Here is a 71,346-nt window from a genome sequence, read left to right as displayed (position 1 = left end):
TAATTTTAAGCATAAAGACCGTGCTTATGCTATTGTTATACGAAAAATTTTAATACTAAAAATTAAAATTAAATAATAATAAATTAAATTTATGATGTATACCTTTCGATGATACTAAAAAAGCCTTTATTTAATAAGATTGCTATAAGCAATATTGATTTGTAAGAAAATTTGAATTTGCCTTCTCCTCTTTTTCTATCATTCATAAGATTGCTATAAGCGATGGATTAGTGATAAATGAGAGATGAGAGAAGATATGTAATCTCTCAATAATATCATGTATATATACCGAGTCTCTATAAGATCTTGTTTATTTAAAGATGAGAACAGAGGAACTAAGATAAGTAATTAAGAGCGTCCTTCCCATTAAGATCATCTCTTTAGAAATCCTATTATAATTAGATCTCCTTTTTATTTTCATAATTAAAAAAAAAAATCAATAGTTCGAGAATCCATAGTTTCTAGATCAGAAGCAATGGCACAAGCAAGCAATAGATATTTGGTTTCAGATACTCTAAGTTAGGACATCGTGTTCGTGTGTCTTTATTGAGCTAACTTTCTTCTTTGAAATGATAGCCACTAGTGGATAGTCTTGATATAGATGGTCTTGCAAATGAATGCTTTGTGTTCATGTTCCTTAATCCATTATATTATAGAAGATGTGTGCACTACTCCTTATAAGCAAGAACCCATTCTGTTTCTGTGCGTATCAAGTGTCGTTTTTTCTGACTAATGATCATAATCAAAATGTAACCATATCTATAATATATCTTACCTAATTATATAGAACACATAATCTAACATATCATATAATTTTTAATTAAAAAAATTATGTATAATATTGTGGTTTATAGATAGGGAAAGAGAATTTAAAAATTTTATATCAATCGATTGTTATCACTGAAAATTAAATAGATTATTTGATGAATAACTCAACTAATGAATTAGAAAGACTAATTTCTTTAAATTATTAGTCTTTACGTGAAGTTGATCAGTTGATGAGGTTTTTTAATTTGGATGTGTCTAAAGCAAAGATTTTTAACCTAAAAAAAATTAATTCAAATGTAGGATACCTATTCAAATTCAAAAGTTATTTTAACTTGTGATGGAATTATCAAAGATTTAATCTTTTTTAACTCTATTTGTAATTCATTAGAGGCTCGAGAAAAAAAAGAAGATAAGTTATTTCTGAATGAGATACCTAACAATAAGAAGAAAAAAATATTTAAATAGAGAAACTAATATTATTAAGCAAAATAAATTATGATAAAATTATTACGATCATCTTAATATTTTAATATTATAGTATCATGATTCTAAATTATAGAATTTATGATAATATATTATCATGATTCTATCAATAAAAATCATGATCTAAAAATGATTTAACAAATATTTTATATTTATTATTGATTGAGAAAATCATATAATTACTATATTTTATAATCTCTCTTTATATATATAAATTCACATTCAGTATCAATAAAATTATGTAAGTCATTTCTTCTTATGGTAAGCCATTATTGCTCCAAGTAGTTTTTTTTTCCTTTGATCCTTTCATTGGTATTATTGCTTTATATCTCCTCCTTCGTGAAGATGAATGTAGCATTGCAACTCTTTACTACTATTGTTTTGTACCTCCTTATTCAACGTATTTGAAGGTGGCATTATAATTTTTATTTAGTTTTACCTCCTCCAAGGTAACATTACAATTTTTATTGAGTTTTAAGTTTTAGCAAGCCTCTTTTTCTTATAAATGATTTCGAGCCTTTTTGTTTCTTTATTTTTCGACATGACCGATAATGCTAGTCATATGTGCATTGCAAGCTAATCACGTGAGTGATGACACGTATAACTTAACACGCAGTCTTTTTGCTTATTATATTTTGGTATTTTATCACTTTATATTGCTTATTGCATATATGCATATATGCATATATATATTATGATGTCATAAAATCTGTGCAATGAGAATCGGATCATGATGAGATCACAATAATGAGACCGATTCACCTTTAAACATAGATCCTAAATAATTCCAGTCATAAGTTACTCGAGAGGGACATCAAGATAACCGGATATACTAGTGTACTGTATACCCATCCATATGATAGATGCAGCTGGTCTCATAGCTGCTCATGTGGGGACATTAAGGATACAGGTGCTCGTTGGAGGATGAGTTTAATAATTAATCTGCTTACGAAATGCTGGATGGTTGATGATGCCTTATTGTCAAATAGTGATTCTGTGGTCGTAGTGGTGTATTTGGTCCTTAGACTTGAGACACCAATGATGTCCTGTATGAGTGCTTCACTCTTTGATACTGGACTTATAGGTTTGGATGTCCCAGATCTAGAACAATCGATCTTCGGGAGTGGTAGTCAAACTTATGAGGGTTATTGAGTATCGATAGATGATCATCCACTCTCGGTGTCATGAGAGGAATGTCTCATATATTCTTGCTTAGACAAATCTCTAGGTAGGGTCATTCGGATTGAGAGAGAAAGAGTTCTTTGGGAGAATCTGATTAGAGTGAGACTCGAGTAGAGACCGTATGAGTTTGACAGCATCATGCCCAGTATATAATTTCTGAGATATTAGATGGATGAGAGACTATAGATACATAGTAACTGAGGACAAATATATCAAATGGATTGAATTCCCATGTATCGTTTGGGGACTGTGGCGTAGTGGCCTAGTACGTCCGCAATCGATAAGTCAAGTGAATTATTATGGAGATAATAATTCACTGAGCCAGAAGGAGTTCTGACAGATATGACTCACAGTCAGCTCGATATTGGGCCTAAAGGGTCACACACATATGGTAGGCATTGCGATGAGTAGAGGTTCGGATATGAGATCTCCGTCAGAGCCCCTATTTTATTGAATATTCAATAAGCCCTTGAATTATTGGATCTCATAGACGAGATCCAATAAGAGCTCATGAGAGATTATTGGATAGAGATCTACTAATCTAAGAGGCTTGGGTAGTTGGATGAAGATCCAATACCCAATAGGGGAGGATCCAATAGGGTTAAGTTAACAGGGGACCTCTATAAATAGGAGAGATTCAATGGTTCATAAGCTAGAGCTTTTGCTTGCCTTTCCTATTCTCCTCTGCCTCTCTACCTTAGAGCAGGCCTGAGTTTTGAGGAGCATTGTCGCAGCCCTGCTATGTGAACTACCACTAGAGAGGAGGGTGCTTGACCTCCTTCACCCTCTCCTAGAGGTCTATAGGGATTTAGGGATATACGATCTCCCTATGTAGCACAATTTATCTTATACGCAGTTTTAAGTTTCGTGGATTTTTGCGCACCAATCTTCACACGATAACGAACATCTTTTTAGGAAATTAAAGATTTTATTTTTCTGTTCTTCTACTGCGCATGTGATGTCACCCCTAAGATTTCCCAACAGATAATGCCTCTTTTGTTGGGAAATCATGGGGGGCGACATCATATACGCAGCGGAAGAACAAGAAAACAAAAATCCCCGATTCCCAAAAAGATGTTCGTCGTCGTGCGAAGATTGGTGCACAAAAAATCCGCAAAACACAAAACTGCGTATAGAGATTGTGTTACCTAGGGAGATCGTATATCCCTGTTTCCTTGCATATCCTTAGGAGAGGGTGAAGGAGGTCAAGCGTCCTCCTCTCTAGCGGTGATCCACACAGCAGGGTTACGACGACGCTCCTCAAAACTCCAGGCCTACTCTGAGGTGGAGAGGGAGAGGAGAATAGGAAAGGCAAGCAAAGACTCTAGCCTATGAGGCTGTGAATCCCTCATATTTATAGAGATCCCGTGTCAAACCCTAATGGGTCCTTCCCTAGTGGGTATTGGATCTGCATCCAATAAGACAAGGGCTCCGTCGGATATCTCATATCCGAACCTCTACTCATCGCAATGCCTACCATATGTGTGTGACCCTCTAGGCCCAATATCGAGTTGGCCGTGAGTCATACCTGTCAGAACTCCTTCTAACTCAGTGAATTATTATCTCTGTAATAATTCACTCGACTCATCGACTACGGACGTACTAGGCCACTACGCCGTAGTCCCCAGACGATACAGGAGAATCCAATCCATTGGACCTGTCTGTCCTCAGTTACCATGTACCTATAGTCCCTCATCCATCTAATATCCCAGAGACCGTATATCGAGCATGGTGCTGTCAGACCCATACGGTTTCTACTCAAGTCTCGCTCTAATCGGATTCTCCCGGAGAACTCTTTCTCTCTCAACCCGAATGACCCTGGCCAGGGATTTGTCTGAGCAAGAACACATGGGATATTCCTCTCATGACGCCGAGAGTGGATGATCCTCTGTCGACACTCAATAGCCCTCGTAAGGTCGACTACCACTCCCAATAACCAGCTGTACTAGATCTGGGACAGCCAAACCTATAAGTCTGGTATCAAAGAGTGGAGCACTCATACAGGACATCCTTGGTGTCTCAAGTCTAAGGACCAGATACACCACTAGGACTACGGAATCGCTGTCTGACAATAAGGCATCATTAACCATCCAGCATTCCGTAAGCGGATCAATCAGTGAACTCATTCTCCAATGAGCACCTGTACTGTATCCCTAGTGTCCCTACACGAGCAGCTATGAGACCAGCTGCATCCATCATATGGACGGGTATACAGCACACCAGTCTATCCGGTTATCACGATGTCCCTCTTGAGTAACCTATGACCGGGATTATTTAGGATATATGTTTAAAGGTGAATCGATCTCATTATCGTGATCTCATCACGATCCGATTCCCATTGCACAAATCCAAGGACATCACAATATATATATGCATTTATGCAATAGTTATAAAGTGATATACGCCAAAATATAATAAGCAAAAAGATTCTGTATCAAGTCACACGTGCCATCACTCACGTGATTGGCTTGCTGGGCACCTATGACTAGCAATCTCCCACTTGACCTAAAGCCAATCACCTATGTGTCTGATCCCCATCAGACTCCTGTGATGCTCAAAGACAATCTGAGACAACGGCTTTGTCAGTGGATCTGCAATGTTATCTTCGGATGGAACTCTTTCCACTGCTACATCTCCTCGGGTTACGATCTCTCTGATAAGCTGGAACCTCCTCAGAACACTTCTGATGAGACTCGGGTTCCCTTATTTGAGTAATCGACCCATAGTTGTCGCAATATAAGGAAGTCGACTTCTCGCTATTCGGAACGACTCCCAAATCTGTGATGAACATCTTCACTCAGACTCCCTCCTTTGCTGCATCTGATGTAGCAATGTACTCCGCCTCTATGGTCGAGTCAGCAGTGGTATCTTGCTTGGAACTCTTCCAGCACACTGCTCCTCCATTCAAGGTGTACACATACCCTGAATTCGACTTGCTATCATCGACATCAGACTGAAAACTTGAGTCAGTGTAGCCTTCAACCTTAAGGCTATTACCTCCATATACTAGTAAAGATCCTTAGTCCTTCTCAAGTACTTAAGGATACACTTTACTGCTTTCCAGTGCTCCAAGCCTGGATCCGCCTGATACCTGCTCGTGACACTCAGAGCATGCGCTATATCAGGCCTAGTACATAGCATGGCATACATGATAGACCCTATTGCTGAGGCATAAGGTATCATATCCATGTTCGCCCTTTCTTTTGGAGTCTTTGGGGACATACTCGTAGAAAGCGATATCCCATGTCTCATCGGTATGAGACCTCTCTTGGAATTTTCCATGCCAAACCTTTTGATAATGGTTTCTATGTACCTGGACTGGGACAAGCCAAGCATCCTCTTGGATCTATCTCTATAGATTCTAATCCCCAAAATATATGATGCTTCCCCTAAGTCCTTCATGGAGAAGTGTCTAGATAACCAAGTCTTTACTATGGATAGCATTCCTACATCATTCCCAATGATGAGGATGTCATCCACATATAACACCAAAAAGGTGATAGCGCTCCCACTTACCTTTCTGTATACACAAGGCTCATCTTCGTTCTTAACGAAGTCATAAGATCTGATTGCCTCATCAAATCTTATGTTCCAACTTCGGGAAGCTTGCTTTAGTCCATAAATGGATCTAAGCAACCTACACACCTTATCTGGGCAGTTCTTGGACACGAATCCCTCAGGTTGCATCATATGCACCTCCTCCTCGAGGTTCCCGTTGAGGAATGCGGTTTTCACATCCATCTGCCAGATCTCATAATCATAGTGTGCTGCAATAGTCAATAGAATTCTTATGGATTTTAGCATTGCTACGGGTGAGAAAGTTTCGTCGTAGTCAACACCTTGCCTTTGACGATACCCCTTAGCCACTAGCCTTGCTTTATAGGTCTCTACCTTTCCATCTACTCCGATCTTTTTCTTAAAGATCCACTTGCAACCGATGGGTACAATACCTTCGGACGCATCAACTAGGTTCCAAACCTTATTGGAGTACATAGAATCCATCTCAGAATTCATGGCTTCTTTCCACTTCCCGGAGTCTATACTCATAATAGCCTCCTCGTAGGTCTGAGGATCAATATCCTCTACATCCTCTACTTTAATATGTCCCACATATCTCTCAGGAGGATGGGATACTCCATCAGACCTGCGTAAAGTTGATACTTATGTATTAGGTACCTGAACAGACTCGGGCTATAGAGTGGTGCTTGAGCTTGGTTCTCCAACCTCGCTCAATTCTATCATTCTCCCACTATCTCCGTCAAGAATGTGTTCCTTCTCAAGGAACACTGCTCTCTTAGCTACAAAGACCTTTTGGTCCTCGAGATGATAGAAATAATACCCACAAGTTTCCTTGGGGTATCCCACAAATTTGCATCGCTCTGTCCTTGATTCTAACTTATCGGGGTTGTGTCTTCTAACATGGGCAGGGCAGCCCCAAATCTTAACAACCTTAAGATCAGGCTTCTTCCCTTTCCATATCTCTTATGGTGTAGACACTACCGACTTAGTTGGAACTCTGTTCAGAAGGTAAGCTGCGGTTTCTAGGGCATATCCCCAGAATGAGATGGGTAGGTCAGCGAAACTCATCATGGACCGTACCATATCTAATAATGTACGATTTCTCCTTTCAGAGACACCATTAAGCTGAGGTGTATAAGGAGGTGTCCATTGGGATAATATCCCATGGTCCTTGAGGAACTGAGTAAATTCTGTACTTAAGTATTCACCTCCTCGATCTGATCGAAGAGTTTTGATACTCTTTCCAGTCTGGTTCTCCACCTCATTCTTATACTCTCTGAATTTCTCAAAGGCCTCGGACTTGTACTTCATTAAGTACACATATCCATACCTTGAGAAATCATCAGTAAATGTAATGAAGTAGGAGTAACCTCCAATGGCATGAGTTGACATGGGTCCACATACATCACTATGTATGAGTTCCAACAACTCATTGGCTCTCTCTCCAATTCTACTAAATGGAGATTTGGTCAGTTTTCCACGAATGCAAGGCTCACAAGTTGCATATGACACATAGTCGAATGGATCTAGATATCCATCATTTAGCAACTTTTGAATCCTTCTTTCATGGATGTGACCTAGCCTACAATGCCACAGGTATGCACTGTTCAACTCATCTCGTTTCCTTTTGGACACATTTACATTCATGATATGTGGAGTGATGTCTAACATAAATAAACCATTATGCAATGTTCCTTTCGTGATGATCTTATCATCTAATAATATCGAACAACCATTGTTCTCAAAAACAAATTTATATCCACTAACTGTTAAACATAAAATAGAGATAATGTTTTTGATAATAGAAGGAACAAAATAACATGCATCTAATGCAATAAAAGCTCCACTAGGCAGATGTAGGGCGACCTCGCCAACAACTAATACAGCAACTTTTGCTCCATTACCCATCTTGAGGTCCATCTCGCCTCTCTCTAGTCTCCTAGGCCTTGCTAGAACCTGCAACGAATTGCATATATGATAAGCACTATCGGTATCCAATACCCATATGTTATCATAAGAGTCTGACAAATGAAGACTAATCATGAATGTACCTGAAGCTTCATCAAGCTTTTGTTTCGCCCTTTCTGCAAGGTACTCTTTGCAGTTTCTCTTCCAATGCCCATCTTTACCACAGTGGAAGCACTGGCCTTTGTCCTTTGCTGGGTCTTTCTTAGCAACCTTTGCTTTACCTTGTTTGCCCTTGCCCTTTCCCTTCTTAAGGGACCTTTCTGCTTTCCTTTTCTTTCTGGTCTCACCAGTGTAGAGAATTGGCTTCTCTTTCTTAATAGTACTCTCTGCCTCCCTCAATATATTGAGGAGCTCTAGGAGAGTCACCTCAAGCTTGTTCATATTAAAATTCATTATGAACTGTGAAAAGGAATCTGGTAGGGACTGAAGCACAATGTCCACACACAAGTTATCCTCTAGGACCATTCCTAGACATGTGAGTTTCTCTATCCACTCAATCATCTTTAGGACATGGTTCTGAACCGGTGTCCCCTTAGTCATCCTAGCGCGGAAAAGGCTTTTGGATATCTCATATCGTTGAGTCCTTCCCTGTTCCTCAAACAATTTGCGGACATGTAGGAGAATGGATCTGGCATCCATCTTTTCATGTTGTCTCTGTAACTCTGGAGTCATAGAGCCCAACATATAGCACTGAGCAAGAGTGGAGTCATCAATGTACTTCACGTAGCGAGCGATCTCATCCTCGCTTGCCCCTTCTTCGGGCGTAGGCATCACTGAATCAAGGATGTACACGATTTTCTCCGCTTTGAGAACAATTCTCAAGTTACGGAGCCAATCCGTATAATTTGGACCAGTGATGCGGTTGACATCAAGTATGCCACGTAAGGGATTTGAAAGCGACATTTTCTGAAAATAAAGATGTAGCAGAAATGAATAACATGCAGATTTTGCAAGAAATAAACTATCAAGATATGGACTTCTATCTTAATATGCTCCCACTATTTTACTAACGAGTCACGCGACACCCTCAGCACGTGAAACGGAAGTCTCCGGCAGACTTCTAGTGGGGATCAGGATCCAATCAGCGTCTTAGTGTAACCTCGAGGGACTCGACCAATCACACTAAGCCTAAAAGGTAGGCAACTCTTGCCGATCACAACTCCTTGTGATTCCCATCCTGTTCACCCTCCGAATCACCATGGCCTCGAGGGACTCGACTAACCATAATGCTCGGTTAAGTCAACACCTTCGTTACAAGATGAGTCTGATTTGATGATATACCCTCGAGGGACTCGACCAAGCATACCATGCCCTCAGGTCACCGGTGACATCTCTATGTCGTAAGCAAGATAGCGAATCGTGATATAGGTGAGTCTCGAGGGACTCGACCAACTCAACCTACATCGGGAATCGGTTCCTACTCATAACGATGGAAGGCCACGTGGGTCAATCTAATTGCCTCACGTTTACCGACTTAATATTATCGAGAGATGTTTCTATAATTTGGACTCCTAATATGACATGTCACATATATACATATTTAATATATATCTACATCGCATGCAAATATATATATATATATATATATATATATATATATATATATATATATATATATATATATATATATATATATATATATATATATATATATATATATATATATATATATATATATAGTATGTGTATAAGCAATCACATCAGATGATCATGGACCACAACCTAATATGATTAGGCCCGAGCCAGTAGGCCTAATCACTCACATCAAGATCTATGTGTGCAACGGTGCATCTCCATGCCCTGTGATCGTCCATCTCGTCCTCGTCGGTTCCGTCGACATCTTGATGCATCTCCATGCATCACGATCGTCCGTCTCGTGGGTCCCGCTATCGCATCCACGCTCCCGCTGCGCCTCCTCATGTGATTACAACTTAATCATAGGCACGCAGGCCCGACAATAAACGAGAAATATAATGGAGGTTCGCAGACCTCAATAATAATAATCACAAGTACACACATCACACGGTCCATGATCATCCGTCCACACATCATACATCACATGTATAAGTAATCATCAGCATGTAGGACTACTAGATAATAATAAAAATAATAATCAACTAAACCTTTTAATTAATTAATATTTTTCTGAAATCAGGGACATGTAGGAAAATTTTTAATTCCTAAGGGTATTTTCATAATTTAGACAAAAGACAGAAACTGGAATTTCTCAAATTTCGAGGGGCAAAACTATCTTTTGCCCAGAAAACCCTAATACCCTTTCCCCTTTTCGTTGTTGCCGCCGCCGCCACCTTGCCGGCAGCGGCCTGTGCGGTGGGGCGAGGGCACTGCCCTCGCCTGCAGGCGGCACGCTCGCTGGCGGCGATGCCGCTGCGGGTGGGTGCCCCCTTCGGGCGCCGCTACCTCCGCAGACGGTGCTGTACCGCCGGGCGGCAGCCCCTGTGGGGGGGGTTTCGCCCGCGGGAGCAGCGGCGGCAGGCGCCTCTGCCCGTGGGCTGCCAGCCCCGCCAGCAGCAAGCCTGTTGCAAGCAGACCGCCGGCCGGCTGCTGCAGGCACAGCGCTTGCGCATGCGCCGGCGCTGTGCTGCCTGGCTGCGACTGCCGCTACAGGTGGCTGCAGGCATGCAGATCGAGGGCAACAACTGTTGCTGCCCTTCCTCGCTTTTGCGTCAACGATTTTGACGTCAATATTCTTCCTAAACACAACACACGCAGTTCAAAACCAATCATTCGCACGAACAACCTGGCTTTGATACCACTGTTGGGAAATCATGGGGGGCGACATCATATGCGCAGCGGAAGAACAAGAAAACAAAAATCCCTGATTCCCAAAAAGATGTTCGTCGTCGTGCGAAGATTGGTGCGCAAAAAATCCGCAAAACACAAATCTGCGTATAGAGATTGTGTTACCTAGGGAGATCATATATCCCTGTTTCCTTGCAGATCCTTAGGAGAGGGTGAAGGAGGTCAAGCGTCCTCCTCTCTAGCGGTGATCCACACAGTAGGGTTGCGACGACGCTCCTCAAAACTCCAGGCCTACTCTGAGGTGGAGAGGGAGAGGAGAATAGGAAAGGCAAGCAAAGACTCTAGCCTATGAGGCTGTGAATCCCTCCTATTTATAGAGATCCCGTGTTAAACCCTAATGGGTCCTTCCCTAGTGGGTATTGGATCTGCATCCAATAAGACAAGGGCTCCGTCGGATATCTCATATCCGAACCTCTACTCATCGCAATGCCTACCATATGTGTGTGACCCTCTAGGCCCAATATCGAGCTGGCCGTGAGTCATACCTGTCAGAACTCCTTCTAACTCAGTGAATTATTATCTCTGTAATAATTCACTCGACTCATCGACTACGGACGTACTAGGCCACTACGCCGTAGTCCCCAGACGATACAAGGGAATCCAATCCATTGGACCTGTCTGTCCTCAGTTACCATGTACCTATAGTCCCTCATCCATCTAATATCCCAGAGACCGTATATCGAGCATGGTGCTGTCAGACCCATACGGTTTCTACTCAAGTCTCGCTCTAATCGGATTCTCCCGGAGAACTCTTTCTCTCTCAACCTGAATGACCCTAGCCAGGGATTTGTCTGAGCAAGAACACATGGGATATTCCTCTCATGACGCCGAGAGTGGATGATCCTCTGTCGACACTCAATAGCCCTCGTAAGGTCGACTACCACTCCCAATGACCAGCTGTACTAGATCTGGGACAGCCAAACCTATAAGTCTGGTATCAAAGAGTGGAGCACTCATACAGGACATCCTTGGTGTCTCAAGTCTAAGGACCAGATACACCACTAGGACTACGGAATCGCTGTCTGACAATAAGGCATTATCAACCATCCAGCATTCCGTAAGCGGATCAATCAGTGAACTCATTCTCCAATGAGCACCTGTACTGTATCCCTAGTGTCCCTACACGAGCAGCTATGAGACCATCTGCATCCATCATATGGACGGGTATACAACACACCAGTCTATCCGGTTATCACGATGTCCCTCTCGAGTAACCTATGACCGGGATTATTTAGGATATGTGTTTAAAGGTGAATCGATCTCATTATCGTGATCTCATCACGATCCGATTCCCATTGCACAAATCCAAGGACCTCACAATATATATATGCATTTATGCAATAGTTATAAAGTGATATACGCCAAAATATAATAAGCAAAAAGATTCTGTATCAAGTCACACGTGCCATCACTCACGTGATTGGCTTGTTGGGCACCTATGACTAAATTTAGCTAGAAAATTTAGTCATAGGTGCCCAGCAAGCCAATCACGTGAGTGATGGCACGTGTGACTTGATACAGAATCTTTTTGCTTATTATATTTTGGCGTATATCACTTTATAACTATTGCATAAATGCATATATATATTGTGATGTCCTTGGATTTGTGCAATGGGAATCGGATCGTGATGAGATCACGATAATGAGATCGATTCACCTTTAAACACATATCCTAAATAATCCCGGTCATAGGTTACTCGAGAGGGACATCGTGATAACCGGATAGACTGGTGTGTTGTATACCCGTCCATATGATGGATGCAGATGGTCTCATAGCTGCTCGTGTAGGGACACTAGGGATACAGTACAGGTGCTCATTGGAGAATGAGTTCACTGATTGATCCGCTTACGGAATGCTGGATGGTTGATGATGCCTTATTGTCAGACAGCGATTCCGTAGTCCTAGTGTTGTATCTGGTCCTTAGACTTGAGACACCAAGGATGTCCTGTATGAGTGCTCCACTCTTTGATACCAGACTTATAGGTTTGGCTGTCCCAGATCTAGTACAGCTGGTCATTGGGAGTGGTAGTCGACCTTACGAGGGCTATTGAGTGTCGACAGAGGATCATCCACTCTCGGCGTCATGAGAGAAATATCCCATGTGTTCTTGCTCAGACAAATTCCTGGCCAGGGTCATTCGGGTTGAGAGAGAAAGAGTTCTCCGGGAGAATCCGATTAGAGCGAGACTTGAGTAGAAACCGTATGGGTCTGACAGCACCATGCTCGATATACGGTCTCTGGGATATTAGATGGATGAGGGACTATAGGTACATGGTAACTGAGGACAGACAGGTCCAATGGATTGGATTCTGCTGTATCGTCTGGGGACTACGGCGTAGTGGCCTAGTACATCCGTAGTCGATGAGTCGAGTGAATTATTACAAAGATAATAATTCACTGAGTTAGAAGGAGTTCTGACAGGTATAACTCACGGCCAGCTCGATATTGGGCCTAGAGGGTCACACACATATGGTAGGCATTGCGATGAGTAGAGGTTCGGATATGAGATATCCGACGGAGCCCTTGTCTTATTGGATGCAGATCCAATACCCACTAGGGAAGGACCCATTAGGGTTTGACACGGGATCTCTATAAATAGGAGGGATTCACAGCCTCATAGGCTAGAGTCTTTGCTTGCCCTTCCTATTCTCCTCTCCCTCTCCACCTCAGAGTAGGCCTGGAGTTTTGAGGAGCGTCGTCGCAACCCTGCTGTGTGGATCACCGCTAGAGAGGAGGACGCTTGACCTCCTTCACCCTCTCCTAAGGATCTGCAAGGAAACAGGGATATACGATCTCCCTAGGTAATACAATCTCTATACGCAGTTTTGTGTTTTGCGGATTTTTTGCGCACCAATCTTCGCACGACGACGAACATCTTTTTGGGAATCGGGGATTTTTGTTTTCTTGTTCTTCCGCTGCGCATATGATGTCGCCCCCCATGATTTCCCAATAGCAATGACTTGAATTCAGTTTGAATTCAAGATTCTATCAATATGGCATATTGATAGAGGGAGTTTGTTTAAACTCTGGGAGTTAAGGTTAACTCCGTCATCAAGTAGTTGTCATCATCAAAAAGGGGGAGATTGTTGAATCTCGTATTTTGATGATGAAACCACTTGATATATGTTTATGATTTAATCTGCGTTTTGAGTGACGCAGGATGCTTCGATCAGGATGAGACAATTAAAGCAGGAAAATCATGTTGTGCCGGAGGAACATGTCAGAAGATTGGACGTTGGGCCGGTGGATCGGTCGACGTATCGACAGAAGGCTTCGGGCCGTGGACTCGGGCATCGGGCCAAGAAGAGCAGGTATTGTGCCAAGGATATCGGAGTTGCGGAGTCAACTGGCCGATTGGGCAATAGGCTGTAGGAAAGGACGATGCGCCAAAGAATCGGACGAAGCGTCGAGGGACCAATGACATGCCGGACAACTTGGTTAATTGCTTAAGATTAATTATCTCAATCAAAGTTTTGTTTTAAATGTACAGGATTAACTACGATGGAAGAAAGACATGCAGCAGGAGTTATACCGGAGTCAAGATCGATGGACGTTTAAGAGTCCGAAGAATCGTTGGAGATGCTTCCGGAACCAACCGAGAAGAAATCGGGAACCTATCGAAATTTTTGAAAGTTCGCCGAAGAGATCGTCGGAGGTTCATGGAGATCACCGAGAAGGCTCGGCTACTCGTTAAAGTCATCACAAGATCGGGAGCTTGATGGGAGTCCGTCGGAAGAAGTTCGTCGGAAAGCTCGCTGAAACAAGACTCGACGTTCGCGGTTGAAAGCTTGCTTAGGATGTGTTTTTGTTATGTAGTTCACTTGTAATTAGGATTAGGATTAAGAGATAATCCTATATCCTGGTTAGGGGCCAACTGGGCCCAAAGTCAGATATGGTTTGGGCTAAAATTAAGCCAAACCAGTGAAATCAGAGAGCCAGGCGGTGGCAGGGCGGTAGCACCGCCCAGCACCCGAGAGCTGGGTGGTGACACCTCCTGGGCTGGGCGGTTGCACCTCCCAGCACCCGAACGCTGGGTGGTGGCACCGCTTGGCTGGGCAGTGGCATCGCCAGCATCGGGAACCCAAAGAGAATTCAAATTTTGGAGCCCAAAATTTGAATCCTCTTGAGGCCTATAAATACCCCTCAAATCTCAGCTGAGATTACAACTTTTGAGAAGCATTTGATTGAGAGAAAAGTCTTAGAAAGTCTTAGCAAGTCTTGTTTTCAATTTGCTAGAGAGTTCTCCTCCTTCTTTCTTATTGAAAATTTGTAAGAGGTTGAACTGCTTGTAAAAGGTTGTAAGAGGGGTATTTACCCTTTCATTTCAAGAGATTTGCTAGTGGAAGGTGGGAGCCTCATCGAAGAGGGGCCTCGCAAGTGGATGTAGGTCATTTGACCGAACCACTCTAAAATCGGCGTAATCTCTGGTTTACATTTCATTATTGCTATTTACATTACTGCAAACCTTCTTACATGCTTTAGTTCCTTATTACCTTTGCTGCGCAACTTTAAGAATACGCTTTCAAGTTAAGCTTTTCAAGTTCCGTTCTTATCGTACGAAAGATTTTTCTAAAACCGAAGTTTTAATCCGCTGCACTAATTCACCCCCCCTCTTAGTGCCGCTCCGTTCCTAATAGTTACAAAAGGATTTCATTAATGTCTAAGCATTGAGTACCATGACACATTTAGCCCAGTTGTGAAGCCAATGATAATTCATATTATTTTATGTATTACTTTATCTAATAATTGGGGACTCCAGTAGTTAGACATGAGTAATGCATTTCTTCATAGCCATATTTCAAAGGATGTATTTATAAAGAAACCTCCCGGCTTTAATGATTAGAGTCTCTCTCAATATATCTATAAGTTACGCAAGGCTCTTTATTGTCTAAGTAGGCCCTCATGTTTCAATGCCCCTCATGTTTGGTATCATGAACTTGGAACATATTTAGTCTCAGTTGGATTTCATAATTCTATGATAACTTGTTATTCATTTTATTATCATGAAGGCATAATCATATTTTTACTAGTTTATATGGATAACTTAATTATTACTAGTAATAAACCAATAATAATTAATCATTTTATTTATTAGCTTGGAAATAAATTTTCTATCAAAGATCTTGAGTCCTTTAGTTATTTTCTTGGTGTTCAAATAATTTATTTACATGGCAAATTGTCTGTTTCTTTCTCAACAGAAGTATATTCATAATCTTTTTGATCGCATCAAAATACTTGAAACCAATATTGTTACAATACCAATCTCTATAAGTGTTCCTCTTACCTTATTTGATAATGCTAATCTCAACGACGCCATTGAGTATCGCCAAGTTATTGGTAGTCTATAGTATTTGGCATTTACTCATCCAGATATTATATATGTATTGAATAAATTATCTTAATTTATGCCTAAGCCTACTTCCAATCATTGGATAATTGTTAAATATTTTCTTTGGTACTTAAAGGTCACTATTGATCATAACTTATTTTTTCGAAAGGACTCTCCTCTATTACTTCATACATTTTCGGATATCGATTAGGTAGGTAATAAGGATGACAAGACATCTACTAGTACTTATATCATATTTCTTGATCACAATTCAATATATTAGAGTTCCAAGAAAAAATACTATGTTGTAAGATCTTCTACAGAGGATGAATATTAGACAATTGTTTCTACGACTACTGAACTTTATTGGATTCAATTATTGCTACATTAACTATTTATCACAATCTATGATCCTCTATCTATATATTATGACAATATGGGAGTAACATATCTGAATCCTGTATTTTGCTCTCGAATGAAACATATAGCTATCAACTTTCACTTTATTCATGACATGTTTAAAATAGTGAGCTACATGTCTCTTATGTCTTATCTTCTGATCAACTTGCGGATGTTCTTACCAAGCCTTAGTCTCGCCAGTAATTTTTTTTACTTTGATCAAAGATCAGTGTCTCTGATGGGAGCACCATCTTGCGGGGGCATATTAGAAAATATATTATTGAGAAAATTAAATCATGATAAAATTATCATAATCATCTTAATATTTTAATATTATATTATCATGATTCTAAATCATAAAATTTATGATAATATATTATCATGATTCTATCAATAAAGATCATGATCTTCTAAATCATAAAATGATTTAGCAAATATTTTATATTTATTATTAATTAAAAAATTATATAATTATATCTTTTTATGTATACAAATTTATATTTATTATAAATAAAATTATGTAAGTCATTTCTTCTCATATAAGAATGGAACGGATGCCTCATTATTTGAAGTGGGTGACGATGGTAGATTGAAATACTATAGTGGTTTTTGTGTATCTCTCTTAATTACTTACGGATTGTATCTCTCCTAATTCACCTCATGTCTTAGTCCCTCTATTGGTCCCAAAATTAATTTGTTTATTAGATCCTTTTACAAATTCCATAAGGTCAAATGTCAAAGATCGTAGCCTCCTAAAATAATTGAATATTTTACTTATTTGAAATGCTTTTACTTATCTATGCGATGTATATTTTTTACCTTATTTTATTACATATTATAATATGCTATATATGCTTTTAGTATTAATTAATGTACTATTTTTATATATTGGTTCTAATATTATATATATATATATATATATATATATATATATATATATATATATATATACTTCATGTTATTTTACAAATGTTCATCTTGTCTTTTTATTATTCAATTAAATAGCTTATATTATCTAACTTCCTTTAGTTTTATTCAAATTATATATATATATATATAATAATAATAATAATAATAATAATAATAATAATAATAATAATAATAATAATAATAATAATAATAATAATAAATAGAAGCATGCAAGCTTGACATAAATGTGTAAATATTAAATTAAAGCATGTGGTAGTAAGTGAAAGCAATAGTGGGCCTTAAAAACCGATTAAACAAATTAACATAACAAAATGAGTGAAGCACTGCAATTATTGAATCTAATAAGTTTTAGTTATTATATTAGAAATATTCCAATGCTCGGAAGTAACGGTTCATTTTATTCATGTGATTGCCATTCCCATTCACATGAATAAAACCATAATATGGGAACGCTGTCACAACCTTCAAAAATAATTTCCAACACAAGTTCATTTTAGTCTAATGCATCACTCCACTTTAAACCCAAGTCTAATGATCATATCTATTGGGATAACCAGTCAGTTACTTTTATTGAGCCTAAGCTATTATCTTAAATTGTTTAAGCTTAAGTCAACATTAATACATCTATCACCCTTATAAGTCAAGCTATCGTCCTCTTACATAATTTAGATCAAATTATAATGTCACATATACGTGAGGCATAGTTTAGTGGTAATGTATTCTCTAATCTCGTTCATAGATAATTTTTTTCTAATCGAATCTTTAACTATATTTTAACACTAGATCGACGTTGATATTAAGTATGATGATCAAGCGTGATAAGATAATTGATTTATTAATTTCGTAAATTCAAATCATAGAATCACTTACCTAAAATCATAGTGTCCAATTATTTAAAAACATATTTTTTTTATTAATTTAAGTAATTTCTTTTCAAAAATATTTCCAGCATAAGATAAAAAAGAATCTATTCTTAAATTTGGAAGAACCCCTCCGGTCCAACTTGATTTAGCACAGCAACAATGTCCTCTCCACAAATGTCATGCTGCCCCCTTAATAAACACGAATTGCTGACAAGTAATGACTAATACTAGATTGGAAGGATTATTTATTAGTAGTAATGCTCACTGGGATGGTAAGTATTTTTTTTTTATTTCTTAATCTAATATCTTTGTATAATAAAAATCCAAGTAAGAGGATTTTTTTTTTTTGCGAGGGAAAGATTAAAAAAATAAAATTTTATTATTCTTTAAACACTCTATGTAGGTTTTGATAAGAAAATGAATGTTTTGAAAATGCAGAGTGAAAAGACAACAAAAAAAAAAATTATTTAGAGGTTATGTTAGAGGATTTATAAGAAATTTTATGCTTGGAGTTGGAACTTATAGTTTCTTAATGTTAATAATTATTTACAGTCAAACCATATGAACATTAATGAATGTTTTAATAGATTATTTATAATAATTATTTAAAATATTGATATGGGGCCTCTTTTCTTTTATTTCCCGGAAAGACGATTATCTATCTAAAGAGTCAACAGCTTTACAACACACCAAAGAATGGCGAATTAGTGATATCACAGCCTTTATACCCACCTTTCGCCAGCTAAATTTACTGCATTATTGGCTTACAAAATTTATTTTTTTAGATAATGATCGATTAGGATGCTATAGTTAGGAAAAGAAATGAACTTCATATGTTTTCAGAAATATTATATATTTATATTAATAATTACTAAGAGAGAAAAAAAAAATTAAATGTTTTATTTTCGTAAATACGTAAATCAAAATATAATTTTAAAAAATATTAGGACTAGAATACTAAAAATAACTAATTACATATATAATTTATAATTAGCTTCAACTAGAGTTAATATTAGATGGAGATTTTGCTAATTTAGAGGAATGCACGAGAAAATTATTTTAAACATATAAAAAAAATTGCAGCGAACGTGTCTTCCATCACGGAAGAGATGATTAGTTTAAATTAAAATAATAGTATTAAGAAAAATCCTTCTTTAATCCTTTCGGCGAGAAGACAATGACAGCACAGCCACAGTGGGAAAAAGCAGTTTCAATGTAGAGTGTATATAACCGCAACAGCCCGCCACCGCCGCTTTCGTTTCGTGGTCGGTCCAACCCTAGTCCAAGGCGGCATGGAGAAGGAGATCGTGGCTAGGTTGGAAGCGGCGGTGGCGCGGCTGGAGGCTCTCGCGGCCGCCGGATCGCTTGCGGCTCCGGCCGGCGTCCCCGACGCTGCCCTCGCCGTGGACCCCGCCGTCGTCGCCTTCGATGAGCTGGTGGAGAGGTCCCTCGGCCGTCTCTCCGCCGCGGCCGACAAAATCGGGGGAAAGGTCCAGGAGGCCACCAAGATCCTGGCGGAGGCCTTCGCGGTGCTCAAGGAGCTCCTCGTCAAGGCCAAACAGTGCCAGGTTCGTCGCATCTGATCGGATCTCCTCGCTTCCTTCTTTTGGTTACAGGAATGTTGAACCTTCGCTGGTGGGCTGGGTGATTCTCTTATTAATTCCTTTGTTTGGTTAGTTTTCTTGTGACCAGGAAGGATGTTCCTCTAGATCTGATTGTCATCAGGAGCCATTATCAAGGAATCCTAGCACTTTCGAAGCTCTTTTTCTTACCTTTTAATCGTAGAGCAGTCAGATTTATAACCTGAAGTATACATTTGTCTGATGTATTTTGTCACTCTGAATCATCAAGTTGATCCAACATAATCTTAACGTGTTATTTTTCTAAATTGAGTCACTTATTGAAAATGAAAACCTCATTGAGTATGATATAATGTCTTAAGAAATGGTTGACTTGCAATTAATGAGATTGATATACCTGCATCATTTGGCATTGGCTGTGGAAAATTATGAATTCCAGCCAAAATGATTCTGTCTTGAGAAAACATCGTGCTCGTCCACATCTTCTAGCTTAGAACAAGATTATTTGTGATGATACATGTGCATGCAATAAAAATAATGAAAACTTAATTTTAGATTCTTTGGGAAATTCTGATCTCTGCTCAGTTCTGTTGGTGAGCTTTCATATTTGGATTTTTTAACTTTTAGTTTACATGATCTTCTTCTTTCTTTATTGTTTATTTTGGTAAAATAGCTCTGGTTCCCAAATATGGAGACTGGTATAGCTATCTGGTTGCCTGGAGGGCATAGTGTGATCAGCACTTTTTTCCATTGGCAGAAACCTGACCTTGCTGGTTTACAAGAGTTCCTAAAACCACTGAACGAAGTGATCCTTAAAGCAAGTGCCTTGACAGAAGGAAGGCGTTCTGAATTTTTCAACCATTTGAAGACGGTTGCTGATGGTCTTACGGCTTTGGCGTGGGTAGCTTACTCAGGAAAAGATTGTGGTCAGTATTCTACCAACTTTTATAGTTATTTTCTTGTTTCCCTCTGGTTGCATTGTCGAGAAATTCTTACCTTTATATCTTGCATCTTTCCAGGCATGAATATGCCAACTTCACATGTGGAAGAATGTTGGCAGATGGCTGAGTTCTATAACAACAAGGTATGCCAAGTGTAGCAAGGCTCTGCAACTATAGGAGAAGTACATCGAATGAGTTTGCATGTGATATTTTTTTTCTTTACATTTTTTGCTGCTTGAATATGTATTTATTTATTTGAAGAATTATCGTTGTGGGTTCAACAACTTTATTGGACAATTTTTTGCATTCTACTGTTGTATTAGAACCTGCTTTGCCTTTGCTGTTGTTTGCAGGCTCCATTGTGCTATTGTTTTTCATGCATCTTATTCTACTTTTCACCCCTGATATATCATATATGCTTGCAGTATAGTATGACCTACTTTCTTCTTTAGCTTACCAATATTCATTGTGTTGTATTCTTCCGTGTTGGTGATAAATAGTAATAGCTGCAATCAAACTCATTGTTTGAATATAGTACTACTACCCAAGTATTCATTGATAAGACCCTAAGTCTTATCGTCGAAGAAAGGGGAGAAATGGGGATGATAATGATCGCTTCGAGGGGATCGGCCTCCTTGATCGCTTCGAGGGGATCGGCCCTCCTTGATCGCTTCGAGGGGATCGGCCTCCTAGGATTTGTCAAAAGACAGAATAGTATTTTTCATAGATTACTAAAAAAAAACAGTTACATCCCTATTTATAGAGTTCCACCCAGAGTCCATCAGGACTTGAACTCTAATAATAAATAAATATTAAATAAACCTCTACTTGACTCTAACTGAACCAAACCGACTCAATAAACAAATGGACTAAACAGACTTAATAAACATTATTCAAAAGCTCAGAAAAAGGGTCCTAACAGTTCCTCCCTCTTCAAATCAGCCTTGTCCTCAAGGCTGAGCAGCATCAATCTCGGGGAGGTTCTCTTTCAGCACTTTAGCCATAGACTATCTGCAACGCATCACAACCCGTTGATCAAGTAAGTATGGTCTCCACTTTTTGACAGTATAAGCAATAGGTCGATCTTTCAGTGTAGTAATCGTTGCAAGAAATTCCTGGCCTTTGCTATCATAAGTTAAAATCCATCCATCAGCTTCGAATATATCACAGCCTTCAATGTGGTGGGCTAATTGGGCTGTAACTTTCCTGTCCATAAAATTATTAGTGCTATCTGTATCAATCAAAATAGTGACAGGTTGATGCTTCAAAGTTCCTCCGATTTTCATAGTTTGTGGGTTAGTGTAGCCAGCCAATGCATGCACTGTATGTGTGATGGCTTTAATATTTTCATCGGTTTTCATACCTTTATGATCGGAGTCCAACTCTTTTACTTCTGGTTCCTCTCTAATTGGCTCAATCATCAGAAGTTGCCCTTGTTTACATCGGTGCTCCATACTCCAATTTTCATCATAGTACAAATCCCTTGCTGATCTTTCCTTGCTAATTTTTTTCTCATATAGATTTGCAAATGAGATCGCAGCTATCATAGTGCGAGGTTGACGAGCCTTAACTTCACACCGGATCTCTGGAATAAGCCCTTCAATAAATGTATCCAGAAGTTGTCGGTCTGACCAATCTCTAGCTTGATTTGATAATTTTTCAAACCTACTCTGATATTCTAACACTGTAGAAGTCTGACGAATTTTGGCAAGCTGGCAATCAACATTCTCATATTCGGATGGGCCAAGGCGAACAAGAAGTCCTCTTTTGAACTGCTCCCACGAAGGAACTCCGTGGAAAGTTTCATACCAATCGTACCACTGGAGTGTATCTCCCTTGAGCTGGATTGAGGCCACTTCTACCTTGGATTCTTCTGGGGTTCTGTGAAAACGGAAAAAATTTTCTGCCTTAGAGATCCAATTGGTTGAATCTCCATCTTTCCATCTTGGAAATTTCATCTTCATGTATGAGTAATTTGTGTCACAATGTTGGGGCCATTTTCCTATATTTTCAGATCTGTGCAACGTAGAACTTGAGCCCCCATTTTGTTGAAATTTGCTGAGACTCTCCAGTAGGCTCTTTTTGAAATCATTAAGTGTTTCTTGTAGTCGATTCTCAATTCTGATTTCCAATGCTTCCATTTGTGCTTTCACCGAGTTATCAGTGGCCATTGCGTAAGACTGCAAATCTGTAATCTCAACTCCTGTTTTTGGTGTCGGGTCAAGGGCATCAACACTATCGATGCGAAGTTGCCGAGGAGGTGGACGCCAAGGGCAGTGTTGCGGTCGCTGCGTTGAGGAAGAGTAGCTACCCTGTGTTTGTGTCACTGCGTGAGATGAGAGCACCAAGGCTGAAAGGCGACGGTTGCGACTGTTGTGACCCAAGGAAGCAATCGCCGAGCAACCGTGTGAGGCTGCGGTGATGGCAACCGACAACTGCAGCAGCGGAGGCAGAACAAGAGGGAGGTGGCGTTGAAGCGGTCGGGGTTGAGGTTGCAGTGGTGGCAACCGGTGGCTGCGGCAATCATGCAGAGCAAGGGGGGCTGCAGCAACGGTGCAGATCGAGGGGGTTGAGGTGAAGGCTGCGGTGGCTAGCAGCAGCAGTCGTTGCTGGCCGGAGCACAGCGGCGGCGGTGGAGAAGGAGGCAGCGAGGGTCATGGCAGGCTGGGCGGCGAGCGGCGTCGTTGCTGGCTGGGCAGCAGTGGCGACGGTGGTGGCAACCGGCGTTCGCAGCAGCAAGGGGATCCACGACTGCGGCAGCAAGGGGACCCGCGACTGCGATGGTGGTAACTGCCCTGTTTCGGTCACCACCGATGTAGAGCAAGGGGAAGCAGCGGCTGGGAAGCGAGCTGGAGTAGCGGCTGGGAGGCGAGCGGCGGTCGTCGCACGGGGGAGCAGCGGCTGGAAGGCGACGGCGACGGCGCTCGAGGCGACGACGGCGGCTGGAAACAAGGGCAGCAGATGTGAGTTGCCGTGATAGCCCTGTTTCGATTACAAAAGATGCAAAGCAAGGATGATCGGCTGCTGGGAGGCGTGCGGCGGTCGTCGCACGATGGCTGGCAGCGGTGGTGGGTTTCCTCTGTTTCTGCAACCGCTGCAAGGAGGGGTTGCGACAATGCGACCCGGGGGGGGCGCGGCACGATGGCGAACTAGGGCAGCGTCGCCGACGGTAGAAGCGGCGATGGGGTGGTCCGCTGGCTGGGATCGGCGCCGGCAGTCCTTCTCGCTTGAGTGAGATGGGGAAGCGAGGAGGAGAGGTCGATGGCCGGGTGGGGGCAGCGGCGGCGGCGGTGGCTGCTGGCTGGGCGACAGCGGCGGCAGTGGTGATCCCTCAGCCGGGAAGCAGCGGCGGCGGTTGGGCTGGCTGGAAGCAGGGGTCCGGCAGGGGAAGCAGTGGTGGCTGCGGCTTCTTCTTCTTCTTTCTTTCTTCTTTCCCCTTTTTTTTTTTTTTTGTTTTTAACGAAGATGAAGATAACGGCAGCAAGGGGGCAGCGACGGTGGTGGAGAAGAGGCAACGGTGGTCGTTGACCAAGACGCAGATGTTCCTTCTCAGTTGAGAGGATCGGCGTTCGTGGCTGTCGGCTTCACCCTTCCTCACACAATTTTTTTTTTTTTTTTGATAGCTACGGCAACATTGCAGCAAGAACGCCAAGGATCGCCGCTCTGATACCAAATGATAAGACCCTAAAGTCTTATCGTAGGCTCTGATACCAAATGATAAGACCCTAAGTCTTGTCGTCGAAGAAAGGGGAGAAATGGGGATGATAATGATCGCTTCGAGGGGATCGGCCTCCTTGATCGCTTCGAGGGGATCGGCCTCTTTGATCGCTTCGAGGGGATCGACCCTCCTTGATCACTTCGAGGGGATCGGCCTCCTAGGGTTTGTCAAAAGACAGAATAGTATTTTTCATAGATTACTGAAAAGAAGCAGTTACATCCCTATTTATAGAGTTCCACCCAGAGTCCATCAGGACTTGAACTCTAATAATAAATAAATATTAAATAAACCTCTACTTGACTCTAACTGAACCAAACCGACTCAATAAACAAATGGACTAAACATACTCAATAAACATTATTCAAAAGCTCAGAAAAAGGGTCCTAACATTCATGCCCATGGATTGTTTTTGTAGTGGATCAAATGTTGCCTATTGTCAAATTAGACATTGCCTACTGGAGTTATTGACCATAACATTTTAGCCTACAAAATATAATTTGGTTTAGATGTGTGTTCGTTAATTGTGTGACATAGATTGTATAATCTATCCTGCTCCAAAATTGAAGCTAAGAATTGCTTTGTCAGACACTCTTGTTTGTTATGTACATGTCAACCATATTGATGCATGGTGTATCTGCCTTTCTGCTTTTAACAATTAACATAATAATCATATAGTGATGATCCACTTTTATCTTGGTTCATCTTGATTTAGGGATGAACCAAGATAAACAATAGTGAGTTTCCTCAATTTCAAGGTATCATATTTCAGCATTTGTCAAGGTCGATAGTTGCTATCAACAACCATTATTATACCTTTGTTGAAGCTTAGGCAACATTGCTTGCTTATAAAAGTTTGTGGTTCAAAAGTTGGAATTCATGTATAAACCTTTCTTATTGATGAATAGGTTAGAAAATCATCTGATTTTTGTTCATATTGGAATTAATGACACCATAAATGACATCGTGATCCTGATCTGAGTCTAATGCTTCTAATATGTTGGAGCAAGGATTTTAGTACCACACTATACCAAGTATTTGTTGGCCAGTGAACTGATATAGTATGTTGGTATGAGATGGTGTACCTCAGCCATTAAGAAACCAAGTAAATAAACTGGACTGGTGGTTCGCATCCCTGTTCATGCTCGTACTGATACATATCAGCTAATATGTACCCGTTGAGTGACACTTTGTTCGTTGTGAGAAACATTTTAGAAAAATTTTCTCTAAACAGGATTAACATCTTGTATCATCGTGTTTTCAACCAATAGAGTATAATCATTATAAGTCAATAGTCAAATTCCATAAGGTGTAGATTGCTTATCCTAGTCTACAGATCACTTGGCATTTGCTTGACTGTTCAATCTCACAATCAACTAGCAAGGAGCATTTTACTGGGTGTGGATTGTCTAAGAAGGATGAACTTCGATTGGATCCATTGATTCATCAATTGTGCAATCTGGGGTGATATGACTTGGATTGGCTTGTTGTTCCAGGATAATATGACTGATCTAGGTTGATTCGAATGTTAGTGTATTGCTTGGACGAGAAGTTCCCTTCAATTCACTTCTTTTGGCCTCAAGGTTTTCATTTGAATGTAAGCTGCATCTTTCAACAATTACTTATAGAATTGTTATGTTTTGGTGTTAATACTTAATTAAAACATTATCATATTAGTGGTACTTGTTTTTCAATTTATCATCTATGAAAATAGTACATCTTATGCATGTTTGATTGTTTTTGTAATTTTCCTCTTTTCCTAGTGCTGTGACTGTCATACTTGTCGTTAATCACATGGATGGAATCAAGGTTTTTAATTTTGCATTGTACCAATGTACCGAGCTTTGCTCGGTATGGTATGACATACCGAGCGGTACGCTGGGGCGTATCGCTCGGTATATGTATTTTTATATACATATGTTTATATACATTTGTATATAAAAATATGTTTATATATGTATATTTACTCATAAACATATGTATTTTTATATGCATATGTTTATGAGTAATAATTACTATAAAAATTGTTTATAAAAAATCCCCTTTCCATCTCGAGAGACGGAAAGGGGGTGATGGCGAAGCAAGCGAGGATGCGATGCATCACCTCCATCCCCAGCTCAAACTCATCCCTTAGGAGGCACTCCGCAATGCTCCCATGGTAGCCAGATCTGGCGGGAATCTAGCCCAGGGCAAGCTCATCTCCCGCTCCCCCGTCGCTGTCGCCCTCAACGACTGTGAGGAAAGAGACCAAGATGATGATGAGAGCGAGAAGAGGAAGCAACAATCCTACCTGGGCCAGGATCCCTTCCTTCGTCGTCGATCACGACCTCCCCAACCACAGCGGCCATGATCCCTCCGCCCCCTATTATGTTTCACTCGACGGAGCGAGGACCCGCCCCCTACAGTGTTCCGCTCGACGAAGCGAGGACCTACCCCCTACCGCGTTCCGCCCGACGGAGTGCTTCATGTCCCTCCACGTCCAACTCTCTTCTTCGTCTTGCCTTCTCCATCCAATGAGCGTCGTAGCCTCATCTTCCTCGCCATCGTGCTCCTCATTCTGTCCGCCAGCTGATACCGCCCGATAGCGGGCGGTACAATTCAAAATTTAAAACCTTGGATGGAACCACAAAGAAGTAATTTCTTTCAGTAAATCAGTAGATTCCATCTATAGGAATGCCAAGTTCCAAGTCAATATGAACTTTTTTCTTCTGCATTTTTCATTAATTTTCTTAATAGGTAAGTTTTTTTCTATAGTTGATCATCCATGAAACTACTCCTTTCAAATTACATGTCTATCCTTGTCTAATGAACTCTTGATCTATCATGACTTTTTTCTTTCTTTTCTGTTTTTTACATTTCTTTTTGTTCAATCCCTTCTATTGGTCCTTTTTGTGTTTCAAGATGTGTGCTCCCTTTGTATTATATATTTATGGAGAAAGGTTGGTGTTGGGGATTTACGATTTTTTTTCATGTTCAAATAATTGGTAGCTATATATGTTGGTCAACTCTGTGTCAATATGTCATGACAGGATGTGGACTCCATTTATAGTGAGCACATGAACCAATTTATGCAGGCACTACATGATGTAAACACATTCAAATGGTGTTGTGTGAGTGCTTATTATCTACTAAATATAAAATTAACTTTTATAGGACAATTATTGTGCAGAAGGTTCTCTCTTTATCCAGAATGTCAGGTGGATTAGGCATGTGATAGGACAATCAATAGTGTTTTTTTGGTTGCATTTTGGCAAGTTATGGGCTGTGCCAATTGCGAACAAGACAGGAAAATCATCAAATTTGATTGGCCTGTCCAACTTAGACTAAGCATAACAGAAGATCAAGAAAAATTCTTATAAGCATAATGAATTATAAGTTAATGGTGGATTTTGCTGGTGGGCAAAGTATTCATACAAGTTGACCTCAAACAATTAGGAATCTGAAGCTTGCATTGACATCCTATAGTTAACAAATCATCTATTTTACTTGTATAGACTTTTTATAACTGAATGCAGCACATCATGTCTTGGCTCATCCTTATCTCCATTCTTGTAGTTCTTTTAATTTTCTCTTATTCGTTAACTAGAGGTGTCAATTATGCTGTGGATATTGGCACCCACGAGGACCTGCCTCTAATGGAGTATTGAGGAGGGGTGTTTTTTTATTACCTACATGGTTATGGGGATAGGTAAAGTACTCCCCATTCATCCTCGTACCCATCCTCACCTATGTATATTATTATGTTATATATAATATATATATTTATTAATTATATATATATATATATATATATATATATATATATATATGAGAATTGAACTCAATACCTATAACTCCAACATTCTAGCATTAATAATAAATACATAGAAACAATATCACCCACAGGTTCCTCGTCCCAGTCCCCATCCCATCTTGGGGAATGGGATGACGATGGGGGATGAGACAGAGACTAGGATGGGGATGGGGGAAGCACTCCCTGCCCTTGCTCTGCCCTGTTGACAATCCTATCTTTGACTGAGTGCACCAGAAGGTTAACAAAAACAGGAAGAATAATTGTCAATTACTGCAAACTTCTACATGGATGTTTATAATTGTTTTGCAATCTCTTCTCCAATATGGTGGTACTCCACATGATTACCAAGTAATTTGTGTTTAATTTGCCCTATGTTGTAAAGAGAAGGTAACTTCCAGCATTCCAAATCCAGATTCTTGTGGAGTACAGAAATAAAGATGCAAACCATGTAGAGTGGGCTAAAGCTTTGAAGGAGTTGTACCTGCCTAGCTTGCGGTCCTACGTCAAAAGCTTTTATCCACTAGGTCTCACTTGGGGCTCTGCTGGTAGTGCAGTTGTTTGTTCATCAGCATCTGCTCCTTCTGTGGCAAAAGATCCCCCATCACAGGCTCCTGTTCCTCCGCCTCCTCCCTCAGCATCACTTTTTACCTCTGAAGCTGCATCATCACGACCCAAGGAAGGAATCTCTGCTGTTTTTCAAGAGATCGGCTCCAGCAAATCTGTAACTGCAGGCACATAATGCATATTTATAGAAAAGAAATGACTGAACCTATAATTTTTCCTTTTTCCTTTTCAAAGTTTGACATAATACAATTTTCTGTATGAAAGGTTTAAGGAAAGTCACTGATGATATGAAGACCAAGAACCGAGCTGATAGAAGTAGTGTTGTTGCTGTCACAGAGAAAGGTTCTCGTGCCAATTCATTTTCCTTCCGTAAAGAAGGGCCCCCCAAGTTGGAGCTTCAAATGGGTCGCAAGTGAGGACATTTTTAATTTTTCTTCCATGAGGAATATGTTACTATTGTGCTTCTAGAGCTTCCTTTTACTTTGCTTACTAGATTAGGTCTTGCATTTCTTCAATATATTCTTCCTCAATTAATCTATAATTTTATTTGCTTTTAGATGGGCTGTTGAAAATCAGATTAGCAAGAAGAACCTGGTTATTGATGACTGTGATTCTAAGCAGACTGTATATGCATATGGGTGCAAGGACTCTGTTTTACAAGTCAAAGGTATTTCTGATCAAGAATTTGGGTTCTATTGATAAAATGGAATCTTTTACCATTTAGTATGAACCCTTCTCAAGAATATCAATTCTCTTTATGTGCATGTTATGCAGGAAAAGTAAACAACATAACTGTTGATAAATGCACCAAGATGGGTATCGTCTTTATGGTTAGTGTCAAAATATGTGTATTCTAGGCTAACAAAAGAAGGAAGGTTTTGTCTTGCATAATCATTTGTAAAATAACAATTCCTCTTCATTTTTTGTGTTTAGGATGTTGTAGCAGCCTGTGAAATTGTGAATTGCAATGGTGTTGAAGTGCAATGTCAGGTATCGGTCCATATCTCATAAATTTCAGAAAAATATTATTTCATTTTTTGCAAGAGCCACTAAGGACACAGAACTTCTTATCAGAAAGCTTTCTAATTGATCAGCTGAGGTGTTCAGTTAGTTTTCTTAGTTCTATTTCACTTACATCAGCATCTTAAAACTGAATCTAGGACGTGTTTTTATCCTTGTTTTCTGTAAAGCATGTCCATAGTTTGAGACAAGGAAAATCTCTGTTATTTCCAATCACTTTCTCGCTTACAAAATATTTTTTATGACTGAATCTTGCAGAAAATTCCTTCTTTGTTTCTCCTGGAGACAAAAAAGAAAATGTAACTCAGTACTTCTTTTATGTCATTCAAGCCACCAAATACTATTGGCTATTACCTTCTTACTGGAGATATGCAACTTGACAGTCTTGTTTAAACTTTCTATATATCTGCAGCGCTGTTGTTTGTTGCTATAATGGTCTTGAAGAAGGTCCTTATTCTTGTAAAGTGTGTTGCTATAATGGTTATTACTTCAATTATTCCCATTTATGTGCAGGGTTCAGCACCGACAATATCAGTTGACAATACATCTGGCTGCCAATTGTACCTTAGCAAAGATTCATTGGGGGCTTCAATAACCACAGCTAAATCAAGTGAAATCAATGTAATGGTTCCTGGGGCTGGCCCTGAGAGTGACTGGGTAAGACTTTTATTCTAATGCATTATTCTTTTCTTCCATATTTTGGTGATAAGACATGTTGTTTTGGGTCTTCTCAACCAACCTCAAACATACTTGATTACATCTTCGGGCTTCAGCTATTGTTATTTTTTGACTTTGGGAATTAATATTGCAGTTATCTGATATTAGTGTTTACACATATCCAACAGATATCTGCTTTTAGTCTTTTGTAATAATTGATTAGCCTTCGATTAGAATCAAGATGTTTGAAAACTTCTGGTAATATGCTGTTTTTTAATAGGTGATAGTCTTACCTTTTCTTCACCGATTAATCATCGCATTTGCTATGATTTATAGTTTAAATTTTAACAAAATGAAATAAATTATATGTTCAAGGTGATTTCTAATTATTCTGATCATGGCATTTACTAATTAGTCTGATCAAGCTTAACTGGATGGACACTGGATGATGGAAAACAAGGTGACTGCCTGACCAATAATTTTTGTTCACGAAGTTATACATTGTGGGTTAAGCAATTTAGTCTTCTTTTAGCTTATGTCATAACTTGATTGAAGTCTTGAACTTCAGGTGAATCCTTTATGCAAAAACAGTCATAAGATTTCAAGAACCATTAATTTGGCGAAGGCAATATAAGGCTTTAGTGGCATGTCACAGCCTAAAACTTCTTGCTAAAAAATTGAAGATCTAGGGTTGCCTGAAGCTGTGCATTTGCATCAGGAACAATCAAATCATTCCCCGCTTCAGTACTTAATCGGCAGCCTTAGGGGGCTTTCTTCCCAAACACAGCAACAACTGAGTTTTAGTCTTACGATTCTTAGTTGAAACTTCCTGTTAAAATTTAGTTCCCTCCCATCACGATCAAAGTTTTGCTAAGCTTTCTTTGGTTCGTTAACAACTTCCTGCACATGAGGTTGATGGGATAAGGAAGCCTCAAATGGAAGACCGAGAGGCCCACAAAATAATCTTTTTGGTTGGAAATTCTTTGTGCCATCTTGCTATTATTAATTGTCATTGGTGCACTTCACAGGACTAGTCTTTAACTTATCATCGTAAATCATCCCAAAGTGACCACTCTGGAAACTGTGTAGTGTCCTTCCCTGTCTAAGGAAATGGCACTGCTCTCATCTCAAATTGAGCATTAGAGATGGCACAAGAATTGGTTACCATTCATAGAGAAGCAGAAGTTTTCACACAGCATTTGTTAACCATGGTAAATGTTCAAACTATCAATTGCACGGATGATGGTCATTTTGAGTTGTAGGATATCTTATGATGCATGCTTGCTTTTCTTTTGAGACTCAATCCTGATTTGCATCAATATGTGGTAAGACAAACAATTTAAACTTTACCAAACCCCTCTTAGCATCAAGTACTCCTGATTTGCATGCATAAAGTATTCCTGTCAAGAGACATGACTGATTGCTTAAATATTTAAGTTCTGCAGTTCAAAAAATTCGCTGGGAACCAAGGAATAAATACAAAATTATAATTTGGATTATTCTAACTAAATCTATCAATATTTGTAGGTGGAACATGCATTGCCCCAGCAGTTCGTCCACACTTTCAAGAACAGCCAGTTCACAACATCAGCGGTTTCACACTCTGGTGGTTAGTAGCCATGTTAATCACCATATTCCCCCATGATAAATACATATAGCCATAGTATTGGATTGGAAGGAACGATGAAGCGAAGAGCCACTCGAATGTTCTTTTGTGTGTTGATTGCTGCATGTGAACTCGTAAATTTGGATTCTGTTAAAATGTATTATTCTTGTAACGGTTTCTTTTCTTATTTCTTTGTTTTGTGTCCTAAAATTAATTTTACATGGCCCTTTTTGTACCAACTATGTTTACCAAAGGCTTAGTATCCTCCTTTGTTGCTTGTGTTTGCTACTTCGATCTGTGCAGTGAGATTCAATTTATTACAAATAACATTAGTTTTGAAGGTTTCCTCGCAATGAAGTATATATCTGTCCAGTTAAACGCCAAGCTCTGCTTGTTTGCATGGAAACGATAACATGTAATGTCTAATATCCAATGGGTATTTAATAATTTGGTACCAAATCCGTCTTGGAAAATAATCGATTCGGATTTAAACGATTTCAATATGTCTGAGGATGAACAATATTAAATTTAAATTTAATTCAAAATTCAAATTCAAGAAAAAATATCTTCTAAAATCGAGTAAGAAATATCTGAGTTCAATTTAAGCGGATTAAATAGTCCGGAGGAACGTAAACGAAAGACAAAACAAATTCCATTTATTACCAGCCCAAAATTTTCATCTGAGCCTACGTCATTAATTGCAATTGAAATGGAGGAATTGACCATGTCCGGAGGAGATCTACCGTCTCACTCAACCCAGATCCGACATTGCCGTGGCTGGTCCACGTTTAACTGTACCAGAAGAACACGGCCAACGAGAGGCAAGGAGTCGTTAAGGCGGTTATCCAGACGCGGGAAGTCGGAAGCGCGACGCAGAGACAGCACGCCGCGAAGCGAAATCCATGGCCGCCGCCGTCGTCGCCCGCGAGAGGGACGGCGACAGGGAGCTCCTCATCCCCGTCGGCGATACGGCCCTGGAGTTCCACCACCTCAAGGATGGCGCACCCCCGGCCGCGATCTCCTCTCCTCCGCCTGCCTCCCACCACACGCCCACCGGCATCGAGGTTTCGGTCCTTCATCTCCTCCTCTTGCAGTGGGGCCTCGTCCCCTTTTTTGTGTATAAATCTTTGTGTTTGGAGTTTGTTTCATATTTAATGAGCTTTTCAATTTCCAACATGAATGAATCATGTTCTACTAGGCTTATAGAGAGAGAGAGAGAGAGAGAGAGAGAGAGAGAGAGAGAGAGAGGTGGTCATGTTTCAGGAACCTATTCTTCTGTCATCTTAATTTGTTAATCTTGTAACATTATGTTTGATTGCCCTATTTTTTCAGCACCAAATGAGACTATTATTTATCAAATCTAAACCTAAAAAAGTTTGATCACTGTCAAACTATTATGGGTAATCAGTGAAATTTTTTCCCCCCTTTTTCTTGTAATATTTGTTCAATACTTTTTTCATTTTTTTAAGGATTTTACACATATGGTTCTTAGAATATGAGTAAAATGAAGGTCAGAGCATAAACGAATCGAAGAACTGATAGATGGAGAGTCTTGAAGAATACGTGGCCTTACAGTTACAACAGGACCATTATCTTTCCTCTTCCTAAGATTTGACTCTGATTCTTGAATTAACCATGATTAGAAAGATTATTCTCCCAAAGATCGATCCATATTTTGTTTCTCAATCATATCGATTTAGTATCATAGACTCAGCGATGACTAGATAACAGAAAGCAATTAGGTGTAGTGGGCCTTGTTATTAGAAACTAAAGATATCCGATTAATTTGGTGATGCTCAACTTTGGATTTTTGGCTAATATGTTGAATCATGAACATAACAAAAACTTAAGGATCATAATCTATCAACGCTAACTTGCTTGTTAGGGCTGTGTTCCTGCTTTACTACTGCATGTCTCAGCATCAAGCAATTTCAGATATGGTTAAATTTCGTGGATTAAGCCATGATCCACGTAGAAGCAAAATTCTATATCAAATACTTGTGATGGAGAGCAAAAAGCATGAGTAGGCTGCTTACTGATTTGCAATATGCATTCTGTTTTCTTCCTAACATAATCTATTCCTAAATAAAATTATTGAGTAATAGTTAATTTTCTGTTTTAAAAAAAACATAATCTTTTCCTTATGTTTATTGTTTGGGTTTATTCTGTCAGATTATTGCTGATATTAACCTACAATAAATATTACAAACATGGTAAACATTGTTGGACTACTTAATAACATAGATCAAAATGCATGAGAAGGCTACCTGTTTCACAATATGCCTTCTTTTTTCTTGCTACCATACTCTTCTACATTAAGAAGCTTCCTGACCATTTATTGCAATTTTGCTAGGCACTTTCTAAAGTCATTCGCAGCTGGGCTTCCAAAACGTTCATGACTGGTTGGTAAGTGCTAACTGCTCAACACTGCAACAATTGGTTGATGAAACTGTTGTAAACAGCATGAAATGGTCTCCTGCAATCTTAATATACTTGCGATTGGTCTTTAGTTTACTTCTCATGCTTTCCCTTTTTTTTTCTTTTTTTTTTGTGGAGTTATAGTTACAAGCCCTTGGATACGCCGTGTCAAATCGTATTTTGCCGCTAGTGAAATTCTTGTTTTTCATACATTTTGTGTTAATTAAATTCTTTATACAATTTCTGGAGCTGAAAATTATATTATCTCATTTACATGGAAAATAGGCAAATCTTGCTTCTCAGACCAATGATTCATCTGTTAGTGATAGCCGTATGCAGTATATCAGTAGCTTGCTCGTTCTTCTGTTTAGTTACCATTTCAGCAACTATACCTTTGTGCGTAATTGTCACATATAAAATACCTAATGATTTATGTTTTCTGCATTACTGGTTGAAGTGTGTCTCAGCAGACCTATCATTGGTTGCACTTTTGTTTAATGCCTTTAAATCTAGTTCATCAAGCTTTCCTTTCTATGTTTGAACCAAACATGATGATGTTCTTGAGATTATTGCTAATGATCAATATCAAATAATGATTCCTGGTACATATTTTGAATTGACTTCAAGCTTGGGCCACATTTCTATTTTAATTTTACGGACCCTGAATTTATTACACTTTGATCCACCTTCCTGTGTCTGGCTTTAAGTTAATTTTGGCCTTATTCACATTATTCCAAATGCGTGAGAAAAAAAAGGTTGATAAACTACATAATGTTCCAACTTACTAAGTTAGAACAAAGATCACGGTATGAATTTTCATAAGATACATAGTCAACATAATAGTATCATGATGCATTTACCTGTTTTGCAGTGTAATTCTCCTTCCAATTGCCATCACCTTTTACACTACCTGGTGGTTCTTTAGTTTTGTGGATGGATTCTTTTCACCTATATATGCTCATCTTGGAATTAATGTTTTCGGTACGCATTTTCTACACTAAGTAGTTGGTAGAGGCACTGCTTTATTTCATCGCAAACTGGTCTCTGTTTATCTCTTCAGCAATCTTTCACATTAGCAAGATTAAGTAGCAAAATCTCTCTTTTTTTTTTTATCTTCAACAAAATCTAAATAATATCCTGTTTATTACATGAACACCATCTGATACGCATCAATTTGTAGGTTTAGGATTTATCACCTCAATCACCTTCATCTTTCTTGTTGGAATGTTCATGTCGTCATGGTTGGGAACTTCTCTACTTGGCCTTGGTGAGTGGTTCATCAAGAAAATGCCACTTGTGCGCCACATCTACTCCGCATCGAAACAAATAAGTGGAGCAATTTCTCCAGGTTACACATGCGAGTTACTTGTGTGTGCTCCATAGCAAAGCAGTGAAGCTAAGCGTATGGTATGCTGCAGATCAGAGCTCCCGAGCTTTCAAGGAGGTGGTCATTCTAAGGCATCCACGCATCGGTGAATACGCAATTGGCTTCATTACATCGACTGTGATTCTTCAAGGAAGCAGTGGAGACGAGGAGCTCTCTTGTGTGTACGTGCCAACCAATAACCTCTACCTTGGCGACATCTTTTTCTTCAACTCAATGGATGTAATCAGACCAAACTTGTCTGTACGCGAAGGGATCGGTAAGCGCAAAAGTAGAATTTATGCATCAAAATTAAGACTTGATCAAGTGAGTTTGTGATCTCTTTTGATGCTTGGTGTTGCAGAGATTGTTCTTTCAGGTGGCATGTCGATTCCTCCTGTATTATCTACTCGTAAAGTGAAGGATACTCTTGAAGAAGAAGTGAGGATTCTGCAAAACCCAAAATTGCTGAGTGTGAAGGATTAAAGATTTTTGTTGCAAGTAGCTGTTGTCAATGTGAATTCCACAATGAATCGAAACTACAGTTTCCAAAAGCATGTTCTCGAGGCATATGGAGTAAGGAATTACAATCTATGTTATGAACTTATGCTGTGCAACAATGCAAGCATTATTTTTTCTGAATGAATTGTTGTGTAGCTTTGATGATCATATTCGGTGGCAACAGAATTTTTGTGCCAAGAAATAGAAGATTTGGATGGATTAACTGTCACTAGAGTTCGATAACACTAATTTTAAGTTTTGGTACAAAATCAAATCTCTCATTCTCTATATCTTTGGTGATAGTATTTACGGATGATCCTAGCCATTGATTCTGTAAATTTCGCACCGATGAGATTAGTGCCACTTAACGACAACCGCATGATTGATCGCTATGATCATTAAAACAACATAGGTTGGTTGTACAAATCTCAAGGCAATTATTCATCTGATTTGTGAAAGAGTAAGTCACTTAGGACAATTATTCCTATTATGATGCATCCAATGAATTATCTTTATAATGAACAGAACTAAAAATATTATTATGAGATTTTTTTTATTTCATTGAAATTAATAGATGTCAACCAAAAGTAATTGATGTCAACACCAAAAGATACTTTGGCTGACCTGATGCAGGTGGAGGTCAAGCAAATCCATGTCACGCTGTACAAGAAGTCAAACATAATTAATGAGAGTCCATCGTTCCGTTGGGTGGCATGAAATATTAGCAAATCTTTGACATCCATCAGATTTTTTTTTTGGACATACATCAGAATATTTTTGCATAGTTGGTCAATAATATTAATGTCGTGATCGATCATCGACATGAATTCTTCATGCGTGTCTCGTAATGAAGACAAGATTGGATAATATCATTACAGGATATTATCATGAAAAATAATGAAAGTTGGCTCTTGTTGTTATCATGCCTAATCTTTGTTGCAAATATACATGAGCATTATCTGATGAATAATGTCAAAGATTAATGGAAAATAAAGCATTCAGAGCTCAGTAAATACATATTAGAATACATGGTTGGACCCTCCATCATTTTGTTTACAGCGTGAGATAATTATTCTATTGCTAGCTAGCCTTTGAAATATATCTGAATCTATTCTAATAACATAAAATTAATTAACAACATGATATTAATTAATCATAGTAATTGTTTTTACTAACATGTTTGGTAGAAACAAGATATATTGCCAAAAAAAAAAAGAAGAAGCATTATTCATGAATTTTTTTCATTTGAGATGAATTGATTGCTATATATGAAGAGAGAGAGAGAGAGAGAGAGAGAGTGTGTGTTATAAGGCATGAAAAGAATTATAGATGTGAAAACAAGTCTTCAGATAATTGGGTCAAACCAATCTTGCTTTGGCCAAACCTATGTGAACCTCATGTCGTGGGACCCATTGGGCAAGTCTAGCGAAGTCATCACATGGGTGTGTGTGACCCACCACTGGCCTCCAAATTCCACCATTCATGGGCGAAGGAAGGCCAATCCAAGAATGTGGATCCACCCATCATTCCTTCCTTCTTCCACACTCCTTCCTCTTCAGCACTGATCAACAGACACGATCACATGAGCTTTCCCCATCACTACCCATACACAACCCGATACATACATCATGCTTCTTCTGTCCTATCCATACATGGCAAGCTAAAAGTTCTTCCCATGACTAGTTCATGCCCAAACAACTCATCTTACATCACAAAGAAAGAAGCATTGATGAAGACTTCCATTGTTTGATCTAACAACAGATGAATAGAAGAGATGCAGATATGTTTCTTCGATACAGCTCATGAATCAAGCACTCCAATCACAACAATAACATTCCCGAATGCGTGTAGATCTTTGTACCTCAAGAAGCTATCGGAATCCTCCCTTCTTTTATGATTGATTTGAGATATAGTTTAAGCAAATCATATGAAAGATGCTTCCCCAGCTCCCTGTAAAAATGGAGAGGCTGTGGGTTCAGCATGCAGCTGAATGAGAAAAAGGATTCAAGCAGTGACCGGGTTTTGGTGCTTTGGAACTGTCTTTGGCGTCGCCGCCGCCGCCGCTGATCCTCTGGCAGGATGGGCACATCGTGAGGGGCGCGGCCGCCGACGGGAGCTGCATGTGGAGCAGTGGCTGCGCGAATTTGAGAGCCTTGAGCTCCTGCAGCTCCTTCTGTAGCCTCTGGTTCTCGTTGGTCAGCGCCTCGTAGCACTTCTTAAGGAACTCACAGTCGACCTCGGTCTGCTTCAGCTTCGTCCTACAGTCGAAAACAGGAACAATAGAGAGTCGATTGTTCTTCCGAGGATAGAGTAAGATGAAGGTGAAGAATAGATTTGCATGGAGCACTCGTGACACACCTTGCTCTCCTGTTCTGGAACCACACTTCCACTTGCCGGGGCCGCAGATTCAAATCCTTGGCCAACGCTTGCTTTTGTTTCTGATGGCCAAAGGAGGAGGAGGAAGAAGAAAAAGAAGAACCTAAGAGACTGACAGAAACAAGAGTCCGAATTCCATGTAGGGTTTATGAAGGAACTCACCGGATTTAGGGTAGTATGCTCCTTGAATCTGTCCTCCAACAGAGCGGACTGCTCTCTCGTGAGCCTAAGCTTCTTCCTGCCGCTGCTGTTCTCCTCCTCATCGCTACCACGAGATGAAACTCTCTCCACCTCCGCTCCCACATCATCCTCCTCCTCCTCCTTCTTCTTCTTCTTCTTCTTCTTCTTCTTCGGGATCGCTACGTACGCAGCAGAGGAGAACGAGGAGGCTGCGCTACGAGAAGACGATAGCTGCGCTGGCCTATCAGCTTCAGCCTTTTGCATGGTCCGGCCACCACCGGAGGGATCATCGGAGAGGCTCAAGCTGAGGGACGGCTCGTCAGGGAACAGGTTCGTGCAAGGCGAGCAACGTCCTCGTTGCCGACGACGACAGTCATCGGCCGATGCTGTGCTCGCAGGACCGATGCCTAGCCCAAGAGAAAGGTCAGTATCAAATGTATCATGAGGATCCATGTCCATCCAAGCTTGGCTCTCTACCCTTTCAGCTGCCTCTTCTTTGTGCTGCTACAGAGAGAAGAATAAGGAAATGAACTGGAAACGGAGCTCGAGAGGGCACTATTAAGCAAAACATCCTTTTATGGGGGCATTTCTAACTGCAGTGGAACTGTAGTCAAATGTGACGAGCCAACGCCCTGCCACCAAAGGAAAAGGCCGACCAATGACCAACTCCTAGGTTAAGGAAGGCGAGGGGTGAGAGATGACCGCTCGGGTCAAGACTGGGAGTAGAAGGATACATGACATCATATTACCTCTCTCTGTTTCTCTCTTCTCTTTGCCATATTTTCCTCTTTCTTAGCGTTCTTGATATGGCTTCACCAAACAGTAATCCATATTGCAGAGTTTGCTTTCACAGCAAGTATGGGATCTCAACAACTTGTCGATGCACATCTCAACTGGTGGGAGCAGCACTTGGACGATGATTTAACAGTAGTACTTGATGTGATGTCAACTTTGCTTGGTGTTCATGTTGCAGATCTTTCCCATGTGTCAACGGAGGGGGTCCAACCCCCTTGAAAACCACACATGAGCTGTCGGTTCTCTGCATGGAGAGTGGTTGCACAGGTTGCAACATCACACCATGGGTAGATGTCGGACGGATAGAGTTAATATATAGTTACGGATGAGGAACTATGATCACCCAACAAGCCAGTGAGTGATCGACCTCTGAGGTTGATTCTTACTCTACCTGGCCGACCGTGGGGCTTTTCTGGTCATTCATGGCAGTGAGCATCTCGGATCACCGTCATGGGAGCATGCAAAGGCATGCATTGACTCCGACGCTACCGGACAAATCCACATCCAAGGATATGATCGGAGAATGTACGCCAACTTATTCAACCGCAAGGAACGTGAAAGCTGCTCGCCAACAAAATCTAGTCGCGTAAGATCGTAGAAAATGGTTTTGCCGGTGGAGGAAGTCACCGCCGCCGACGGCATGCGTGTCGCACCGAGGCATGACCGCCAATCACTCGATTCCATGCGAAGATGATAAGGGCTCGATCCGTGTCATCTCTCCACCACTCTTTCTGCAACCACAGCCGACCATGTTGTCCGCAAACCGTAATGAATGCAAAGCTTGTCTTCTTGTCCCTCTAACATTAGCCATCGTCACACACTGAACCAAACATAGGAAAAGATGACAAGTCGGGAGCTTATTATGATCCTGTGCTGATGAAGCAAAGGATGGACAGAGTCGGAAAGTGCTCTCGTTGCATCCACCAGAGCACTACTACTAAAGCAGTTCTACACTCTCTTCGCTGCTCTCTACTAGACTTTTTGTAGTTGGAAATGATGCTAAACGGTGAAGGTAAGAGTCGAAGTCCGGCAAGTAAACTCACCAAGCAGGAGCATAAAAGCATGATTCTGATTACATGCAAAATGAGTCGTAATCTGCTGACGAATAATTTCTTATCATAACATACAACAAGATGAAAAGAAATGTTTGTATTGCGCATACGTGATGACCACTTAAAGGGAGTCGACAAAAGAGAAGACATCTCATTCTTCTTCAAAGGTAAAGGTAATGTTGGTGTCATGCTTCACTTTCTTACCCTCTATCCGATGGTTGACCTTTCGAAGCGCTAAAATATCATATAAACATTTGTCCTTTCGAATAAAGGTTGACAAATCAGAATGAATATAATAATTCCATTCTTCTTTAATTTCTTTCCTTTCCTTTCCTTTGCGGCCCAGCAATAAGCTTGCAATGTCAAAAGATACAAAAAGGACTAATGGATGGAGCAATCAAATCGAGAATGGTAACCTTCTTGTGCATAATGTTCAATTGAAACCTTCTTGTGCATAAAATTAGGTCTGATCCCCCCACCTATTTATTTGCAAGATATCATCTTTTTCTAGTGCCAAACTCAGAGAGGACCACAATTGGTGGTGTGAATGTGACAATTGTGGATTCTATCTTGACATGGGATTCAAATCATTTCCCATCACCATCAACATCCTCAAATATATGGTGGAACCTTTTGTGCCCCTCCATGTATTCTATTTTGTGACTAGCATCTGAACTACCCCTCAATTCTCACTTAGTGACCTCAGTTCATAAGAAACACATATCCTAATGGTGTCTTATTTTATAATAATAATAATAATAATAATAATAATAATAATGATTTTTGATAAGCTAAGAAGAATAGGGAGTTGAGATTTATCTTGATTAAAATGAGATAGTAATTTAATTCTATTTTCCTCTATAGCTACGAAGAGATCGAACCCTCAACCTACTTAAATGTCTCATCCGTCGAAATGTTTCCTATTAGATGAAATCTATAAGAAAAAAAGGATTTCTTGTTTGGAGGATAACCTTAAGTTGTTTTCTTTTATATAAGTGATGGGTTGAAAATTTGAAATTAGAAACAAGGTGAATATTCCTATGAGCTTTTACCCTCCTTTTAGTTCATAGCCAATTTAGCTTTTGCTTATAATATATTATGATTGGAAAATTTAGATCCAGTATTAAAACTCTCAATTCGTATGCATCGTTCTACTTCTGAAATAGATTGCACAAGTAATAACTCACACATCATAAAACATGTAGTAGGAGCTATTGCATTCCTATCCACTAAACTAAACCCATAGCTTCATGATCAAACTTTTGGACCACACTTGAGCAGTCGAAGGCTTGTCCTCACCTTCTGGACAATGTTTTCTGACATGCAATTTGTCATTACGTACTGTGAATTTATCATCATCCTCGGTGTTGTAACATCAAATATGTTATCTTTGTTTTTTGGTGACATGCTATCGATGATATTGTTCTAAAGGAAAAATAAGACGAAACCAATAGTGAAGTAAAGAAAACTGTAGTTTGTGATTGATAATTGATCAGATATGGCCAAATCAGAAGTTAATGACAACAGTTTTGCATTGATGATGAGATGGTCCCAATGCCAATACATTTCAACTGTCCTTATGATTAGATCTATGCTGACTTTTGTAGTTTAATCTGCATGATGTGCACTATGTTTAGCTTGAAAGGAACATCATGTTGTGTTAAACAGTCGACATCATGGTTCGCCTACCAATGATGAGGCTGCTAGGTGGAGAGTAGAGTTGCTCTTGAAGAAAAATTTGTACTCATGACTTGAATGTCAAAGGTTCTATCCAATGAACAAAATGATATAATCATTGAGGTGACTGATTTTGATTTCACCATATACATAAATGATTTTTTCTGACATTTTGGATCTTGTCCTAGAAAATATCTTCTTCTTCTTTGTGGATGGGGACATCGTTCATGGTCATCACTTGGGCATCCAAGTCAATGGAAAGAGACTCCGGAAAATATTCTTCACCTTAAAAGTGTTAAATCTAGATATTATTGTTTAAGGTAGTTCACATGAAGTCCATGCAATTTATCATCATCTTCTTCGAGTGATTCATGTCCTAATTCAGTGATGTGATTGCTATTTGTTCCTATGCATCATTAATAGTCTTGGTTGATCATCATACATGACCATCAGAAAATCTGACTTCTCTTCTTCAACGTGTAACTCATCATGAGCAACTCGGAAATCGAAAGATGAGACACTCATCCCACAGCATAATTAATTGGCTAGAGATGAGATGAAATGCTCATCACAATCTGCTTGAACCAATTACCCATAGTTTTTGCCATGTTAGAGTATTCATTTTTCATGGATCTCTCGTCGCATCTTTTGGAAATTTCCATGGATCTCTGGGCACAAATTTGCCTTCAAACAGGAACACATCCTGCATATATCAGTTCACTTCTGCCTCGATTCCTTGCATCTGCAGTAGCATACCAAAGCTCCATTGATAATGTAAGCAATCGCATCAAAAGAGGATATACACAAAAAAAGAAACAGTAATTAATAAGAAATCAAATTGTGTAAAGAATGCGTTTGTCGCAAGATGCTACATATCACCTGAGGAACCATGTGGAAAGAGGTAAACTATTATCACATCATCTCTCTTAAGTACATTTTCATAAGCCTTGTATTTTGTTGCTCTTTCTGCATTTGATAAGCTGAAAATGCAGAGGCGGCTAGAAACAAAGATTACCATCTTATTACTAAAAGAATGTGACTCCTCCGGAAAGAACTACAAAATGACGCTACATGCTCCCATTTGAGTTAGATATCATCAGGAAAGTATGTCTTCTCCACAAAATGGTGATATAAAAATCTGCCACATGATATTTTGGAGCATTTCAGCTTCATAAAGAAGTATGTCGAGGCCCATCTCTATTAGAACTTTAGAAGTAATCTGCAGAACAGAAGGTGAAATTCTTATAAGAGAACCTTGAAACATTTATAAAAAATAATGAAACAGCCTAATTATTATGTTTAACTAGTTTAATGTTATTTCCAGGAAGCTTATGGTTAGTAGATCTTAGATTTGGCAATAAAGTTAGGTTCTTTCATCAGCTCTAATAACTGCTCTAGGAAAATGTTTGATTGCAAATAATTATACATTATAAGCCAACAATGTGCATAAATAGAGTGGAAGTACATGTGCAATTCCAAGTGACGGCAAGCATAAGTAGCACATTAGAATTGTGCAGAAGATCTGGCTAAGTATTTCAACTGATTAAGAATTGTTTCCCATGGAGGATGAATTTTTAGTTTGCAACGTACCTACTGTTCTGCAGCCTTTTCGTCTTCTGCAGTGTCGGAGGGTCTCCATTTCCTATCACAAGGAAAAAAAGTCCTTTTCTCATCAGATTCCTCCTTATTTAGCTTCTGATCTATAAGATTCAGCAACTCCTGCAAGCCAACCCCTGTAATCGCTGAAGTTTTCACGCAATTGATGGTTTTGGATTCATGATTATCTCCTGAATCCTTCACATCACATTCCACCAAGGAGTCAACATCTTTGTTATCAAAATTTTCCATAACCTCTTCAGTTGAAACATCAGAAGCAATGTCGCCATCATCATAATCATCATTATCATCCATATGCTCACCACAGGAGAACTCAGATGCCACATCGTCAGCATTATCCAGACTTTCTTCTTGTGAAAATTCAGAAGCCATGGCATCATCATCCTCATCTACAGGCTTACCAGATGAAGGATCACATGTCATATCATCCTCTGGGTATTCTTCTTCATCTTCACCTATTATTTCTTCTTCACCAAAACATTCATCAGCTCCACCGTTGCTTTCAAGAAGATCAATCTGACATACAAAATTTGTCATGAATCATATCTTTAATCAATTCATTGAGTAAATAAGAAAAAAGTAGTTCTTGATGTCAATGTCCATCATGAGCACAGTAGTACTTTGTTCCAAACTTCAATCATATTTTTAATCTTTTCCCCTGACACACCAAGCTGTTGCAGCACTTGAAGTACAGCTTCACGTTGCGCATCAAGATCAGGTGAACTAGAGTCTAGTACATGCTGTAGAGGTTACAAACAATAGCTATTAGCTGTTTAGTGATGATTGCAAAATATCTGAAAGTTACTATGCTAGGCAGGAGTAAAAGAGGTGACAGCTACACAAAACACAAGATCATGTACAAAGTTTCTTGATTAATTAGTTAGTTCATGAAACATGCTGTTATCCACTATTCAAACAGGAAAGTGGACCCTTCAGCATTAGCACTTAATTTTATATCAACATATTAAATATTTCAATGATTTTATGCTATCTATGATGCTTGTGGCTGATCACCATCTTGCTCTTGAATGTCAGATAAAATTGCATAAGCAAAAAAGCACACACATAGGACATTGACTTAATCTGAAAGCGGGGAGCATTTGTGTATTCTGTAACATAAGTTCAACTGACGCAGATGAAGATTGCCGAAATAGGTGATTGAGAGCTAATTTTATAAAGAGATATAGAGAATACATATACCTTCAGGCTTCTAAAATATGCACCTTACAAGAAAGCCGAGCAGATTTAATTTGGTAACTATCATCAGAGTGTAGAAGGTCCAGAAAATTTCAATGAGCCAAATTTTTATTATAGATCCTCATCGAACATACTAAATTGTGCTTCAAAAGCCTAAATTGATTTTGAGCAATGAAATCCAAAACTTGTTACCGAGAGTAACAGATTCACCTTTGAAGGAACTCCACAGTCCATATCAATGGCATGTTAAGAAAGATGATAAAAAGGAGGATTACAAGAAAAATCTGCTAGAACTTCAAGAAAATGATATTTTGTCTGTTCGCCTTCCAGAATATAAATTTAATAACTCTGCCAGAACAGGGTGGCATCTGACAACTGCAACTAGGTCTGGGGAAACTCTCTTTGTTTTGTTTTTCCATTTGGTTCATACACATCCTCTGCCCACCTATAAGTTCACAACTCAATACCCTTAGCTCCTCAAGAATATCATAGACACCCTTCTGGAATTAATAAATTTCATCAAATGCCTTCCAAATTTCCAGACAGCATAAACATATTTGAAAAGGAAAATGTATATATGAAGAAACTCAAAAATTATCAGTAGACAAACCATGACATTTCACCCCTTTTTTCGGCATTTGTCTGTAGAAACAAAAAAAAAAATCCAAAATTGTTTTAGATATCTGCTTAGCATTTGACTGAATCCAAAAATTCCATTCCCAACCCATAACCCTGCAACAGTTGGCAACAAAGGAAACAAAATAAACAAAACCAAAGCCCCCTTCCCTGTTTCAAAAGTCATACACTAGGAAATTTATGGCAGGATGAGGAGCTGGTATCTTGGACAACAAGCAAGATATTTCCCACCGTACTAAACTGACATAACTTGGCTTCCATTACTTTATGACTGATATGAAGTATAGACATTTAAGTTACAATGCAAGTTCTGCATGATCTGTCACATGCAATTGCCATATATTACTGATATACAGAATAATTCAGAGGTGGCTATATCTTTCTTGCATTGTGTATTATCCTAAGTGATGTACCTAAGTGCCGTAACAAGTGCTAGCAGAACTTACAATTAACTCAAACATTTTTTACTATGTCATTTTCCATCTCAAGAAAGCAAACTTGAAAAGTGATGCGTTTCGGTTATGTATTCTAATTCATAATTAGAAAAGAGCATACCACTAATAAATCTGCTTCAACCACTTCTTCCAAGGTTGCATGAAAGGCCTCCACTAGCTGAAATACATGGACTTTTGTCAAAAAGCAAATGGAAAGGGTCAAAATTGTTCAGGTGACATTTAAAAGTTAATAATAACTGACATTGATATTACCTGTACAGGCAAATCTGAGATGAATCCAACAGTATCACTAAGAAGCGCCTTTTTCCTGAGTGCCAGCATAAGCAAAGATTTCATTACATCAAAACAGGCTAATAAAATTTCACTTCCTATTTAAAGGGGCCTTAACCATGGCAACAAAAACCACAATAGTATTACCCTGACGGAAGGACAACACTTCTTACTCGAGGATCCACAGTTGCAAATAATCTACATCAAGGCAAAATTTCCCATTAAAATTCAGCAACTTATCACATCAATATACCACACAATTAAACCATTTTTATAGAAACAAATGATTACAGTTTGACATAAATGCCTACAAAGAAACTACTAGTAGCATGTAGGAATACCTATCATCACTATATAAATCACTTTCAGAAAGAGCACTGACTAAGGTAGATTTGCCCTGCATACACAAATTTTAAATATAAGTATCCCAGATCAAACTTGGTAGCAACAAGGCAAGAGTAGCTAGAAACTTCTAAGACTGAAAATTGAATGTAATCTGATCCCTTTTTCCACAGGTCAAAAGCAAAATATATTGTAGTTAGGACAAAGCAGCTTTGTTTAGACAAGCTAAATTTCAGCAACAAGTGCAATTACATACAGCATTTGTATATCCAACAACAGCAACAGTTGCTAGGCCCTGACCATATGAACTACCATGCCTTCTACGTGCATAACGTTGCAGAGACCGTGTTCGTCGAACTTCCTCAATCTGGGATAGTATATGGATTCGTCGCTCTTGAATTCTGCAGGTTATTTGATGGAAGAGAATCTCTAAGCATCATTTCTGGAAATTAAGCATGTACCAAAAAGAGGTGAAGCAAACAAAAAAAATTCATCCATCAAAAAATTTGAAACTAACCTCCGACGTTGAAGCTGCAGTTCAGTTTCTCCAGCACCACTAATAAAGCCACGGCCTCCACTTCCTCTCCTGCAGAAAAAAGGTCAATGATGAATATCTACGATAGTTGTCAACCATTACTGCATATTAAACATAGAACAAATCCTGTTAACTAGTTATTGATGTCTCAAATCTAGTATAATACTAAATGCAACACCCATGATAATATTTCCAACAAGTTCTTCCATATTACATTGATCATTAGAAAAAAGTTTCTCTTTTTCATGCATAGCCATCTTTAGAAATGTTTACAACTCCCTCTACAAACAACAACAACAAAGCCGTAAATCCCAATTATCTACGATCGCCTATACGAATCTTTTGCTGCCATTCAAATCGGTTAAGATTCATTTTCATGAGATCTGACATAGTTTTGCACTGGTTGTCAATGACCTAATGTAACCCTACACCTTTTTCATTCGGGATTGGGACCAGCATTGGCGGTGTTGTTTACAACTCCCTCTCTACATAAAAATATAGAATAACTGATCTGAGAGAATATCATGCCAATATGGTCTGACCACCTTATTAAGGTGCATTAATTGCTATATCTAGCATAATGTCAACACCAAGGATGGTGCAGTGCCAAGCATGTGCTTGGCCAATAGCACGTAGCCCATGCCTCTATATTGCTGGTATGCCAGCAAGCAGCACCCTGGAAAAAGCACTCAGATTTGTTGCTCAGAATTTTGCAACACCTGTATGATGTGAAAAGCACAATCATATTAACCACTAAAAGAACAAATTATTCATACCCCCGAGCACTAACAACTTCAGCTTCTCCACTTGTTCCAAAAGTCATCCGGCCACCTGGACCACGAACTCGTACAAGCCTTGTCCTCTTATACATAAGAGCTGCTAACTCTGACTGTGACCATGAGAATAGCAAATTTGTAAGTCATCTTTAAGTGACATGAACATTCAGCCAAAGAACAGACAAGTGTAATGACAGAAATCATGACCACAATAAAGAATAGAACCTTTCTTCCATGAGAAACATATACAGGCCATGGAATACAGTGGAAAAATAGAGTTTCAAATTGTCAGTTGAAGGTTGAAAAGAAATCATGGAGAGCAATCAGAAAACAATACCTGTAATTTTGCTTCTTTTGTTTCAGCATGAGCATTGAATATCTCTATAATAAGACCAATGCGATCTAAGACTGGTTTCTGCCATGAAACCTGCCGATTGAAATTAAGGTATAAGCAGTAGCTTTGAACATTTTTTGAAATGGTAAAACAAAAGATAACCTCAAGCCTTTTCCAAAAAGAAAATCCATTATAACATGTGTAGATGCAAACTCACCTCCAAATTGCGCTGCTGGATCCCAGAAAGAATTGCATTAACAAAAATTGCATCTATTGCATTCTGTTCGAAAAGATGAAGAAGAATGCAACAAGATGGAAATATCAAAAACAAATAAAAATCAGTCAGATTAACAGGACAGAAACATCTCCATGCATTCACCAAAATTAGAAAACATGCATGTTGTTTTTGAAAGATCATCTTTCTTTACACAAGTGACAGACTCTTTTATAGGCAACAAACAAGACATAAAAAAATATCATATAAGTAAGCCACAAAGATTTCTTCCACTAGTTTTATTCCATATGCATCTCATCACATCTCTAGCACTTCATATATATGCAAGCCTAACCCTCATAAAGCAAATCAGTTTACATAAAGAAATTTTATATAATGAAGCTCATCTTCTCCTATTTGGTTCAACAGGGTGACAAAGACAAAACAATTAGTTCTTCTTTTGTCATCCAGCTATCCCAATAAAATCCATAATTAGTCCGGGCAAGACCTGACTTCTGCAGAAGATAAAGGTGTTTGTGATCTTCTGGATATCAGAAATGTGGCACTCCCCTAACAAGAAATCGGAAGTAGAGGTCAAAGCTTTTGTTAAATGCCACTCTGTATAACCTAATCTGCATTTACTTCTGAAATTTTGATTTTTGAATAAATTATTCTCAGGAGGACTTGTGCAAGAATCTTGCTTGATTGTCGAGCAAATTCAAACAACAAATGTTACAAGCATTTAAAAGTTGAAATAATTAGGAAGGAGATAAAATACATATGTCAAAATCTTTTTAATGAAGATAAATTTTAAAAATTAGGGTGTTTAATAAAAAAGGCCTCTTTTCTCACTTGTTGCCAATTAAAATATTTTTTTGGTTATGCCCCACTCTAAGGTCCCCCTGTGACATTTGCCTGGTGTTTGCATAATGCACATAAAAGGTGCCTAAGTGGGGAAAAAAAAAGAAACCAAAATGGAAGCCTTAAGTGGGAAAATCCAAGAAAAAAGGGGTCTTTTTGGGTAAATCCCCTCGATTAATGTATCCAAATTCCAAACCACTAAAGTTTTAGTGATGTCATAGAACACAAGAAATATGAATTTATTTATAGAAAAGATTAATTTTAAAGATGTACCTCTGTCTCCAAGGCCCTTAGTTCGCATTTGACATTTTCAACAGTCCCCCGTCCAAAATATGTGTCTGCCACAAGAAAATTGCACGTATGACCAATTTAACCATGTTGACAGGAACAGTATCAAGAATATAATCTCAAAATTGAACAAGATCCATACGACATACAGCAAAATAATATTCCAAGACTGAACAATTCATTTACATATGGTGTATTCCTCAATGAATCCACAACACTCCATGCTACATGATTTTCCCATTAGTGAATTTCATGACATTGTTCATTTATCCCTTGGCATGCTTTTTGCATTATATAAATAATAGTACAAAACAAAAATTTAAATATATTACATTTCCATCCTTTCTTTACCAACAAATAATTATCAGAATTATTACAATCTTAATAACTACTTCAAAGTCATTATCCAAATTCTAGATTTTTCAAGCAAAGTTATTCCATGATTAAAAACTGTGACTGTGCTCAGAAACATAAATATTTAACCTCAACATAAAATTTCAGAAAGAAACTCCTAGGAATAAAAGCAGAGGATTACTGTAAGAGTCCATAGAACCTGAACGTTTGCAAATAAATAGAAACCCATGTCAACCTTAAAGAAGAATGTTATTACAACTGGACAGAATTGTAGAACATTGTGAACAAGCATCTCAAAGACAAGTACTAGCACATCAGGTTCAAATATTAAAAGTAAATTTGAGAAGACAAATAGGGCAAAATCTGCTAAGGGATGAAAGGAGTTCAACTTGCAGAACAAATGACAATAACATCCATGTGCAAGAATTTCAGCTAGCAGTATGTCACTCATCCCAATAGACACAGAATAGATGGAAATAATTAATGGTGATTAGGATAGCCTATCTTATCTCTTTCTTTGAGCAACATATGCTTGCCTGTGGAACAATATCTTCGTTTTCCTCCAAATAGCCTAAGCCTATCTCCCCTGCTCTTCATCTCCTTTTCTATTTAAGTTCAAGCATACTAAAAAACGGACCAATGAGCTTGCACTACACATGCCACAGATCAATTCATGAGAATAGATGGAAATAATTAATGGTGTCAAACAGCCTATGTTTTCAATTTCTTTGGCAACATATGCATGCCTATGGAACAATATATTCCCTTCCCTCAAATAACCTACGCTCATCTCCCCTGCATTCTTTTTCCTTTTTTGTTTAAGTTCAAGCATACTAGAAAAAAGGCAAGATTGTTGGACCAATGAGCTTGCGTTATACTTGCCATAGATTAATTCACGACGAAGTGAGGATTAGAAGGTTGGTGATGTGCTCTCTTGTTGGATGAAAATTCACCAACCGTTGCGCTTGGAGAGAAATTGGTCCTCAACTCACTTAATTATGTCCATCACGTAAACCGTCAACCATTGAACCGACACTAAGAAGGAATCGAAACAGAAGTCCTAAGTCAAACCTTATACGACAAACGCACCCCACATAAAAACCATGGAGAACCATCCAAGAAAGTATTCAAACTCCACTAAATTCTCGATCAACTCGCAGACTTTATATAAAAATGACAAATTTGGAGGATAAGATGTCAAGGACGGGAGAAGCTAACCCGAGTGCACCCTGAGGGATCTGGCACCGGGGTTCTGCACGACGAGGTGTGGCGGCGGCTCCTTCGAGCCGTAGTCCTCGGCGAAGACGCCGTCCCTCCGCTCCTCGAGGGAGTTGGCAAGATTGAGCGCCTCGGAGAGCTTGGAGTGGAGGAGGGAGTCGGGGCGGAGGCGGGGTTGGACCACGAACAGCTTCGGCGGATGCGTGGGGTCGCGGCCGAAGAGGGAGACGCCGGCCCCGTCGCTTTCATCGGCCTCCGCGTCCCCACCGCCGCGGCGCCTGCGGGAGGAGGAGGTGGTGGAGAAGGGGGCGGAGGGGGGCGAGATCGGGGGAGGCGGGCGAAGGAGGGGCGGCGAAGGAGGAGGTTGCGAGGAGAAGGGGGTGAGGAGGATTCTGGGGAGCGATCGTAGAGGGGTTCGAAGGCGAGTGATGGCTCTCAGATGCAGCATAATAGCGTTCGCTCTTCTTCTTCTCTCGCTGCTCGGCGGAGGGAGCGGAGTTGGGCGGCGAGGGGGATGTCGGGAAGCATCCACGGCGAATTTAATGGGATTAATTGGGGTCAGCGTAATTTCTTTAAAGCCCCTACCAAAGTACGAAAATTTATATTCATCCTACAAAACTGTGAAATTGAAATTAATCTGCAAAAATTTTGTTGAGGAAATTTATGCACAATTTCAAGGGCAAAATTATACAACCTATAATTTATTATATTACTATATTAAAAAGTTTAGAGCGTTAATTAGTATTGATCAATTTTAATGAATAAAATTACGAATTTTGTATCCATTCTGCAAAACATGAAATCCAACTTAATTTCAAGAACAAGAAGTTGGGGGGGTATTTATGCAAAACTACAAGAATAGATCATATAATTTATAAGAGAATTTAATTAGTAGCCAAGTGATCTTAGTGAAGGTTACACTCTAATATACTCCTCTAAAACTATATATATATATATATATATATAAATAAAAAAATTAAAATTGCTAACAAGAAGTTTGCCTTATCTAAAAAAAATACCAATTTAAAAAATGATAAAAAAACTCAAAAAATAATAAAAAAATTTAAGGGTGTCATTTTGTATATGTTTTTTTTCCCCAATTCATTATTGATGACAAAAAAATGACTTAATTTTATGACATGTGTAAATGAATCAGCTCATTATTATTAAATATAAGATTATATATAAAAAATTGTTTAGAAAAAAAAATGTAGTGCAGGAGACTCCCATCACTACTGAGTAGGAAGAATGTATAATTAATTAATTTGAAATCTTTTGTGGATATTAATAGAAGGGTACAATGGCTATATACAAAGTTAGTTATATAGAATAATAGAAATCCATAATTGGATGGACAATGTCATATTTACAGAATGGCTCCTCAGCATCCACGATATTATCCAACAAGGCCTTTTCGATGAAGAAGGGGGCAAAAGCGGGAAAGAGCAATCGAGTCGCCGCTCGTGGTGGTGCTAAATTACTCCCCACACGTTCCTTCCTCCACAGATACAATCGCCTGGAATTTCCTTTCGTTTGTTTCTCCCGTCGATCCATCGATCGAAACATGCGCTTGATCTGGGAAGTTTCGATCCGGATCCCGATTTTGAAGGAGTGAGTCGAGGAGAGAGATGAGCTCCGGGGATAAGAAGCCCGACCACGATTCGTGGCAGGAGAAGGAGCGCGCGACGAGGGCTTGGCGTGTTCTCCTCTTCGGATTGGTCGGTGCCACCGCCACTACCTTTGTGGTATGATCCCTCTCTCTGGCCCTGCGTTTTCATGGTTCCTTCGTCTCTCTAGGGATCCCGGTGCTTGTTTCCGATTTGGTTTTTCGGTTCTCTGGCTCGGTTTGATTGTCTGTTACGCTGGAGTTGGGGTTGGTCGACTCGATCATTCAATCAAAGATGCGCCTTTTATTTGGGAGTTGACTATGCCCATTTTCTTTTACAGACACCTGCTGAAGATTTCCGTCGATTGTTACCTCTGCTTTAGTTTCATTGGATGGATTTTAATTTCAGAATTTCTTGTTTCTATTGAGTTTGAATTGAGAGTTAGGAGGATTCTTCTCTCTACCTCGATGGATTCTTGTTGTTCTTATGTTATTGTATGCCTGAATATTATGGAGATCGTCTGCAATTTAAACATCCTTTCTCTAGATATATGTTTGGTTGCTTATATGTTGCATTGAAGATGGAGAAAAATTGTTGGTTTGGATTTTGGTTGTTGCCATCAATTTCTTTTGATTAATCCATGAACCTAATAAACGATGCTTTTACTTGGCAGTTGTCATTGTATAAAAACTCTTTTCATGGAGATAGGAGAAGATTGCTGTTGATTTTTTTTCCCATGCATTTGTTTCTATTACATGAACATTGTCAAATTTTGGATTGCTTTGGATGAATAAAAAAATGCCTACACGTTGTAGTATCCAGATTCACAATTTTAGCATTTTTCTTTAGTTTCAGTTGAGGCTTAAAAGAGATGCATGTTCTTGTTATCAAACTTTTGTTGAATTACTGGTATCAGATGTGTAAAATTGGATGATGAAGTTCTTATTATGCACTGGAAGTAATGGTCAATGCATCAGGTTCTTATGTCTTCCTTTTGTGCATACTGTCAACATAAAGTTGCCATTGGGTACTCCTGATTTTTCTGGTTCCATGTTAGTGTGAGCAGTGAAACAACAATTGGCTTACTCTTGTTTTATTGGATTCACTGTTCTGGAAGTTTTCTTTGAACATTTGGGAGAGTTTTTTAGGCCCTTGGAGGCATGGATTGGAGCCATTCATTATTTGTTTAAATAAAAATCATATGGACCAGCTATAACTTTTATTCTTTCAACATGGTGATTGTGCTAATCTAAATTCTTTAATTGTTTCACAGCACTTAAGTTCCTTGTTTATAATTCTTTAGGGGATTTAGTCTCACAACCTCTGATTATACAGTTCCCATCCTTGCCATGTTACCTTTTGCTCCTGTTTGTTGCACTATTTGATCTTGTTCATGGTGCTAACTCGATTCTTATCTTTGTTGTAACTGGCAGACTGGTCAGCTGCGGAGGACTGCTGACTGGGTATACACTCAGGTATGGTTAGTCATTGAAATATTTTAACTACAGCATTGCATTCACCAATTTAGTTCCCATGTAAAAGATGCTCCTTATTTTTCAAGGCAACTTTTCCTCAAAAGTTACTTGCATTAGCAATGCCGCGCTGCTTTACCAAATTTTTTCTATTTTCATGTATTTGTTTCGAGTGATGATGAAATGATCACATCTGCCAAGTTTCTTACCTTGCTTTTCTCAACATCTTTGAATATTTGCCTACATTTTAACCCTTAAATGTGCAAGCACATGAGCAATTAGCTTGAAGGAACAGCCAATAGATGGACATGGTACCACTGCATATGGACTTGTCACTGTGAGCATATAAACTTTTGTTATTGAGTTGAAATTTTCTGCTGTTGATACAAAAAAATTTCAGTGATTTATGTAAACATTAAGTGAAGTTGACAATAGTTAGCGGTGCAGTTCATTCATACATCTTGACAGTGATTTAAAAAGGTGCTCGGGCGCTTGCCTAGGTGCTCGGGTGAGGCGAGGCCAGGCCTGAGCGCCTCGTTTAAGGGCTAGGTGGTGTGCTTCAAAGAGGCGCCGCTTGGGCACTCGCTTTAGACCAAGCGTTGGGCGCTTCGGGCGAGTGCCCGGTTCAATTAAGCAAACCAAACCATGTGAAGTTCCTTCAACTATCGAGGGAGTGGACCACAGGTTCCTTCACCACTGACGGATGTCCTCTAAAGCTTCTGCCATTGCCGCTATTGCTATCCGCAGCTTTCGTCGTTGTCATTACTACTGCTGCTGTCCGCAGCTTCCATTGTTACTGTGACTGCTGTCTATAGCTTTCACCGCTGTCACTACTGCTGTCTGCAGCTTTCGTCGCTACCGCTGATGCTATCCACAGTTTCTGTAGCTGTTGCTATTGCTGTTCGTAGCTTTCGCCACTGCCGCTACTGTCGTTCGTAATGTTGTCGCAACCAAGGTATGCAATGTCGAATAATACTGCTTGGTACGGGCGGTACGTACTGGTCCGTCAGCTGACCGATACACGGATCGCCCGTTACCGGACGGAACGATATATATATATATAAGGTGACGTCGCATCACCTTTTTCGGCGATGTCACCTTTTTCGACGAATATATATATATATATATATATATATATATATATATATATATATACACGAGGCGATGTCGCCCCGCGTGGGAGAAGGAAAAGGCGATGTCGTCGAATATATATATATATATCATGGTATCCGAATGGTACCGTCCGGTACGGGCGATACGTACCGGTTCGATGGCATACCGGTACGTGGACCGTTCGGTACCGGTACAGTGCTACAGTAATACACTATAGCAGTGCTACAGTGCTACAGTAATGAAGAAAAATATATAAAACTATTCGGTACACCAGGGTGTACCGCTCGGTACGTCAGTACCATACCGTACCGAGCCAACCTCAGTATACAGTATCGTACTGTACCGAGCTAATGTCGAAACTCCGTTACGGTACAAAATTACGAACCTTAGTCGCAACAATATTAAACTAATCCTCTGTTACTGTTGCCATTTTTTCTCCTCTCTATCTACGGCTAACAGTAAGTAATATACTGTTAACAGTAGATTTTTAATTTAATATCATATTTTTATTTAAATAATTATATTTTATTATATTATATATATTTTTATTTTTTTTATATTTCAGAGCGTCTCGCTTTGCTTGGACAAGCACCTAGCGTCTTGGGCATTTTTGGACCTTGGCGCCTAGCGCTTTTTAAATCACTGCATCTTGATTTGTCCATCAGTTAGAGTGCAATTGGAATATAGAAAGCTCGTCATACCAATATCTATGCCTTAACACAAGAGATTGATTCCCTTCAAAGCGGAATTGTTTATGGCATTGCACGATTAAAGAGATGGCTAAATTCATTATCCTGGGGATGTTTTCAGATCTGACTATTCCCATATTTTGAGGAAAAAACAAGCCTTTTCTTCATGTTAGTCCTAGCACTAGCTGTGAGTAGATATTGTACCGGAATCTTACATGGTTGACTCTTAAAAGTAATTTACCATGTACCTGCCAAAGGACTACCTCTAGATTTTCATCTTTTTTGGATAATACTTGGAGAATCTAACAATCGTTGGAGGATATTTGAGGTTTCTAAGTCCATACAGTCCCCATTTTGCAATATTGGTAATGTTAATTTTAATTTCTTACCCCGGCATGAGAACGATTATTCCATGATTCCACATCAAGATTATCATTCTCAGCATCCTCAGTTAAATTTTGGAAAATTCATCCTTGATGAAGAAAAGGGAAATTAGAAATTTAGAACACTGACCAATCAAATATTCATTCTTTATTAATCGACTCTCCACAAAAATGTGGTCGAGTTTATTCTCATTGATTGCATTAGTCTTATTCCATAGTCCAAAACCTACCACCTATTGGTGGAATCCAGCTTAGCAACACCTGTGTCAAATTGTCATTGGACGTCTCCCGCATTAGGATATATTCTGTTCTACGAACTACTAATAAACTTTAAGCCTGATAAATTATATGATTTGATGCAAAACAAAAGATATGGACTACGACGATGTACTAAGTGAATTCTCATTGGAAAAATCAAGCAAACCTCGCTGGCATTCAGTATGCTAATATTTGAAAAAAGAAAAGACACTTGGATTCTACTCATCTTATTATTATTATTACCTGAAGAAAGAGTTGGAAGCAATATTGTTTATTTGCATTCAATTGCTGCTTACCAATTGTAATTCATCGAAGATTTTCTTTTTTTTCTTCATCAGCTGAGCAGATTACGGGCAAGTTCATCTTGGAGAAACACGAGTAGCTCAAATCATGGAGGATCCAGTCAAGATGCTTGGAAAAGATATTATCGCACTAGAATGCAAGAGGAATATGAAGAGGAAAGGGAGAGAGTTGTCAGTTCTTTTCCTGGTTTTTTTAATTTTTCTATTATCTCCATTAATTCTTTTTTACTAATTATTTTTCAAAGTGATAGTGAATGGTTTGATAGCACCATTTGGTTAGATTGTATAGTCATATCTAACATTATTTACTAAATTCTTATCACTTTACCAAACTTTCAGGAACTTCTCCATAACTTGCTGACTTTTTATTACTCTGGCCTGCTATTGGAGATACCAAAGTTTTGATGTTAAGGATTTAAATTTGGTTTGGTTGTTTATCACTTGGTTAATAGGCTTGCAACTTTGGGTTCATTCCAAACCAACACTAGATATATATAGTTCTAGTTCCAGCCTGATTCAATCACAAAGCATAACCTGACCAAACTAACCCAATCTAGGCCATTCAGGTCATTGTGATTGTTAGAAATCTTGCTCAGGTTTTCCAAGGCTGATTGGTTTCAAGCTGACATACCTAGTAGCAGTCTTACTTGGGACCATTGCCTGGCACTGATCGGAACCTGTAAACAAGTTGGTTTTCTATTGGTCCAATTTGAAGTTTGAATAGATGCACATCAATGGACTTTGAACCCAACTCAGAATGGCTCCATGCATTATCCTTGCCCTTTTGGCCATAAAATATATATTTGCTTGTCCTCTTTTCTTTTATACATTATCCATTTTCTTACATTTCTAAAGAAACAAACATAAAATTTTAGACCTTTTCTAAATTAATGATTATTCATTATTCCTTTTGGGCAGGACTTCTTTCATTTTATCTGTGTTGTCTATTCTTTTCCATAGTTGTCATGTTGAAGATCCTAGAACTATCAATGAAATTAGATGCCCTTTCATAACTCTCAAAATTGTCGAATTGGGAGAAACTGTAGGTATTATTGCAGGTCAATCAATTGGGGAACCAGGAACTTGAATAACATTAAGAACAACAATATTAATCTACTGTGAGAAAGGCCTAGTAAAGTTGGTTTGATCTATTCTGAAAAATTCTAGATTATAGTTTGTTTATTTTGCTTTTACTTGATATAATCTTGTTTTATTTTAGGATGTTTAATTGTTCAGAAATTCAAGTGTTCTAAGAGTCAGTTAGCTTTTGTTCCAAGTAAAAAATATACACCTATAGATTGGCTGACCAATGTTATAAAAATTATTGATGTTGATCATCTATCCAGGTTATCCTATTTGAAGTTTTTCAATTGAAGTCAGTTTTATTATGAATTAGTTTTTGTTTCTCTAATCTGCTTTAGCTAAGGAATTAGATGCTATTAAGATCTTATGTTATTTCCTATTTTGTATCATCCACTTAAAAGAAAATTATACATCAAATTATATGGAGAGTGAATAGGTGGACATTTAGTTATTTTTTATATGTATCGAATGATCCAATACTTCAGTCCTTGCAGTAGTTCAAGGGTATGCTTTGCCAATGGCATCATGATAGTGAGAAACTCTGACATCTGTGGGGTATGGCAGCTGATATGACATTTGCAGCCATGTTGCATGGTGCAGTTTATGATGAGTGGTACATGACTATGGGCACTGCATTTTGCACTGACATGGATTCATGCAAGGTGTTGATACTTGTTTTGCATGATACATTCAATTAGCACATCGTGACCCTGCCAACACTGCTTATCTTTGAACTCTAATTCTATGATAGTAAATAATGCAGATCATGACTACCAACTATAAGAACAAAGAAAGATGAATATTATTTGAGCTTAATGCATATTATATGAAGACACAAATTACTACTTTGGACAACAATATGGATTGTTGATTTTTTAAGTTTAACAATACGTTGAAATATTTTCAAGTCCATACATCTAAATCACCTATAGATGGTGCTGATTTTGCATAAATTGAATAACTTATTGCTAATTTAAAGATATTTTTTCAGTATCATATTGTTCCTTAAATTTGTGAAAAACAGGGGTTTGATTTTTTGTCAAGTGGGTTTTGTTATAATTTTGGGAAGTTGACTCCAAATATGTAGTCCTTTCGGTTCCTGAAATTAGAATACTATACATATTTTAGTATGGATACCTTTAATGGCTAAGACTGTATGTCTGTGTGTTGGTGGTTGTTGGTAGTAGTAGTACGGCGATGCAATGCACAAGTTCTGATCATTTGTAAGACTATTCACCTAATTCTGAGTTTGCTGTTGCTTTCATGAGGCTTTAAGCTAGAGCTTTTCATTATCTCTATGGTGTCACAAACTCTGATGTGCTTTAAGTCACAAACTGTAACCACTTCCTTTTGCTGGGAATCATCAATTGATTGAAGGAAGAAAGTTCATTTTTCAGGAGCTGAGCTGAAAGGAACAATGGAAATTTGATGAAATATATTATTATAGGGTTGATTTTTAAGCCCTTGATATCATATGTGAAATAATTAGTGACAACTGCACTTTTTGTTACTTCCTAACATGTGAGTCATCTTTTAAAGTTTTGGCCATACCACTTGATACAGACCAGTATTTAGTATTTACTAGTCCCATGGTAAATAATGAGAGCTTCTGACCCATATTCCTCCTCTGCTCTCTCTCTTTCTCAATTGTTCGGGATGATTGATGTGCCAACATGCCATGTATTGGAACACTAGTATATAGCAGCTCAAACTGGTCTGGCTAGGTACCAAAACTTGAAACTTTGATCAAGACCACACCTGATATTGTGATGACTTGTGATATCAACTCGAAGTCTTGAACTTTAATTTTTTTTATTCTTTACGAACAAACGTTGACTAAATTATGCTAGTATATTGTCGACTGTCAAGTACTTTTGGGTTTTGATTTTGTTGCCCATTTTGATTTTAGAATTTGGTTTGAGTTGTTTGCTTCTACTTTAATGCCAATCGACATCTTAGTCTGGTAATTTCTTTTAATGAAGAGTGATAATACTTTCCTCGAGAAATGGGAAAAGTTGGGTGTTTAGTGTTGGCACATGGCTAGGTAGAGGCAGCTATTCTACAATGATATGCAAAGCATGGTTTAGAGTTTTGGCCATGGTCTGGTTTAGAATGAAACTTAGTACAGTCATCCTCATAATACCAGGCTTATCAGCTGATAAGCTGATTGATGCTAAGCTGTATTAGACAGTAAATGTAATGTCTAGTATTGGTATCAGATCCTTTTTTTGTTATTAGCTAGTGACATTTTTTCTCTCTCCTCTGTCAGCCCTTCCACCTTATACTCTGCATTCACTTCCCCTTCCTCTCTCTCTCTCTCTCCCCCTCCGTATCTACATAGATACATGGTACGCCAGTATATATACTGGTACCGAGGAGGAGGTGGGGTGGGAGAAGGACAAGAGGAGGCAGAGGTGGAGGTGGGGAAGATGAGGAAAAATACTGGGAGGTCCGACATGTGGTTGGCTGACTGTCAGTTCTTGTGCATCACGTGTTTGCTTAAATTTAAAAAAATAAACCGGATCTACTGCTTTAAAAGGGGTAGCCAGCTTCCTAGACCAGTAAATGATGGCTGCTATGAACTGGTCATAACAATGCACATTCCTTGATATGTAATACTGTGTGATTGCTCAATCTCTATGAATTGATGTGCATGGTACTAAATTTTATAATCACTTGTGTCTCAGTAGCTACTTTCAATGGCAAAAGAAGCTTCAACTGTACATATTTTAAGCTGATTATATGATTTATCTAATTGGTGTTGCTTTTGATAATTTTGTGAATGAATGATGATCCGCATTCATGTTTGTTTATGTAGGAGCGTATACGGCGAATGCAAAGTGTATTTAACAGGGATAGAAATAAGCATAAGAAGAGCTATGAGACTTGGAAGTATAGCGACCCTGGTGCATATCGGTATATTCCACGTGATGATTGGTATTATGAGACAGATTCATCTTACAGGGAACAAAGAAGTAATTACAATTACACCCCTAGATCCAGGGTGAACTGTACAATGTCACACCACTACACAGTGTTGGGTCTTGATAGGTAGTACAACTCATACTTTTTTTTTTCTCTTCCTAGCAAATAAGCATGGGTTTCCTTGTTTACTCCTGGACACTATTCTCATGATTATGAAGTATTTAACTGTCATTGTCTTGTGTAATGGATAAAGTATATGATGAACATATTCTCGCTCCTTTTATGTGACATACTATACTGTCCCAATCTATGAGTGTGAAACTTTGATATTTGAGTAGCATTTATAGTTAAGAGTACATTTTATTAATGTATAATTTCTGCTAGTTAAAGCTGATTAAGTGAAACATGTCCTGAAGGAGTGGAACTTTTCAGAAGCAAACAAATCCGTGTTTTCATTTGAGGAACTCATAAAACTTAGTTGTCCCCCTCAAAAAATTCAATTTATATGAGTTGTCTAATTTGAACATTATTTGCCTCTTTTTGTAGGTCTAGAGCAGAGCCATATTCAGATGTTGATATTAAGGTACTTCTCTCCAGTAACTGACTTCTTATTTTTCAAATTCCATTTGTGCCTTTTATACGTTTTTTCAATTGTTTAGACAATTTGTTACAGTTAAGGAACTTGTAGAAATAGTTATTATATAACCATGGTCTTATGAAAAGTGAATGAGAAGCTTGCTAGCCAAAAAGATGCTATAGTCAAAATGAGCTTCAGAGCTACAAGGTATTCTTTCACATTAGCTTTGACAAAGGAGCTTACGGGCCACAACCTATTCTAGGCTATTCACCTGTTTACACCCTTCATGTGAATCACATGTGATTAACAGACAATTGGAAGAATTAGTAACTCCCTGGGGACTGATTTCAATTATTGACACAGATTATAATATCATTTGGCACATAAAAAATAATCAGAGGCAACGGCAGCATTCTCTTTAGAATTTTGGTCTCCTGTTTTTGTGACAGTGTCATCAAGTCTTGGAAAAATCAGGTTTGACATAGCCAGAGGCCCTGAATGTATTTTAAAGATGAAAACCTGCTTGTGGATCATGTATAACTCTCAGCGATATTATCAAAGCATACCTGTACCATGATAATCCCAACAAACTCCTTTTTCCAAGAAAAGAAAAAGGGAAAGAAAAGTTGAAGGACACACAGTATAAGCATGGTAGTTCCACCCATGGTTTTAAAAAGTGGTTGGATGGATATGTACTAACTGAAATTTACCTGTCCAACAAATGATCATAATTGGGTCATCTAGCTTGGTACCTATGTCATGCTTATTATATTTCCAACAAATGACATTTCTTTATTATTTTCCAGTGATGCTTGACAGTATAGTACCATGCATACCAGTACTATGTCATGCGACAAGTTGTCAAAACAAGTATCGGACTTGTATTTAAATCTTTGGTGTCACCTTTTTCTTATCTTGGAAAATTTCTATTCATGATGATTTCTTTTTTTCACTTTATGGCACTTATTTTCTGTTATGCAAAACATATTTCTTAGGATCATCATGATAATCTATGACACTATATGTGCAAATTATATAAATAAAGCATGGCAATACTCTTCCAATGGATTGTAATTTGCTGTATATAATATTCTGTAGATTTTCTAGGACTTTCATCATTTTGTCATACCATAATGTAAATGTCATTCTATTCGTTCATGAAACCATGGTTTAGTGTGTTCCTGCTAACATCTTTCCATGGGTACAAGTAAACTAAAAGCAGTCAGTCAATTATATTTGTTCATAATTTGTGACAAACTTAACTTCCCCCAACAAGATCAGCTGAGTACTTGGTAAATAGTCTCTTAGCACATAAAACCTCTATGGGCTCAGTAAGATACTAGAGGCCGGTTGGGTCCTAAAGAACTCTATTGTTGTCTGATGCCACCTGAATAATTGCAAGCTCAAACATCTTCCAACTTGAGTGTATCTATTGTACTCTAATGTTCAGATGCTAAGGTTACAGTTGTTGAGATATTTAGTTCTCTCGATAATTTTTTCACATTGTGTACCTAATTTTCACTCTTATATGTCGCAGACTGCTTTCCGAGCAAAAGCAATGGAGTACCATCCTGATCAAAACCCAGATAATAAAGGTTATTTCATGTGAAGTTTAACTTATTTACTATTTTGTTTACTAGTCAAACATTTTAGTCAAATTTTATCTTTGGTGAGGGAACCAATATCATTCTTTTGCTGCAGAGGCTGCAGAGGCGAAGTTTAAAGAAATAATAATGTCCTATGAAGCAATTAAATTGGAGAGAAGTCAGAGTTGATCCTCATCATGCTGGTAGAATGTAGATATTGGCATGTCCCAAGAAATAAATAGTTTAGAAGAACATGTCCTGCCAAAATAATAAGATTCATAAAAAATAAAAAAAAGTTGCTGATCAGATAGCGGTTGTGAATTCTGAGCATGCCAAGAGGTTTATCATTTTAGATGGAGTTGCTCTTCCACGGTGATCTTGACATCAGGCTTGGCAACTAAGTAGCATTTCTTTTTCCTCTGAAATCTCTGGGCTGCATATATATTTTTTTCTTCCATTCGAAAGTCCATTGCGAGAAGATTCTTACAGTGCCTAGCAAGTTGAAAACATGTTACATCTTGAATCTAACTCCGTATAAGTTAATGTTTAAATTGATTCCACATTTGAGTTGGCATTACTTCCAAAGTAATAGTGTGCTGGTTATCATTTTCTGTACAAAGTTGTTTGATCTATGCTGTACAATTATCTGAGTATGACAGGAAACTGTCCAAGTTGTGGAAGTAGCATCATTATTTATTACATGGTTAGCGTGATAGCTACCGATTTTTATAACTTTAATTTGCAGCCATACTCCGTATCAAATAAAGTTGATTGCTTCACTGTAGTGTGGCACAATCTCTGATGTGGTTTACAACAGGAAAACAATGTTCTCCATACAATATTGGTTCTTTCATCAAAAGAATATTGATATCTGCTATGTGCTTGTCTTTCTTATTCTGAATCCTGCTGATAGTTAGTTATCCATCTCTTGTGCATTTGAATGAATTGAGGAACCAGACTTGGAACCCTAAAACTGCTATTTGCTGTTTATTCCATGTCTCAGTTTATAGGAATTTGATGCTACCAGAGCTGATTAAAAGTCTGGAGATTATCCATCAATCATCACCAATGGCCAAAGAAAACAATATTCGATGAACTTAAAAACACCCACAGTATCAGGACATATTTTTGTGCAGAACTCAAACATGAACCAACTCCTGATAAAGAACGTGACCTTATATATTATCACGATTGACCTGCACAATGCATCCAAGACTTACGAGAGAGCAATCTTGAGCTTTAATACCTTCAAACCATATTCCTGTAATCTCAGACCATATCCATGCAATTCAACTTACACAATCACTGGAAACCGAAATCACAAAAACACTGTTTATTGTCAAAAAATTAGTCTCACGGTACCCGAGTGATTAACAAGTTAGTGATCTTTATAGTTTCCACTCCACATGCACGATAATGGGAATACAAATTCAATGCCAGATCCAGCCTCGTGGAATTGCAAACTAAGAACATGTTACGTCTGCAACAGTTATTTAACCTAAAAATGGTACACAGTTGAGCTTGAGCTGAATTCACCACCCATCTTGATGTTTCAATTGGCAGGGGGTTTCCTATAATATGCAGGAACAGTTGCAGGGAAGAACATTTGCCGAACCCCTTCTGCTTTGATGATGGGGAAAATGATACCTGAGGCACCCTGAAAAAAGCACAATAGCCATGTAAATTTCTAAGGCGTGATTCAACTGAAAAAATATAAATCTATCTTAGAAATGCTGATACGAAAGGCAGTGAACCATGCGAATGATAAGTCTAAATTATGGATTATGGCTCACCCATGTAACAGTCATATATCTGAATCTATTCATTAAATCCACATTTATTGAGTACCAGGTATGATCAAATTTGTTGACTAAAAAGATTGATAAGAACAAGGTGGAACATGTAAAAGAATTGCACAACATATACTTAATACTTACAGAAATAAGTCTAGCTCCAATCCACATTCGTTTGGGGGAAGGAAATGGCAGCAATAGGCGGCCAACACCATATATAGCGACAGCAAAGAAGTGTGCAACCAAAGTCAATGGCCTAGGATTCAGACCTGAGAGTAAAGAAATGGGTCCATTTGAGAATACACCTCCCAGGCTTAAATAGTCGAAACATGCTTGGCGCATTTCATTCCTAGCTCGATCAGGTGATGCACTAAAGACCTTGTAAAGAGCACCTGCCAAGGTGTTTATTGTAGAAGCAACTGGCTGCAGAAGTGTCATGAGATTTCATTAATGAAGAGAAAAAAGAGACCATAAATACATTGTGAAAGAAAATCTAAAAGAGATTGAAAAAGACGATAGATATCTGATATGCAGGATAGAAACCAACTTCTACTCAACAAGAATACTCTGTTTACCTTCCGTAGGGTGTAAAAAGACTCCAAGTAATTGCAGAGAGTGGATGCATCATGAAGATCACGAAGAGGCTTGAGAAGATTATGTAGAAGAACTATATCAGATAAGGCCACAGTCATTCCCCCACCGGTTAGAGGATGACGCATATTGAAAGCATCCCCCATTAACAGGGCTCCAGGTGTGGGATGAGGAACAGCTGGCATGCTCCTATTTGCTATAGTTCTAATATTTCCCTTGTCGATTGCCGATATAAAAGGATCATGCAGTTGAGCTGGAATCTGGTAAATATAAAATGTATCATCCATATGTTTCAGGACTCAACCAAAAGGTTTGTAAACAATCCAGATTTATGCAAGATCCATTAGTGGGAGAAAACATTCAATAACAGAAAGAAAATATAAAATCTAGCAAGTGAGATCACTGAAACTACCTGAGGTGTCACCACCGTCTTTAGGTAGCTAGCCATTTCACCATTCGCTACAGAAGGTACTTTCTGTCCAGGCACATCAACCAAACAGCGTACCTCATTGCTACTTATTGGATAAAATAAAATGGGTGAGGGATCTGCCAAGACAACATGCCCATGGTTTGGGAATGGAAGTTCACAGTTCTCAAGAACCAAACCAACAAAAGAAGATGGTATATCCACCTGCAAAACAAGACTCATCAAACCATCATAGTGGAAATCCATCATTGTTATGAGGTAAGTAATTAACAATGTGCAAAATGCAGAGAACTTCATAACAGTTGGCCTAAAGTCTTAAAAAGCTAAAATCATGTGGCTAGCAGTGAACTTCTGTAATACTATTTTTACCTTAGGAGAGCAGAGAGACTTCCGCAAATTTGAAAAGCAGCCATCACATACAATTGTAAGAGGTGCAAAAGCTTTTAATTCTTCACCAGCTTTATTCTTATACAGTACCCCCTTAATTGTTCCATTTTCTTCAAGCAATGATGTTACAGTTCCCTGCTCCAGCCGAACACTGAAAAGTTGTTTATACAAGGAAATTTTAGTTTCTTGACTAAATGACACAACGTAAAAACTAGACAAAATAAAAGAATTAACTACATTTAAAAGAAAGATCAACCAAATAGGCATGAAACATGGTAGTGTATACCTCAATAAATCAGTTGCGAGTGTTTAGCAATCTTCTAGTATATCATATTACCTTTTAAGAAAGCATGTTTTCACAGTAACTTTATAGCACAGATGTCACATGCCTGCATTTTTGTCCCATTCAAAGGTCCATATTGATTTCGACAAGATAACTCAAAGCATTCTCTTTTCATATATCAAAAGACATGTTCAATTGATTTTGAAATGTTTTATTTCATAATCTTATCAAGTCTGACTGAAAATTTGTAACCAATATTCTACTAAATTTCTAAATAGAGATTTGTTAAAATGTAATGAAGCAAGAGAGTGAAGCTTTGAACACTAAAAAACCACTTGAATGATCAATCTTATTCTTTTGAAGATAAAAATTTATATAATAGAAGTAGAAAAGTGATTACTTGGGTAAAGTTGCAGCTTTCTGTCGCATCCTTTGTATGAACCGTCCATGATGAAAGCTCCTCCCAGCAACATCGGAATGAAATTTTTCCAGAGGGTAAGCAAGTTTAGTATTTCTTCCATCTTTAAAAAGAGCATAGCCAAAGACCCGCTGAGCATCAATTTCTTCAACACAATCTGGTGGCCAGAAAAAACATGAACATTAAAGAAGATGAAAATAGAGAAATAGTAATCAAATCCTAAGAAGCAGTTAACCAGAAAGATAGGTGTGAAAATTACAACATAAACAACAAAACAGATACCCCTATTATCATAGTGACCATAAAGGTGTTGCACTCTTTACATAATACAGAACAATGAAATTTTTTATTGCTTACCCTGAAGGCCCAACTCAACCAGTTTCAAGTATCCTCCAGGTTGCAAAAGTTCACCAACAATTCTGTCGGGCTCTGTTAAATCTCTCTCAATAACATGTACCCGTCTTCCATCCTACAACCAATAAAATTAGTCATATACTCAAAAGCATGATTTGAACTTAGGTTGTGCATGTTTAATCGTGAGAAAGCTAAGCTAAGAAGCCTATGCTTATGGGCTTAATTGGTTTTATGAACTATTGTCAGAAACAAGCATTAAACAGAAATGAATGAAATGATCCAAGTCCTTAGCTAAGGTCAAACTTCAACATTAAAAGAGGAAAGATTGCATCAAAATCCTGCATACTGCAAATTGCTGAACACCTATGAAAAAGTTTGGGATCAATGACAGTGCAATACCACCAATCTGAATTCACTGGTTGACAATGGATACCAATTTAATCTTTCTCAGCAATGTACTATTGTAGCCCTTGCCCACGTGGAATATGACACAATTTTATTAGCAATGATGTGCAACATGATCCTAACAAAGATTTTAAACATGAAAGAAGTAAATGATATAAACCAAAAGTCTGTCAGAGAGTTGAATGTCACCAACTAGATTAACTTGTAATAGGTTGACTACCTTATTTGTACACTTCTTTGTGAATAATATTCAACTCATCTAGTAGAATTCATAGGAAAGCTAATTCTCATCCTTCCCTCACTGAAGTATTCAAGATAACCAACCAAGAAGTGTTTCTTTAGCAATCAACAAAAAGTAGTGTTCCTTGATCACTCAGTCATCACAAAGTAGCCATACTCCTGGACAGAAGGGGCTTAGCTTATTTTAGGTACCAATGGTGACACAACAAATTTATGTGTATAGTAACTAAAAATTATCATGAATTATCCATATACTATCTGAAAAAAAATCCACAAGAAGGAAAATTGGTGACTGGTCTATGGGGCTCCCGCCAATGCAGTTTGCAGAGTCAATTTACACAGCCTTAGGTTGTTCTCGTGAAAATGCACTTCACATCTCTACAACCTTCAATCCCATATATTCTCAACATGTACAAGTCCATTAAAATAAACTAGATTCAACCGTAAAAAGATGAGCATTTGAAGACATCAGATCACAAATTCTAGCGCAAACAAAGCAAAAAACTAAGGAAGCAGTCAGCTGTGTCTTTACCTTAAAATTCATAGCACTAGAACCGATACGAGGTTTGCAAGACTGTCAATTAAAGATCGACTAACCTCCTTGTGCAAAAAAATTAAATGATCAATAATCAATTTGAAGACCCCTAAAAGAGTTCTTTTATCTTGTTTCGAGCCCTAAGCATGATTAGGGCTTTCAAAAAAAGGAAATTATGGAAGATAAGAAGAGCAAGAAGGAACTCCCTGAATAAAAGCAACATCGGGAAAGCCGAGCACAAAACACGCAGAAAAGGAGCATACACATATAAAAATGTAATGGTGACGGTAGAGGAATCCTAAATCCCGAATCAACATCATCCAACCACCAAGATTTGCCAAGTAGGAAAGTAACGGAAGAAAAGTTGTCTCCTCCTCAAACGTCATCAAAGTTTACGAAATTCAGGACAGGAACGGAAGAAAAGGTGTCACCTTTCCGAGCGTGTAAGCGAGGGCGGAACCCGCGACGCCAGCGCCGACGACGATCACGTCCGGGACGCCGCACCCATCGGCGTCCGAATCGCACTGCTCCTTCCCGGCGGCGAAAGGAGCTCCATCGTCGGTCCTCTTCCTCCCCCTCGCGGCCTTCCGACCCCGGATTCCGGCGAGAAGAAGGAAGGCCAAGATCGAAGCGACAATGGCCGCGAAAAGGTAGTGCTCCGCCATCTCCGCCGCCACAGAAGCCATCCCCTCCTCGCTCACTCTCCGCCTCCTCTCTGTCCTCTCTCTCTCACGCTCCTCGCGTGTTCCGAGCAGCGGTTGATATAGCGCGTTCTGGATCCGGTCCTTCGCGTTGGTGTTTATTCCCAACTAGCGCTCCGGTTCATTTTTAGACCAGCAACTTCGGAGCATCATAATTAGACCGCATCTCGGAATGAACCGGACCGACTGAAATCTTACATTTTTCCTTGGTTGGGTCCCACCTAGCCATTCATGGAGTCCAGCCACTTAAATATACATATATTCCAATCAATATTTGGATTTACATCACAACTAAAAAGAAATCAGGTTGTGATCGTCACATTTCTCGAAAATATAATTACTTAGAAATGTTAGTAGATTGTTTTTCTCAAAAAGAATCCGAAAAGGCAGGCATTAATTACAAGTCACCCATCGAAGCATATCTTTGGTTCAATTCGAGATTTATTTTCTTCTTTTCCCCACTCCGATCCAAACCACATCGAAGCATATCTTTGGTTCAATTCGAGATTGTTTTTCTCGAGGGCGGTGACGGCAGAGGCAGAGACCAGATGCGACAACTTAACCCTACAACTGTTCCGCGGGTACAGTTCACGCAATCCTAGCTGTACCCATCTCACGTGGAATAGTTTATAAGCGACGGATGCGGATGCACCGCACCAACCACGGCGATCGGTGCCGTCCATCAGGACAGAGCGGGCATCTTAACGCTGATATTAGGGGAAGAGATCCGTTGGTGGGCCGGAGCACAGGTGGCCAAACCAGCGACGGCTCGTGGATTTGGGGGAGGAAATTACGCTGGGTGGTGTCATACTTAGCGTGGCCAACGGTGGCATCCGATGCGAGGGAATGCCCCAGAAATTCTTCTATGCGTCGAGATTCGTGCGCATCAAGATCTGTGAAATGCCACATCAGTGTTGGATCAACTGGTTGTCGATTAATGCTACTTGGCATCGACAAAGTTATGCTCGTTAACAACCCCCGTTGTCCGAGATAGATAGATAGATGTTTTAAATGTTCTGCTGGAAATCGTTTTGAGTGCTGCCTTACTATTTTGGATTGATCGACTCCGTGAGAATGGACGGTAGCGAGGGTCTGTATGTACTCTCAGTGGGCTGTCCTTTTCGGTCACAGGTTTGGTGGTAGTTATTTGAGCAGACAGTTGTGTCACTTTCGAATGCTTTATTGATTGATGATTTGTGATAAATATGGTTCCATTTAAATCGCACGATTCATCGATTCTAAACCGAATCGAAACCAAATCTAGACGATTCGGTAATAGTTCCGATTAAAAAAATACAATATATATATATATATATATATAACTTATTTTTAATTAAAAAAATAATAAAAAGTGATTCGAACAGAAAATGAAAACATTAGTTCCCGTTTCAATTCCAGTTCTCAAAATTGAAGAATTAAAACCGCTATACTGAAAGTTCTGGATGGTATAAATGATAGCCTAAATAAGCTATAGTTCCTGTAAGAATAAAATTATATTTTTTGTGTCTCATGTGGAATTGTGTCAATCTAAACTATAAAGAATATTAAATTTATATATGTTGGACCACACTAGCTAGAGTTTTGATATAAGTTCAACATTAATGGATGATTTAAGAC

At 38.8% G+C, this 71,346-nt stretch overlaps 6 protein-coding genes across 7 annotated transcripts; 3 read left to right on the top strand and 3 right to left on the bottom strand.

The window, feature by feature from the left end:
• The first annotated feature begins 19,505 nt into the window (after positions 1-19,505).
• LOC135629765 (cyclase-associated protein 1-like) lies at positions 19,506-32,429 on the top strand. Its single transcript, XM_065137654.1, has 10 exons — positions 19,506-19,833; positions 20,603-20,771; positions 20,865-20,929; positions 28,707-29,025; positions 29,123-29,270; positions 29,416-29,525; positions 29,633-29,688; positions 29,792-29,848; positions 30,392-30,535; positions 32,063-32,429. Exons 1-10 carry the CDS (start codon positions 19,558-19,560, stop codon positions 32,147-32,149), a joined length of 1,431 nt encoding a protein of 476 aa, XP_064993726.1. The 5' UTR covers positions 19,506-19,557; the 3' UTR covers positions 32,150-32,429.
• A 438-nt stretch (positions 32,430-32,867) lies between these two features.
• On the top strand, positions 32,868-36,652 carry LOC135628543 (protein LIKE COV 1-like). Its single transcript, XM_065135278.1, has 6 exons — positions 32,868-33,205; positions 34,495-34,547; positions 35,431-35,540; positions 35,740-35,907; positions 35,978-36,202; positions 36,287-36,652. Exons 1-6 carry the CDS (start codon positions 33,044-33,046, stop codon positions 36,406-36,408), a joined length of 840 nt encoding a protein of 279 aa, XP_064991350.1. The 5' UTR covers positions 32,868-33,043; the 3' UTR covers positions 36,409-36,652.
• A 1,642-nt stretch (positions 36,653-38,294) lies between these two features.
• On the bottom strand, positions 38,295-39,672 carry LOC103999625 (homeobox-leucine zipper protein HOX19-like). The gene is made up of 3 exons (XM_018826512.2): positions 38,962-39,672; positions 38,782-38,861; positions 38,295-38,681 (listed from the first exon to the last, which is right to left on the bottom strand). Exons 1-3 carry the CDS (start codon positions 39,436-39,438, stop codon positions 38,399-38,401), a joined length of 840 nt encoding a protein of 279 aa, XP_018682057.2. The 5' UTR covers positions 39,439-39,672; the 3' UTR covers positions 38,295-38,398.
• A 3,643-nt stretch (positions 39,673-43,315) lies between these two features.
• LOC135629443 (GTP-binding protein At3g49725, chloroplastic-like) lies at positions 43,316-52,127 on the bottom strand. The gene is made up of 14 exons (XM_065136805.1): positions 51,601-52,127; positions 50,014-50,078; positions 48,883-48,945; positions 48,669-48,758; positions 48,332-48,444; positions 47,538-47,606; positions 47,277-47,421; positions 47,020-47,075; positions 46,826-46,876; positions 46,661-46,715; positions 46,509-46,565; positions 44,741-44,860; positions 44,094-44,636; positions 43,316-43,722 (listed from the first exon to the last, which is right to left on the bottom strand). The coding sequence occupies exons 1-13, from the start codon at positions 52,046-52,048 to the stop codon at positions 44,094-44,096; spliced, it is 1,875 nt and encodes a 624-aa protein (XP_064992877.1). The 5' UTR covers positions 52,049-52,127; the 3' UTR covers positions 43,316-43,722.
• A 903-nt stretch (positions 52,128-53,030) lies between these two features.
• Positions 53,031-64,180, top strand: LOC103999448 (uncharacterized). 2 transcript variants are annotated; one of them, XM_009421205.3, is made up of 7 exons: positions 53,039-53,345; positions 54,641-54,682; positions 57,461-57,595; positions 61,326-61,558; positions 61,979-62,015; positions 63,547-63,604; positions 63,711-64,180. In XM_009421205.3, exons 1-7 carry the CDS (start codon positions 53,229-53,231, stop codon positions 63,782-63,784), a joined length of 696 nt encoding a protein of 231 aa, XP_009419480.1. In that variant the 5' UTR covers positions 53,039-53,228; the 3' UTR covers positions 63,785-64,180. The 2 variants fall into 2 exon arrangements, with proteins under 2 accessions (XP_018685242.1, XP_009419480.1); XM_018829697.2 differs by lacking the exon at positions 57,461-57,595 and having other exon boundaries at positions 53,031-53,345.
• Positions 64,181-64,913: 733 nt separating this feature from the next.
• Positions 64,914-69,776, bottom strand: LOC135629444 (squalene monooxygenase SE1-like). Its single transcript, XM_065136806.1, has 8 exons — positions 69,460-69,776; positions 67,852-67,963; positions 67,477-67,651; positions 66,776-66,944; positions 66,392-66,610; positions 65,964-66,239; positions 65,533-65,811; positions 64,914-65,252 (listed from the first exon to the last, which is right to left on the bottom strand). Exons 1-8 carry the CDS (start codon positions 69,712-69,714, stop codon positions 65,148-65,150), a joined length of 1,590 nt encoding a protein of 529 aa, XP_064992878.1. The 5' UTR covers positions 69,715-69,776; the 3' UTR covers positions 64,914-65,147.
• Between the last annotated feature and the right edge of the window lie 1,570 nt (positions 69,777-71,346).

The sequence above is a fragment of the Musa acuminata genome, chromosome BXJ3-1 (assembly GCF_036884655.1).
Source record: "Musa acuminata AAA Group cultivar baxijiao chromosome BXJ3-1, Cavendish_Baxijiao_AAA, whole genome shotgun sequence".
Classification (NCBI taxonomy): domain Eukaryota; kingdom Viridiplantae; phylum Streptophyta; class Magnoliopsida; order Zingiberales; family Musaceae; genus Musa; species Musa acuminata.
This window is presented reverse-complemented; position numbering and strand designations above follow the sequence as displayed.

Coding starts and splice junctions, on each gene's coding strand:
- LOC135629765 (XM_065137654.1), top strand. CDS start 19,558: ATGGAGAAGGAGATCGTGGCTAGGTTGGAAGCGGCGGTGGCGCGGCTG. Junction 20,930..28,706: donor CTGAGTTCTATAACAACAAG/GTATGCCAAGTG, acceptor TTCCAAATCCAG/ATTCTTGTGGAGTACAGAAA. Junction 29,526..29,632: donor CTCTGTTTTACAAGTCAAAG/GTATTTCTGATC, acceptor CATGTTATGCAG/GAAAAGTAAACAACATAACT.
- LOC135628543 (XM_065135278.1), top strand. CDS start 33,044: ATGGCCGCCGCCGTCGTCGCCCGCGAGAGGGACGGCGACAGGGAGCTC. Junction 34,548..35,430: donor AAAACGTTCATGACTGGTTG/GTAAGTGCTAAC, acceptor CCTGTTTTGCAG/TGTAATTCTCCTTCCAATTG. Junction 35,908..35,977: donor AAGTGGAGCAATTTCTCCAG/GTTACACATGCG, acceptor GGTATGCTGCAG/ATCAGAGCTCCCGAGCTTTC.
- LOC103999625 (XM_018826512.2), bottom strand. CDS start 39,438: ATGGACATGGATCCTCATGATACATTTGATACTGACCTTTCTCTTGGG. Junction 38,862..38,961: donor AGCATACTACCCTAAATCCG/GTGAGTTCCTTC, acceptor TTTGGCCATCAG/AAACAAAAGCAAGCGTTGGC. Junction 38,682..38,781: donor TTCCAGAACAGGAGAGCAAG/GTGTGTCACGAG, acceptor TTTCGACTGTAG/GACGAAGCTGAAGCAGACCG.
- LOC135629443 (XM_065136805.1), bottom strand. CDS start 52,048: ATGCTGCATCTGAGAGCCATCACTCGCCTTCGAACCCCTCTACGATCG. Junction 47,076..47,276: donor TTGTTGGATATACAAATGCT/GTATGTAATTGC, acceptor TTGTGTATGCAG/GGCAAATCTACCTTAGTCAG. Junction 44,637..44,740: donor TGATTGAAGTTTGGAACAAA/GTACTACTGTGC, acceptor TTTGTATGTCAG/ATTGATCTTCTTGAAAGCAA.
- LOC103999448 (XM_009421205.3), top strand. CDS start 53,229: ATGAGCTCCGGGGATAAGAAGCCCGACCACGATTCGTGGCAGGAGAAG. Junction 53,346..54,640: donor CCACCGCCACTACCTTTGTG/GTATGATCCCTC, acceptor TGTAACTGGCAG/ACTGGTCAGCTGCGGAGGAC. Junction 54,683..57,460: donor CTGACTGGGTATACACTCAG/GTATGGTTAGTC, acceptor TTTCTTCATCAG/CTGAGCAGATTACGGGCAAG.
- LOC135629444 (XM_065136806.1), bottom strand. CDS start 69,714: ATGGCTTCTGTGGCGGCGGAGATGGCGGAGCACTACCTTTTCGCGGCC. Junction 66,611..66,775: donor AGTCTCTCTGCTCTCCTAAG/GTAAAAATAGTA, acceptor CTTGTTTTGCAG/GTGGATATACCATCTTCTTT. Junction 66,240..66,391: donor AGACGGTGGTGACACCTCAG/GTAGTTTCAGTG, acceptor TATATTTACCAG/ATTCCAGCTCAACTGCATGA.